General features: G+C 42.7%; 1 protein-coding gene across 1 annotated transcript; it reads left to right on the top strand.

Moving 5' to 3' along the window:
- The first annotated feature begins 43,976 nt into the window (after positions 1-43,976).
- Rrp15 (ribosomal RNA processing 15 homolog) lies at positions 43,977-71,459 on the top strand. The gene is made up of 5 exons (XM_075989414.1): positions 43,977-44,147; positions 50,127-50,392; positions 52,361-52,458; positions 53,518-53,716; positions 71,013-71,459. Exons 1-5 carry the CDS (start codon positions 44,003-44,005, stop codon positions 71,142-71,144), a joined length of 840 nt encoding a protein of 279 aa, XP_075845529.1. The 5' UTR covers positions 43,977-44,002; the 3' UTR covers positions 71,145-71,459.
- Positions 71,460-72,089: the final 630 nt, after the last annotated feature.

The following is a 72,089-nucleotide window of genomic DNA, read 5'->3' as shown; positions in this document are numbered from 1 at the left end:
GCTGGAAGAAATGGGAGTGAGCCGTTGTGCAGTGGTGCATGCCTGCTCAGCTTATTAAAACGTGGGGAGAAGGCAATATTTCAACCCCCAGAAATAAAAAAAAAGAAGGAAAGAAAAGGAAAGATAGACAAGTGAGAGCGGCTAATCCATCGGAAGAAATTAGCAGGCACAGTCTGTAGCTGTTTGAAATGATGAACGAGGCTGAAATGGCTACACAGGCTAACATGCACTTGGATAATTACTCCAAGCTCTCGGGCTAAAATCTGTCTTGGAGGAGCTGGAAGGCTTTGATGACTCAATTTCAATGGGCATGCTTATGAAATACATAGTAAAACCTATTAAAATTGAAATTGTTCTTGGTAGGTATTCTGCGACTGGGCTGGTGACCCTGTCAGGCGGCTTTTTAATAAGGTACACACTATTTTTATTCTCAAAGTGGCATGCACTTCAGCTGCTCCCATACTCAGTTTTAACCCTGTATGGACCTGCCTGGGGTTTCCCCACATGTGAACGCAAAGCAGTCTGTATTCTCTCTATATAAAATGATGACTTTCCAGTTGAACATGGATATGTTGCCTTTCAGTCTGTGTTTTTTTATTACTCTGGGATATTTTTCTGCTCCACAGATAAGGACTTGCTTTGTTTATATTTATTTAAGGGGGAGGGGCATTTGGGCCATAGGACATATACAGGTAATAGCTCGTAGGAGCAAGTTCTCTCCTTCCACCCTGTAGGTTCCTGGGACTGAACTCACACCATCAGGCTTGGTGACAAGCACTTTTATCTACTAGGCCATCTTGCCAGCCCAAGAAGGATTTGTTGGCAAGGTTTATCATTCCTTTGTGGAAACATCTGTAAAGATTTTTATACTATGTATCCACCCGTCTAAATCAACTTTTTTATCAGGTCAGTGGTTATGTGCTCTGCTGTGGCCACGATTAAACTACTCATGTAGACGATGTCCAACCATAATCCAAAACCCTCTATTTACAAATGAATTAAAATGACATCGTTGTTTTAAGGAACCCTCCTCCCAAGCACCAGAGCAGCTCAAGGGTTTCTCAGGCTGCAATGCCCAAAAGGGTGGTATCCAGACCACAGCTCGAGGACCCAGGAGCCTGGAGGCTGCCTCAGATGCCAGAATCCTCATAGTTATTACAAGATTCCAGGATCATACGCACTCCTAGGAAAGCTTGTGGCACACTCTGCTCATGCTCACTGTTTCTGATCCCTCTGTCTGCTAAGTGCTCAGCCAAGTGTTTCTCATGTAGTACATGTCTGTGGGCCAGTGAGATGGGTCAGAGGGTGAAAACACTCGACAGACAAGCCTGGTGAACCATTTGGTCCCCAGCACCAACTCCTGCAAACTGGCCTCTGACCTCCAGAGGCAAGCTATGCCATTAGAGTACATGCAGACTGCCTCCCTCTCTCTCTCTCTCTCTCTCTCTCTCTCTCTCTCTCTCTCTCTCTCTCTCTCCCCTCCCTCCCTCTCTTTCTCTCTCTCTGTCTTTCTCTTTTTCTGTATCTTTCTGTGTGTCTTTCTCTCTCTGTTTCTCTCTCTTTCTCTCTTTCTCTCTCAATAAATTTTAAGACAAGTTTGAAGAAGACACTTATGCACAGATTGAATCCCTTTATTCAAAAAATGTATAAAGAGACCCAAAAACTATGACAAAGAAACCGAACAGCACATTCAGATGCTACACAAAACCATAGGACACAGAGACAAGTTGAAACATAATTAATTTTCCAATTAATCCTCTCAGAGACCTCAGAAACAAAACTGTGATTCACAAAAGAACAAGCTTCTCTGAGAGCGAGCCAGCGACAGAAGATGAATGAGCACTATGGATGAAAACTAGAACTTTCCAAATGAAAGATCAGCTTCACAAAGACTGGAAATGAACACACAAGCCAGTGCAGCACAGAGAACCTTGGGGAGAGGATGGAAATGTGCTCCCTACCCATTCCTTGAGCAAACATCCACTGGATGTCTCTGCCAGGCAAGGGCGTTAAACATGCCAGTGAATAGGAAGTGGGAAGCCCTCCTGGCTGCTAGCACTGAGGAGGTGAAAATAGCATAGATTAAAACGAAGAAAGAAGACAAGTCAGTGATGAAGACTCATTCACAAGGAACTTCAAAGGAGAGAACAGAGAAAATAGAATTTACCAGAAAACTGAACAGTGCCTTAAGCAACCATTTGACTCCCATAAGTTCTGATTTCTGTTTTTTTGCTGGCTGGCTGTCATCAGCTGCTAAAGCCCATGGGGTAGCTGGTAAAGCCCACCACCACTCAGCTGTCCTTCCAGGTAGGAATCTGAACTCCCTCCAACTCTGAGCTACTGCCAGGCACACATACACATCCATATTCTTCATCCTTGCTTGACCCACTCCTCAAAACCCTCATGGCCTTCACCTCGACCCATCTTTGGCTCCAGGGTTACATCATGGACTATTTGTGTATTCTTTCCAGCTGATTCACAGCCTCAGAAATCTTAAACTCTGTGCCGAAACTCCACAGCACCCCAACCTTCCTTTCCTTCTGCTCTATCCCAGGAGGCCCCAGTGCTATGAACTGTTCCTGGTCTCTCTCCTAAAGCCCTCCTGGACCCATGGTGGATCACAAGAACCCCAGCACTCTTGTTTCCCCACCAGCCTCTTCATCTGGTGAGATGTGGACCTTCGTTGCCAACCACTCAAACCCAAGCCTTGGGATTTTAGAGAAAAAAGCAAGAAATCATTTAACTCTTGAAAATCTCTGCCTTTATTATCACTCTGAATCAAACCTTTCCTTCTCACCCACCCATCTGTTCTCTCCTTTCTTTCAGTGAATTTCAACCTCTCACCACTGTCCTTCCACTTTCTTTTCAATTCCCGTGCCCCTCTGTCTTAAGCAGCATGTCCTTCCCCACTCTTGTTTTGGGTTTCTGCTCTTCAGTCCTGTCTGTGTCCTTAGCAAGCAGCCCTCTCCAGCCAACTCTATGGCCTTGACTTCTCAGTCATCTCCTTTCTTCTTTTCCTTATGTCTTCAGTTCTTTTTCCCTCTTTTCTGGTTTATTGATTTCACCCTAAAATTATAGCCTCACTTCTCTCAGACAAAAAGGGAACAACCAAACTTAACTCATTACCATTCTATTTTGGAATCAAAATTCCCCCATGGTGTGGTTTCATTTCGTATTTTCAACACTCAACTCAACTCATTGACTTCTGTCAACCAATTGCACAGGCTGATGTGTTTGTCACCTCTTATTGCCAAGTCTGAATTGGCATCTTATCAAATTCCTCTACAGTATCTGGTCTTTATTTCTCTCTTTGCAACCAAACTCTATTGTGCTGGCTGTCCTCTCTGTAACCGTTTCCTTCTCCTGGTTTCAATGTTGGTATTTCTGCACTTCATCCAAGGCTTAATAGAAACTTTCATGTTTTTTCTTTGGTGATCATATTTACTCACTTCTCAAGGGAGTAAGAGACTAAGTGTGTACGAAGGGCAGATGAGGAGTCCTTAGCCAGAAAAAATGTACCGGGAAGTCTGTGGCTGCATTAAGACTAGAGGCAACAGATTTAGACTTTCTAATTCCTCCAATCATGTTATTCTACTCATGTTCATCCCCCATATTGGCTCCTCTATTTATACCCATCCTGATTATTCTTTTTTTCTTTTTTTTATCTCTTCTAGACCAGGCTGGCCTCGAACTCACAGAGATCCGCCTGCCTCTGCCTCCTGAGTGCTGGGATTAAAGGCGTGCGCCACCACTGCCGGGCCCACCCTGATTATTCTAACCATGTCCGTGCCCACCCTAGCTACTCCAATCTTATCATACACATCTTGACCCCTCTAGTCATGACCATGCCAATCCTTATTCCTCTAATATACATCCCGATTCTTCTACTCAATTTCATGCTCATCCTGGATCTTCTTACCATGTTCATGCTTAGCCTGGTTTGTGAACTTATATCTGGATTCACTTTGATTCCTCTAATGATGTCCATGTTCATGCTGGTTCCTCTAAGTAATTCATGCTCATCGTAATTCCTCTAATTTGCATCTATACTTATCCTGATTCCTCTGAAAAACAACATATTCATTGTACACTGCTGCCTTTTGAGCCTGTAATCACAATGGACATGGAAAAGTGACATGTCTGGTAGAAGCTGCAGGATGCAAATATTTTATTTTCATCAGTGAATATGTGTAATTTATTGCATCTCTGACTGTTCATTTGGGAGGATTTGGTGTTAGTGGAAAGAAAAGCATACAAGCACCCTAATCCCTTTACCTGCCACAAGGTCTTATTCCATGTGGAATGTAGAACACAATTCTGTCGTTGGCGTCTTCTACTACATGAGGGTTTTATGCTGCTGCAGTATTTGTGGTTTAGTCAATGCTCATAAAACAGACACAGCGACTAACAGAAAGTAGAGATTTATTGCTAAAGAGTTAAGTCTCTAAGACCTTTTATGTGTTTATTTTTATGGTCATGTTATCAGAAATTACACAACCTTTTTATTTCTCTTTCAGGAAAAAAGGAGAGTGAGTATTTTTTAAAGTCACAGGGGCATGGTTGTGTTTCTGTTTTTATTTGCTTGTCATTTGGAATTTTGCTCTTTTTTTCGATTTATTCACTACCCAAGCAGTGTTTAGATTGTGTCTGTGCTATACAAATATGACATGTATTTTCCTTTGCTGAGAGAGATGTTATATTTTCAGTTCAAAAGATGTTTTCCAGCCAAGTGTAGGAGTCCTCCGGTGTGATCCTTGCACTTGGGAGATAGAAGGTAGGTGGAACGGAGCTTAAGGCCATACTGAGCTATGTAGGAAGGGTGGGTCTGCTCTAATTCTCTTTACTAATAGAGCTTCTGTTTAGGGACAAGTTGAATATTCACGCCATTGAGGAGCTACAAAACAGTCTCATAGGTCAGTGTCACTTTTTTGTATGAATCAGTCAGTGCCGGTATTAGTCAAGCTTGAGTTTGCCGTTGTCCATGCTCAGTAAGCAGCTGCACAGCAGACGTTCACATGTACAAGGTGTGTCCAAACTTTCGATGCTATAACACAACTCTTGTCATCTCCAAAGTATACATTAAAAAAAACAAGTAAATGGTTTACAAAGTAACTGCAAAACACATCATAATACCTTACGTAGCTTATGAATTTTCTCCGCTGAGAACATGCATAGATATCCTGTGACACACGTGTATCATTTAATAGCCTTCTCAGCTTCTCATTTAAGGAGCAAAACATGATAGATAGCGTTCTTAAATTGAGGAAAAATACTAGGTAAGCCACATTGAATCACAAAAATGAATAGAATTTCTTTGAGACCCATAAGTCATCTTATTTCATTAATTCAACACTTTCAAATTTTTGTAATAAACTATCCACTTGACTTTATTTTAAAAACTATATGCACCAGAGGACTTTAATTGTGTTTTAAAGCAATAATCCATAAACAGCTAAAATCATTACTTCACTTCCTTCTTAATAAGTTAAAAATACAAAATCCAACTGATAGATATATCCCACCCCAATATGATAATATGAAAAAATATTTATTTAAATCAGCATATTTAAAAGATTATAAAATTAGCTTTATAGAAGAACATATATCATAAAATGTAAAAATTATTCTATTTGTATGTGCAACAGATGCATACAACAAAATTGAAATTAAATACAATACAAAAGACAAAATTAAATAAAACTTTTAGAAATTTAAGGATGCAAATCTCTGTGAAGGAAATGAAAAAGACTCCCCAGGGGGTATAGATGAGGGTGTACAATCTCCAGGGGTTAAAATGAGGGTGTGACATCCCCTGGGGTATAATGGGGGTGTGCAATAATAATAATGGGAGTTTATATAACATTTCTACCTATCTATAGATTGATCTATAATTTATCTTATAATTTATCTATTATCTATCATCCATCTACCTATCCACCATCAGTAATCTCATATATATATATGTATACACACACACACAAAAGTCTATCTATTTACAAAAGTCAGCAGAGGAAAAGTAGAAAATGATGGAAGAATTTTTGTACATTAAAAATTATGTCTTTATGAAACTAAAATAATAAAAACATTGGATTAAGTGGTTAGTCCAGGACAATGGAGCAATGACTGTATTAGAATGCTCTCAATGATACCTGTTTCATGTAGGAATTTAACATATTACAGGTGTTTTTAAATCATGTTTATGTGAATGAGTCTTTTGACTGCTTGTATTTATTTATATGCACTGCATACATGCCTGGTTCCCATGGAGACTAGAGAGGATGCTGTATCCCCTGGATCTGGAGTGGATTGGAAGTGTTATGTATTATTTCACCTAATCTTTGCAGTAACTCTTTATCCCAGCTAGTGACATCCCACTTTTTCAAGGCAAAGAAACAGATGAGGGGAGGAAAAGTGGGTTGTCCAGCTCTCACTGCTAGAAAGTAAGTTTAAAAGTAGGCAGATAAATATATTGGCTTATAATCCCAGCACTGGGGAAGCTGAGACACACAGATCCCTGGGGCTCACTAACCAGCCTGTCTAGCCTGCTCAGGAAGCTTTGTAGGCCAATGAGAGGAAAATACATGGTGGGTTGCTCCTGAGAAATAATAGCTGAGGGTGACATCCATATGCACGTGTACATATGTGCACTCAGAACTGCACAGAAGTGGGGGACACAAAGCAAAAAACTGGAATTCCACCTCAGAAGTGCCTGGTTAGTCTCTGCTGTCAGCTACTGTTCATGTTTTTCTTATAAAACAGTGTAGTTGTGTGTACTTCATTGTGCCCTAAGAAAGCTTGAAGACATAAATGTTAAATATATAAAGATTTAGAGGAAACATAAGCATAAAGATTTCTGTAGCAGAAGTTTCTGTCCTGCCTGGTCCCACATCATTCAGTCCCAAACACACACATAGAGATATATATTAATTATAAACTGTTTGGCCTATTAGCACATGCTTATTATTAACTATCTCTTACAACTTAAATTAACCCATAATTCTTGTCTATGTTTAGCCGCATGCTTTGGTACCTTTTCTCAGTAAGGCATTCTCATCTTGCTTCCTCTGCGTCTGGCTGGTGGCTGCCTTTCCTCTTCCCAGAATTCTCCTAGTCTGGTCACCCCGCCTTTACTTCCTGCCTAGCTACTGGCCTATCAACATTTTATTAAACCAATAACAGTGACAAATCTTTACCCGGTACAAGACCATTGTTCCACAGCACTCCTAGATGACATTGGCTCCACAAAGCACTGTGAATGAAGCAAGCAAGTGATGGAAGAAAGGGATAAGGAGAGGCCAGTACTTCTGAGTTCTATCTTCTAATCTTTGCAAACAATATAGGAATAGTCCACACGGGAATCTCAAGACTTCTCACAAGTAATAGGTACAACTTTAAATCCGTAAATCCACCTTTCTTCTAAGGTGACTTTTCTTCTATTTCCTCTCTCTCTCTCTCTCTCTCTCTCTCTCTCTCTCTCTCTCTCTCTCTCTCTCTCTCTCTGTGTGTGTGTGTGTGTGTGTGTGTGTGCTACTAGTACATATAGCCTACAATGCCACTCCCTCCCTATAGACTAAGTCAAAAATCCTGAGCTGCTTCTGTTCTTTCTCCCTGCTACATTGTATTTCTAATGGTTTCTGGGGGCTGGGGAGGACAGTTTGGTGTGTAAGCATTGTATAAGCACAAGGATCTGAGTTGGAACCCCAACTCCAGCACAAGAAAAGCTGGGCACTGAGGCATCTGAGACCCCAGTGATGGGGAGGCAGAAATCAGTAGGTTAGCCAATCAGAGAGGCCTATATTCCATTGAGAGACCTTGTCTCAGGAAAGGAGGAGAGTGTGAGAGGAAGACACCTGGTGCCCGATATTGACCTTTGACCTACAAACACACTGGTATGTGCATCCCCCAATCCACAAATGCACGCATAAATATGTCACACATGCACACACACACTGATAATAAATTAAATACTCAGTCTATAGTACAGTAATACCTGTTTTATTGGTCATTCAGCATCTTCCTTTCAGATGGAAGTATTTTATAGGACACAAAATTACTTTATCCTAATCGATTGTAATATTGAAAAATAACATCTCCATGACTAGGTGTCTGTACCACGTAGGTAAATTTTAATCAAACATGACAGAGTTGGGGGAGAAAGCAATGTCAGACTCATAAAAGCCAGCTGATTGGTGGAAGCAAATGTGAAAGCTGACTGAGTTCAATCATTTTAGCTGTTTGGGGTTTGCCGTGACGCTAATGTCACCGAGTTATTTTCAATGACTTCAAGGCGCACATTTATGGTTTTGTTACAGATTAGGAAAATCAGAGTTTACTGACCTCATCACCGACCTTCCCAGGACCTGAGTGGAAACCCCCCTTTGCACAGATCATGTGAGTGTGAACGTGGATCACATTCTCAGCCCCTGATGGAGGAGAGATGAAAGGCACCTGTGCAGAAAACAATCCATCTGCCCCATTTGGTTGAAATGGCACTGCCTTTCATAAGCAGGTTGCGCTGCTCCTCCACAGAGTTGAGTGCTGGAGTGTTTAACACATAAACCTGATCAAACCTCATCAGCAAGAAGCACCCTAGTCTTACGGGGGACACCCCTCCTCCAAGGGCCTCTGGAGCCCATTTGCCTATCAATTTGTAGGTAAATACAGGACAACTGTGTGCTTCAGGCTCAGCTGCCCTTGGTAGGAGAAAATAACAGTCCAGGGTATGCAAACCAGGCGTGGAAACCTAAGAGATAAGGAAGTGCAGCCTTGGGAAGATGTGACTGTTAGATTCAGTGGAAATGAGATTTCTGTCGTGTTCAAAAATCATGGTGGAATTATGTCCATTTCCCTTGTGGTTCCTAGAAAATCCACAAGGAGGAATTCTTGTTTGTACTATTGTTTCTAAATGCTAAAGATGTGTTCAATGACATATTGCAGTCAATGTCAAAATGGGTTAAAATTCACTTTATGGGGAACCAAGGTACAAATGAGTACCCGTTAAAGAACACAGGATATAGGAGGACATCCTCTTTTCCTCCTTGTCAATCATGTGACAGCCAGCCGGGGAAAGAACCTTCAGCAGCTATTGCTGCCTGAGTTTTGTTTATTTCCTTTGATCCCACACTTAGAATTGTTCTGGGTAAGTGTGCTTTATTCCTTGACTTCTAAAAAGCAGATTCAACTTAAACATGATCTTATAGAAATTAAATCGCTAAATTAGAATAAAAATGTTGGTTCACCATGCACCTACATGGTTCATTTTCTAATAGAACATGGTTTTTATTGTTGTTGTTGTTGTTGTTTGGTGTTTTTTTTTTCTTGACAAGGAGCAGATGAATCTCACATGGGAGACCTGTCAGTTTCCAGTATCTTGCCATGGCTTCACTTGGGCCTGTTAGCATGGGTTCAGGGTTAACCTGAGTCCACACACACACACACACACACACACACACACACACACACACACACAGCTCTCATCCAGTGTCCTAAAGAATTGAGGAAGTCATTGAGGGGTCATAGCTTGGTGTCCAGTGACAGCAAAGTGACCCTGGGTAGGCTTATAGAAACCCTTGACAGTGAATACCGTCCTGATTTCCCCTACACCTTTCTCGGAGAACTTTCCATGTGAACCTAAAGCTGAAAGTTAAGGTTCTTTTTCTGTTTTACAGGTTACCCTTCTTCTCTCTCTTAGATCTTGGCCAAATCCCTTCATGGTTTCCAAATCTGTTTTGATTGTAACGTTCCTACATTAAACTTACTTCAGTGTGTGATAAAAAATAGCCCACTCAACCCAACAGAGAGGTTAATCTGTGATTAATCCCAGAACTTTGGAGGCTGAAGTAAGAAGATTGTGTGTTTTAGATACTGTGATACATAGAAAAACCCTGTATCAAACACACAAACAATAACACAATCAACTTGTGGATTTTTCATAAAAACAACAATATTCAATTATGGCGAGAATCATAGTAAAACTCATTTGTACCAGAAACAAATGACAGTGTTAAGTCGTTTCATTCACAGAATCCCCAACACAGTTTTAATTTGAATCAAAATAAACAGCCAAGTGATTGAGTTATCTATAAAAACAGACCCCCACAAATAAGAACTATAACATATTATAAAATTCGTGGGACGCTACTCATGACCAAGGGAGCATTACAAAGGATGTGTCTGCTAAAAGACATATTCTAAATAAAAGCAAATCATAAAGCATATTTCTTTTGCTTTTAATGACTATTATGTCTGTGTGTGTCTGTATGTGTGTGTGTATGTGTATGTGTGTAAATACATGAGAATAGTATATACTGCCTTTTCTGTTTCATTTGTTCCAATTGTCCAACCACTGGTAAGAGAAAACAATATTAAGAATCACTTTATTCCCAATCATCGTAACATACATAATATGGAACGATGCAAATAATTTTCTGATCATCTTCTTGAGGAGCTTTGTGCATGATAAACAAGACAACATCTATTAAATGAAATATTGAAGATAAGCAATTAAAGCTAAATTCTCTGCCTTGACCAGTAATTTGAGTATTCCTATTTATAAATATACAAATAAATCATATCAGTAAGGATGGAAAATTAATTTGATACTTACAAATGTTTCTATGTGTGTTTGTATAAATATGTGTGTGTTTATCTATCTCTAGTCCATCCAGTCCAATCAATAACTAATGTTCAAGCAGAAAACTCATAAAAGCCCATTTCTCTATGATGGTTCTTAGTATCAGCAAAATAATGATGGGAATGCTCAGCCATGCCTGACTAGGTCTGCTTGGGAACTCACTTTTTCTTCTCATTTTGCTTATGTGGAATATTGATCTAAAGTACTTCCTTCCCCCTGGCCTGTTAGTGCACATATATGCCTACATATATATTCTCAGCCACTCAGGAGGCTGAGGCAGGCAGACTGTAAAGTAAATTCAAGGACTGCCTAGGCCTACATAACTGATTAAAAGTCAACCTAGGAAACTTAGTGGGACCCTGTCCTCAAAATACAAAATTAAAATATTTTTTCAAAAGTGTTTCTGGCTGGTGAGCTGACTGCATAAGTCAAGATGTTGGTATCACAAGTTTAAAGATCTGACCTTGGTCCCAGAGTGATACAAAGATACCAGGAGAGATTCAAATTCACAAAGCTTTCCTCTGGTCTCTACACACAGGCTGTGGCATGTATTCCCTCCCTTCCATGTGAAAAGAAGTGTACACAAACACACACAAACACACGTGTGCAAGTGCGTATAAATATAACACAGATTAAGTCTGGCGTAGTTCAGCGGTAGAGTGTCTGCTTAGTATATTTTAGTACTGGAAGAGAAAACTTCCCATTACATGTAATTTTTGTAAAATGCTTGTCATAAATCTTAACAATTAAGTATAAAATAATGCTTTTGTTGTCCATATTTCTTTGGAGAAACAAAACACAATTTGAAAAATCACAAATGAAAATGGGGCGTTTGAAAAGACACTAAGAACTCATTGGTGTGAAATTCCACAGTCTAGTCAGAGGAGGGAAGGGTTAAAAAGAAAACGCCCTAAAGCTTAGATGACTTTGGAAACACAGATCAAAAACAAAGAGATGGAAAGTATAATTAACTCCATTACTGCTCAGTCAAATGAAAACAGCCATGACATCCTTCCTTATTTATGACCCCGGCAAGTAGCTCAATTCCACTCCTGGCTATTGCTGGAGAAAACACGGAGTCCCCCAGCCGGAGACACGACAACAAGCCCTGGAAATTCATGCCACTCGATCATGTTATAGGTGTAAGATTTATGTACAAGTCGCTTTTATGTCTTCTTATAACAATCCTGGTTCCCTAGAAAACCACCGTATCTGCATAGAAAGCCAGAGTGTCCCAACGTGCATTTAAAATAATAAAATGCAAATTTACTTAAATGCATATTTTGTCTCAGATATGGAATGGTATCAATAATGGTAAAAAAACTCCATACAATAAACCATTTATATCTATAAAATATATGTTTCAGAGTTGTCTTCCCTAGTAATTGGAAAATTCATCCATGTGTATATATTTGCTACTGATAACAAAAAACAGAGAGGCGGTATGGGGGGTGGGGAGCAAAGATCCACTTACAACCTTTCCTCTTTTTGCTGCTCGTTACCTCTTCCCTCTCCTTCCAGGTCACGCCTTGCCTTACCCCATCCCTCACCCAGGGAAGGTGGAGAATAACCTTCCCTTTCTCTGAGGACTGAGAGAGTTTCTTCACCTGGTCTGTCATTCACCTTACCATTCCTTCAGCCTGAGACAGTACCCAGATTGTATAAAATAGCAAAAGTAGGTGCCTGCAAAGAATGTCACTGTGCACCCAAATCCCATCACCCAGAGATACCAGAGACTTCCTTTTAGTTCTCTCTACCTGTCTCCAAACCACAGCACAGGCCCTTTATTTAGGTTTGAGGCAGCTGTCTGCTTTCCCTAGTTCATTATTTTTTAATGACGTAAAACCTTTTTCCCACGGCTGGTGGGTGTGTCCGCTGGAGCGATCACAGGAATGGCAGTTTGTTTCGACACTTGTCATCAATACAGTTCATGACGCATTGTGAGCAGGAATGTAAACTGGTGTAGCCACTATAGAAATCAATGGAAGCTTCCCCAGAAATCCTATCACATGGTGGAAGCTATCTTCATTGTGGTAAGATCAAGTCGTCAGTCTCTGCAGCGAACAGAGGTGGCGCTGATGAGGCTACATCCCTACCTGATTTGGGTCTGTAAGACTTAGTTCAACGCCAGCCTTGAAAATGCCACTCACACATTCTTTTCTTTCTGTTTCATTTTCATTTTCTCCTCTCCTTGCCCTTTCCTTCCCTTCTCTTCCCTTCTGTTACTTTTCATTCCTCCTTTCATTTTTCAGTTTTAAAGCAAAGAACTGTTCCCATTGAGGAATCAATTCCACTATGTGTTTGCAGAGCAGAAGTATTTGCTTGCAGGACCTTGAGGAACCTTCTACTTTTTGTGACCCTGATAAGATTGAGAAGCATCAAATGGAAGAGACCATGAGGACATCATACTTTGCTTTTATTTTGCTTATGCTTGTTTTGCACAGTGGTGGTTTGAGTGAGAAAGCTCAAATAGGCTCAAATGTCTGACTATTTGGTCAATAGTTAGTGGAACTGTTTGGGAGGGATTAGGAGGCGTGACCTTGCTAGATGAGATGTGTCACTGAGGGAAGGCTTTTAGGTTGACCTATTCTCTACCTCTTCTTGTGGCTCAAGATGTGAACTCTCAGCTGTTCCTGCTATCAAGCCTTCACTTGACCATCATGGACTCTAACCCTTTAGAGCCATAAACACAACTAAATGTTTTCTTTTATAAGTTGCCTTGGTAACTCTTTTATGATAGCAATAGAAAGGTATCTAATACAGGAGAGGTATCAGAAAATGGAGATTATAACTCTTAAAGCCTTAGTTCCCTCTCATTCTTCTCAAGTAGAATACACTGACCTAGCTGCCACAGTCCACTGTCAGCCAATAAATATTTATCATAGAAAATGAATAAAGCAGTCTGTGAGACAGACAACTGCTCACTGATGTTGGGCACCAAAAGCCATAAGAGCCATATCTGAAAAAGTATAAAATTTGATAAAAGAGTTCAGAGTATAAAAAAGGTATTTGCAAATTAATTTGTTTTCAGTATAAGACCTTGTATGTAAGGTTCCAACACAGTGAATTTTTACAGCACATCTATAAACACTAAAATGGAGATTATGAATATGGACAATATAATTTATAACACTTGCATAGCTTTCAATTATTCAGGTGCTCAAAGTCCAACAAATTGAATAATGAACATGGAGTAATGAATTGAGCCCTAAGAACTACATAGAAAACCCAGGAAAATCCCCAGCAAGGAATTTACATACAAGAGAATAGGCCTGCAATGAAAGATACATTTTCTCTTTTAAGCCAAAACATAGATAGAGCAGACATGCAATTGGAATGCCTTCAAAGAAACTCCCACTAAGGCATAAAACTGATGCTTTGTAGTGTATCTCAAATGAACAAAACCAAGGATGAGACTCATCAATGGTCTGTTGCATTTTTCTGAGAGTGTGGGTTCTCTAGTTATTTTTAACAACATTGAAGGGGAAATTTGGGCATAAATTATTAAGGACCATTGATTTAGATGTAGCTTAGAGATTTGCTGGCATTTCACAGAATCGAAAGCAGAGTTCTCAACAGCGTTTCATACAAGGTTAAGGGTCAGGCGGTTAAGCAATGAAATGGCTTCTGTTTAGATCCCAGCCCAATAATGCCCACGACATATTTGTAGGGATGGTGTGCACCCAGCCTCACACCCCCTTCTCTGCCTCAGTGATGTTGCTAACATGATGCACACCTGTCAAAGCTCCTAGTAAGACTTAAATCGAGTCCTGTGGCCATTCATCTGGCCTACTGGATGGAGTTTAGAATCTCTGTGGACACAAATCCCTCCGAGATTAGGCTAATAAGGTGGGAAGATCCACCTTAAATGTAGGCCACCCCATTCAATGGGCTTAGGCACTGGCCTGACTAAACAGGAGAAAGTGATCTGGGCACAGGGTTCATTAACTCTCTGCTTCCTGACTGTGGATGTGAGTGACAAGCTGACTCTTGCTTCCACCGCTATGTCTTACCAACTCTCACCATGTCTTCCCCAGTAAGACGAAAGGATTCCCTTGAACTGTAAGTTGGCCTTGACCCTCGCTCCCTTGACTTGTTTCTGTCAGGTTGTTTATGAAAGCAACACAGCTAACATTATGAAAACTTTAGCAGTTCCCTCACCTCCAACCTCCACCCCATTCTCCTTCTCCCCTACCACAGGAATTAATTTTATTCAAAGCAACTTGAAAAAAAATCTGTTTTCTAGAAAGAAAACATGACGTCGTGTGGTGGGAGTACACATGTGCCGAGGGATGAATACTGGTTTACAGTTTCTGATTTATGGTCACAGGGCAGAGAACAAGCGCCAGTAGCGTGTTCAGCCTGTAATGGGCTGTCTACTTCACACTCCCTCCACATAGAGCTCAGGGCCTTGTGAGAAAGAGGAGCAGGAGGGAATGCAAGCACTAGGTGTCAAGAACTAGAATGAAACAGTTTGGGGGGGCATGACAGGACAGCTGCACAGATGACCTCATGGCAGCTCATTGGCCTGCACAAGATCAGAACAAGATCAAGCCAAGGGACATTTGTCCATGGAATAGGCCCTGATCCCTCACTGAAGAGCTATGGACAGCTGATGGCTTCTGGGAGAGAGAGACTGAGTTTTCTTTAAGGGCATGCTCCTGTAGGTCAATCACACTCCAGCGGATGGGCCTAAACCAGGGAGTGTATGGGTCTTCCTGATTGGAGTCAATGAGCTATTTTCATACAGAGGTGCATATAGCTATGGGAGTAGGAAGATGGAGTAAATTAGAGAGAAGTTGGAAAGGAGTTGGAGATTAATATGACCAAAATATATTGTATGAAATTCTCAAAGAATTGATAAAATATTTTAGAAGATTGAAAAAAATCTCAGCTTTACTATTTTCATGATGAAGCTTAGGCAAACGATTTAATCCTTTGATATCCATATTCTCTGTCTTGATATTGAGAATGACAATACTACTTGGCTTATAATGTTAAATGAAGTAGTCAGCACGCACAAACACACATACATACACACACAACTATAATAATAATTTTAAAAATTAAGTTTTATAATGTTCTGTCATGTAGACTTCTCTGTGCCAAGCTGCCATGCTGCAGCATAAGTCAAAATAAAACTCAATGGCTGATCTGTTGGGAGCTCACCAAGGCCAGCTGGACTGTGACTGAAAAAGCATGGGATAAAACCGGACTCTCTGAATATGGCGGACAATGAGGGCTGCTGAGAAGCCAAGGACAATGGCACGGGGTTTTGATCCTACTTCATGTTCTGGCTTTGTGGGAGCCTAGCCAGTTTGGATGTTCACCTTCCTAGACCAGGATGGGGGGGGGGAGGACTTTGACTTTCCACAGGGCAGGGAACCCTGACTGCTCTTCAGACTGGAGAGGGAGAGGGAGAGGAGTGGGGGGAGGGGGAGAGGAGGGGGAGGAGGGGGAGGGAAATGGGAGGCTGGGAGGAGGCAGAAATTTTCTTTCTTTTCAATAAAAAAAAGATAAAACACACACAAATAAATAAAACTCAATGGTACTCTATTACTTAAAGCAAGATAAACAATAAAACCTCACAGGGCTAAAGAAATGGAGCAGTCTGTAAAATGCTTGCCATACAAGCATGGGAACCTGAGTTTAGATCCCTATCATCCACATGAATTAAAAAAAGAAAAAGACCAGGGGCAGTGTGGGTGCACTTGTCATCCCAGCTCTGGGGAGACAGAGGGAAAAGAATTCCTGTGACTCTCTGGTAAATCAGCCAGACAAATTGGCTAGCTTCAGGTCAGTAAGATATCCTATTTCAAAAAATAAGGTGGGGTCAATTGCAGAAGCCACCTGACATCAACCTCTGGCCTCCACATGCGTGGATGCACTTGTGCACACACGCACACACACACGTACACACGCACACACACGTGCACACACGTAAACATACACACAGTGTTTCTTAGTTTATTGAGGTGCACCAAGGCTTTGCATAGACCTAACCATAAATCTTCTGGAACATTCGCTGTGTTTCATCATTTGCTTTTGATTGCCCATTCACAAAGACTCATAAGAGGGAGAATGAGTAGGTACTGGAGGATCACGTGGCATGAGCACTGTATGCCAGGGATGAGCCCACCAGAATCAGGAGAAGACGGCGGGGCTGCAAAGAGCCAGGACTCAAAGCGAAGCTCTCCTGGATAACAAGCAGACACTCAAAGGGCTGTGGAAAATCCCATCCAAACGTGCTGCTAGCCATGCTATTGGTGTTAGAAAGGGCAACTTGAAAGTTCTTTTCAGCGCCTTTGGATCACCATCTCTTACAAATGAAGGGCGGCACGCATGTCATTGCAAACCCGCGGCGAGTGGTCTCTTTGAAGGAAAGCTGGAAACAGTAAACTGTTTTACACAGTAGCACTTACATATGCACATCTAGTGTTTAATCTGTCTACTTGCTATTTAGAATTCTGAAATTCTCAGTTAAATCAAAAGCTATTTCAATGCTGAGACCTCTTTCCTTTTTGGATATTGCCCTGTAATGATTTAAAATGTCTCATTTAGTCTTTCAGAATCAGTGAGTTCTACACAGAAGCATTCAAACAATTGTAGATTTTTAATAGACTCTGAACTCTTGTTTTTAGATTTATTTTATTTATTTACTTTGTGTGTGTGTGTGTGTGTGTGTGTGTGTGTGTGTGTGTGTGAATGTACAAGCGTATGGGTGCCTGCTGAAGCCAGAAAAACAGGGCTGATTCTCTGGAGTCAGAGGTATAGGCAGCTCCTGCTTAACTTGGGTGCTGGGAACTAAACTCCAGCCCTCTACAAGAGCAGTAAGTGTTCTTAACTGCCTCACTGTCTCTCCATCTCCTGAACTATTTTAAATAAAAGTATTTTAAATGATCTGGCACTGTGTGTTCCTAATGCACAGTGGAGCCTTCCGTGGTGGGAAGAGATGAGCATCGATGTCTCTGGTGTAGCCACAGCTGGGAAGAGATGAGCATCGATGTCTCTGGTGTAGCCACAGCTGGGAAGGAATTTCAGCCTTCCTATCTCGGAGGACTTTGCTCAGGTTTGAAGATATTTGAGATAACACCAAGGAAAGTGACGGTAGGTACCAGCTCAGTCTTCCATTTGGAGTGTCTTTCTATTTTCCTGTAGTATTTGGTCTAATAACATGTGTATGTTGTTCTCTAAACACGGGAGGGCGTTTTTCTGTTGGGAAAAACATATATAGAAGGGACAAAGAGACGTAGAAAATCTCATTTTTTCCTCTATCCTTGGATTTCCATCTATGCCAAAGATATGGTCAAGATAATAAGATTTTGTGCTACCTCCTGGAGAACTGAGAATGTACACAGACTCAAAAGAACCAAAGTTGGTCTCCCAAATCATAAAATTGGGGTGAAGAGGATTCCACTGCAGGGCAGCAAAAAAGAAGAAAGAAGTCGGTTTATGTCAGAGTTGTGGGGATATTCCATGCCAATAGCTCTCATCGGTTAAGAATGAGAATCAGCCAGAGGCAAGAAAAATAGGATAACCCTGGGTGATGGTCAGTCTTCCCTGGGATAATAGAATAACCCTGGTGATGGTCAGTCTTCCCTGGGATAATAGAATAACCCTAGTGATGGTCAGTCTTCCCTAGGATAATAGAATGACCCTGGGTGATGGTCAGTCCTCCCTGGGATAATAGAATAACCCTGGTGATGGTCAGTCTTCCCTAGGATAATAGAATGACTCTGGGTGATGGTCAGTCTTCCCTGGGATAATAGAATGACCCTGGGTGATGGTCAGTCTTCCCTGGGATAATAGAATAACCCCAGTGATGGTCAGTCTTCCCTAGGATAATAGAATGACCCTGGGTGATGGTCAGTCTTCCCTGGGATAATAGAATAACCCCGGTGATGGTCAGTCTTCCCTAGGATAATAGAATAACCCCGGTGATGGTCAGTCTTCCCTGGGATAATAGAATAACCCCGGTGATGGTCAGTCTTCCCTAGGATAATAGAATTACCCCGGTGATGGTCAGTCTTCCCTAGGATAATAGAATGACCCTGGGTGATGGTCAGTCTTCCCTAGGATAATAGAATAACCCCGGTGATGGTCAGTCTTCCCTAGGATAATAGAATAACCCTGGGTGATGGTCAGTCTTCCCTGGGATAATAGAATAACCTCGGTGATGGTCAGTCTTCCCTGGGATAATAGAATAACCCTGGTGATGGTCAGTCTTCCCTAGGATAATAGAATGACCCTGGGTGATGGTCAGTCTTCCCTGGGATAATAGAATAACCCCGGTGATGGTCAGTCTTCCCTAGGATAATAGAATAACCCCAGTGATGGTCAGTCTTCCCTAGGATAATAGAATAACCCTGGGTGATGGTCAGTCTTCCCTAGGATAATAGAATAACCCCTGGGTGATGGTCAGTCTTCCCTGGGATAAAGGATGACCCTGGGTGATGGTCAGTCTTCCCTGGGATAATAGAATAACCCCGGTGATGGTCAGTCTTCCCTGGGATAATAGAATAACCCCGGTGATGGTCAGTCTTCCCTGGGATAATAGAATAACCCTGGTGATGGTCAGTCTTCCCTGGGATAATAGAATAACCCCGGTGATGGTCAGTCTTCCCTGGGATAAAGGATGACCCTGGGTGAAGGTTAGTCTACCCTGGGATAATAGAATGACCCTGGGTGATGGTCAGTCTTCCCTAGGATAATAGAATGACCCTGGGTGATGATCAGTCTTTCCTAGGATAAAGGATAACCCCATGTGATGGTTTGTCTTCCAAGCAACTTACTCAATTTGGAATCACTTAGGATACACAACACTTAGTAGGGCCGTGGGAGTTTCCTGAGAGAGCCAGCTAAAGAGTGAAGACCCACCATGAGTGTACACAGAATCATCAGATAGATATCCTGAGCTGAATAAAAAAGGGAAAAAAAAGAGGAAGTCAAGTGAGTACTAATCTTTCTCTACTTCCTACAGACAGACATGACTAGATGTGACCTTACACATTACTGTCATGTCTGCTGTGCCGTGAAGGTCCATACTCTAAAGCCATGAACCGAAACAAACTCTTTTTTCCTTAAATTCCGGTGTATGGTATTTTATCACAGTAATTAGAAAAGTAACAAACACAAACCTCAAAAGGTAAAAGGCAAAGACCTATGAGATGGCTTAGTGTGTAAGGCACTTGATGTGAAAGCCTGGAGACCCGAGTTCAATCCCTGGAACCCAGGTAAAGGTGGGAGGAGAGGACTGACCCTATGACCTGTCCTCTGACCTCTGCATGTATGCACTGTGGTAGCTATTTCCCCATCCATACCATGCATACACAAATAATAACAACAACCAAATTAAAATGCTATATAAACTCTTCAGTTGAAAGTATACATTGGAAGTTTTCATTGACAAAGTGACAAAGTAGGGCCACACTCAAGGCCTTATAATTTCCATAAATACATGAGGAGTTAATATTGGTCATATTGTAGAATTCTTACTTTAAGTAGATCATCATATCAACAACTAACTCGATCTGTAGTAAACTAGAATCTGGTTTTTTTCCTATGCAGTCTCTGTGTCAGAAATAGGACTATCTAAGCCTCAGTAAGCTACAAATGACAGAGTATTCCAAAAGACTTTTAAGGAACAAAAATAAGATACCACACACACAGCTACTTGCAGTGATTGGACTATAGCAGAACTTCAATAAATAACAGTGAGAATTATTATTACCCTCATTCCGTTTTTCCTGGACAAACCCCGTGTGCCATTATCTACCTTCCCCTTATAGAAATAGCTGTATTTTGATGAAGCTTTTCACCACAGCGGAATCTATTATATTTCCCTCATAATAAATTATATGGTTTATCTTGTCAGTTTCACAACTGTAAAATCATAAAGACAGAAATTGTTGTACTTGCCCAACTTATGACCTCTCCACTCAAGTACAGCCACCAACATAGACACTAACAGCTACATTATCGAAAATGATCATTATTACTGCCAGTTGAGCCCTTACTCAATACAAGCCACATGCTAAGGATTCTGCATGGATTCTTCATTTAATCCTTCTAGAAGCTTTGTGATGTTAATGGTTTCAGCCCTCGTTTTCTACGTGAACAATGGGGATGCATTAACGATTTATCCATCTTAGTCATGTCTTTGTGCTTCTTATCAGGGAAAAAAACTTCACATTTTTCTTCTACAATAATTGTCTCGTCTCCTTAATCATTTTTATTATTTTTTTCCTGAAACCATCACTAGATTGTGTTATGGACTAAACATCTGTGTCTTTTCAAAATGTGTATGTTGAAGACCTTGTCTCTAATCAGTTGGTATCAGAAGATAGAGTTTGGGAGTCAATCAGAATGTGAAGACAAAGGAAGGCCTTGCCAGAGAGATTAGAAGCCTTATGAGAAGAACTAGGGTAGCTCTCTCCCCTTCCCCCTCCCTTCCTCATCTTCCATCTCGCCTCTCTCTCCCCTTCTTCCTCTCCCCCTCTCCCCTTTCCTCACCATCTTCTCCTTTTCTCCCTCTCCTCACTGCTAAGTAAGAATACTAAGAGAATCTAGTGATCTACAGCCCAGGAAGAACTCTTTTTACCAAGAACCTGACCATGTCAGCAGTTTGCTTCCAGATGTTCAGATTCTTAAGAAAACTGTCCTGATGGATAGAAGTGGGGGAGGGGTTTGAACAAAAGAATCAGTTGGGGTGGGAAAGGGAAGAGGAGGACAAGAGCAGGAACAGGAGGAAAGACAGCTAAAACTGAGGGCCACTTGAGGGGAGTATGGAAACCTGATACAGTAGAAGCTTCCTAAAATATATTCATATATGAAAGTGATATAAATGAAATTGCCAAATAATGGGGGAGACAGAGCTCCAATTGGCCATCTCTTGTCATCAAATGCTGTTTCCCGTACTGAAATTGGGTGAATTGTTGACCAAAGAGGTCCCATAAGAATCCCCAAACAACCTAGCCTGTTGCCAAAACTATAGGTTGTTCTCCACGAACCAACAGTTCCCCCATCCCTAACCCAGGAATAATCTCCAGTATAGAACCACTTGCAGATGAAAGTTTAGTTTCCTTCAAGGGAGTCTCACTGGCAAACCAAACTACTCTTAGTGGTAGACTGTGGCTCTGATGGGTGGCAGCTGTATAGTGAGCATTTGCTCAGTTCTCCTTGAACTGATCATTTTGTATTAATCCACTTCCCATTAGCAGAGCAAGCACATGAGGAACTCCCTAAGAGATGAGTCTTCCTGCAGCTCTGGGAGTTCGAGTCCATGATCAGATGCTTGGGTTGCTTTCAGGTCTGTGGCAAAGCAGCACAGGATGGCAAGGTCACTCAGCTCCCACCAAGAAGGTGAAAAGAAAGAAAGAGGACAGGCTCCCTTATCTGCTTCAAGTGTGTGCTTCAGTGACAGTGACGTGCAGTCCAGTCCTAGGCTCCACCTCCTGAGGACTCCGTTCCTCTCGAGCCAAGGACCGGGCCTTAACACAGGGGCCTTAACAAGCAAGCTGGAAAACCTGTATGTGTTTAAGCGACAAGTTCAAAACTGAATAAAAACTAAGTTTTTTTAAAGGTAAAGGTAGAATGACCATTCATAGACACTCGGGCAGTATCTGCTCCTGGTTCTTTTTTTTTTTTTTTTTTTTTTTTGGGTTTTTCGAGACAGGGTTTCTCTGTGGCTTTGGAGCCTGTCCTGGAACTAGCTCTCTAGACCAGGCTGGTATCGAACTCACAGAGATCCGCCTGCCTCTGCCTCCTGAGTGCTGGGATTAAAGGCGTGCACCATCACCGCCCGGCTCTGCTCCTGGTTCTTAAGGAGAGAATCCGTTTCTTTGATCCCACTTTACAGCATTTTACTGACCCCCTCTCTGTCCCAAACTTACTAAGACTGAGCAACCAACAGTCTCTTGGTGGTCATTTTCACCAAGGAGTTCATGAGGGCCAAGGCTGTGGAGAGTCTTTGCGGTTCACTGACGCCTCTCCCTCTGCTCTCTAGAGTCGGTTTAGGATTTTTTTTTTACTAGCGAGAAACAATTTTTCAAAGAGTAAACAATTAGTGTATGCGATTCAGTACATTACACAAACTTCATCGTCTCTTTATTAGTCTTGAATGTGGTCATTTCTGGAAAATTTGAACCAATGTGTTTCTAGTTATTTTCCGATGACATTTAACAGTGAGACTTAAAAATACAGAAGAAAGCATTATCAGTTTTATCCAAAATGATTATGGCCGCCATTTGAATGAAATACACATTGTGCAAGCTATAAACCATATCATTACCACACACTGGCCTGAGTGAGGTTTGGTTCACAAACTACAGTGATCTAACCAAGCCATTAAATCTGTCTAAAGGGGGCTCATTTGAGAAGCAATAAAAATTTTAATCATTTTATTATTAAAAGAGTGTTTAATATGTAGCTAATTAAATGCCAAAGGCAGGTTATCTGAGTTTAACCTTCAAAAAGAAAATGATGTATCAAAGTCTGCCTCTGGCATCATGGGATAGAAATGTCATCCTCCTAATCATTGCGTTGACAACTAGCTGGTGGCCTTTTCTAGAGCTATAGTTAAATTACCTGATTAAATTAATAGCCATTTAGATGTTTTAGGAACTGCACAGACCTATACTAAATGAAAATTAGGTCTATTACATTCTCTGAGTGGGCTAGATAGGTCCTAAAATAAAACACGTATGCCATTGCCCACATTACTTAGATTAAGCAATTAAAAGCTCCTTCTGAAAAGCGACTAATTCCCTGTAATGTGGGGACAGCTGGCTCTCCACTCATGCCCACAGGTAGGGCCGCTTGGCTTTACTGCTTGTTTTTCTCTCTCCTCAAGTCTTATTTGTTGCAAAACAGAATATTAAAATTTAAATGTGCTACATAAATATGTAGCTACATGAAACTACTTGCTGCGCATTTACAAGATTTTGAAAAGTAATACTACAGAAGCAAACTAAGAGGCCAGAAAGTGGGCTGGAAATTATCTCAGTTGGAATCATCTAACTGTCACAGACCTTGTGGGATGCAGGCTTCAAACTCGTCCATCCCAGTGATTCCAAAATAAAAAATAAAAGAAAAATTATACACATATCCTTCACTTCCCAAGTTAATTCTTTAACATGAATCATATTATTAACTGTATCAAAAATACAATATATTTAACAGTGTATAAAGGAAGCAAGCTGCCATTCCTTCTGAATTATTCCTGTTGAAAATTTGGAACTTATTTAAGTTTTAAGGACAAATTCTTGGCCACTGCTATGTCCCTATTACCTAGAATAGTGTCCAACACATCACAGCTTTTCAACAAATACTTTTTGGCTTAAAAGCTAGTCTGGTCTTCTGTCTCAGATTTCATTTCTAGCACTCATTTAAAAGTTATCTTCAACACCCACATTTTGACAGCACACTATAAAATTCAATATTTACCAAGGAATTTTTAGGCCAGTCTGTATGGTGTGAATCTATGCGAAGAATTAGCGGGGCCAATGCAATGATTTCCTTTATTTACAATGAAGGCTTTGCTTGAATTAATTTCATATCTACCAAAGATATAAGGCTATAGAGTATTCGTGGGCCGTAAGGAGCTCAAGACAGACAAAAACATTTAATAATATTTATTCCAAGATCCTCCCAATGGCTAAGAAACTTAGATTTCCTAGAAGATACAGTGTTAATTATAGATAAATTCTAAACTGCAGTGTGTTCATAATCAGGCTTAACGCTCTCAGCTAAGAAGGCATTGATAAGAATGTGCAAACAAACAGGGTTTGGGAATCAACAAAGCAGGTATGCGATTGGGTTGAATGTGTGCCAGTTTTTATTCTTTGAATCAACTTTTATCTGGAAGGTTATAGAATATCTGCGCTACACTTTAAAAATAACCTCTGTGTGTGTAACTGTGTATGCATAATGGTACGCGTGAGTATGGATGTCTGTACACATGCTGTCGTGCACGGGGGCGGGAGGAGGCAGACGGAGGCGGAGGACAACCTCATCTGCTTTATTTCATACAGGTCTCCTTGTTGTTTGATGCTGGGCACCCCAGGTTAGCTGGGGGATTCTCCTGTCTTCCAGCTTATCATAGGAGAGTTGGGGTTACAGACATGCCATACTCCATCTAGGTCTATGTGGGTTCTGGGGACCTGATCTCGGGTTTTCACACTTGCTTGACCAGTTCATCTACTGAGCCATCTCCCCAGTCCCTCGGGTGACACTCTTAGAATAAATCCAGAGATTAATAGAACACCCACCGCTGTTAGTCGAGTGTGGACAATTCATCGAGTGTGTGTAAAGAGATAAACATGAGAGGGTGCAGAAGGAGCAGCAGTTCGGCAAGCAAGGTCATGGTTGGTAGCACTGAAAAGGGGTGGAAGCCCAACAGGGTGCTGGGGGAACGCGATGCCAAGAAAGGACTTCTAAATAAGACAGGGTCCGAACCTGTTCATGACACAGCAAAGGAGGAGGCCGCTGCAGAAGGATGTTAAGTGAAAGCAGCTCCATAAGGATGACCTGCAGGGAGATCTTTCATTTACAGCAGCCCTTCCTAGGAAATGTTCAAGTTTAATGTGATTTCATTTGGTTTTATATGAAAAGAAAAAGACATTGTCCTATTGATAAGTCAAAGATAGTCCGATTGTCATGCCTTTCCAGTTCTCTGGTTTTCTGAATTTGGCATGGAGAGAATCCCACAGGAGAATGTCTTGAAACTATTCATTGGCAGGGAAGATGGGTCAGTAGGTAATCGCTTTTAATCTTAAATATTCCTTCTGGAAGGTTCTCCATCTGCTGACCTTCCATTGATTGTCTAGGAGATGAACAACACATAAGTGTCTGATGGCAATTCCTTATTTTTCCTTACAGAAGTAAAGAGGAATACAAACAGGGGTGCTTCCCAAGTTTTTGTGCCCAGGTTGGTCTATTTTCATTTCTTGACTTGGCCCGGCTGCCGTCTGCCATCTGAATGGGACCATGAAGCTCCATTGCCTGTTTTTATCCAGCCATTATGCAGAGTCAGCTTTGCCCCATTTAAAATTTAGTGTTTCTTTAGTGAGGCCTGACAGGTGCTCGGAGGGTCAGCAGAGGGAGGCTGGAGGGACTTAAGAACACTATGAGTACAGCCATGTAATTTACAAGGCTTGTGTTCATAAAAGCTCAGCAAGCAGGTAAGGTCAGATACGCTGTCATGGGGATGTCAGCCAGGCCTCCAGATGCTAGACAACCTGTCCACTATCACGTGACCTGCATACAGCACAATGCACTGGCATGCCTCTCTGGCACTATCGTTAATCTGCCATGACCGTAGAGGAGAACATGACAGCAGCAATGCTGGTGTCAGGCATGCATTTAGAAAGCAGAAACTGTGTGTGCACATATCTAGAACTCTGGGCCTGTTGCTGACTCTGTGACTTCATAGCTGTGACCCGTGTGGCCAAGAAGGTGATGTACACAAGTTGTGGGCATGGGTACTGCTCTTACCTTTTGTCAGTTGACTCATCTTGAATTGAGTTTCAGCTTTCTTCAGCTAGAAAAATTATTGATCAAGAGCAAGCCAAATCTTAGACTTCTTGAGAGACATCAAAAGGAAAAATGATTCATGTAACATATGCCAGACAGAGGTTGACAGATATTAGACACATGTGAAATATTGGCTCTTGTGATGATGGTAGATCACCAGAAACTCATCTATGACGTCAGAATAATTAATTAATTTTATTTTCATTTTTGGATGTATTTATTTTTATTTTATGTGTATTAGCCTTCTGTCTTCGTGTATGTATGTACAAACTGTGTATATAGTGCCTACAGACAGCACAAGAGGGTACCAGATACGTGGGTTGCAGATGTTCGTGAGCTGCCATGTGGGTACTGGGAACTGAACTCAGGTCGTCTGCAAGAGCAGCAAGTGCTCTTAACCACTGAACCATCTCGACAGCCCCTGAGAATAAGTTTTCTAAAATTTATTTTTTTTTAATTTTGTGTATGGGCTGCTATTTATACATGGAGTGTGGGTGCTTAAAGAAGCCCCAGTAGGGGGCTAAAGAGATGGTTAAGAGCACTGACTACTCTTTCAGAGGACCCAGGTTCAATTCCTAGCATCCATGTGGCAACTCACAACTTTCTGTAACCCATGCAAGGGATGCACAGACACAGGCAGGCAAAACTCCAATCCATATAAAATAAAGCTTTAAAAAGAAGCTGGAAGAGAGTTGGAATAACAGGCAGCTGTGAGCCACTTGATGCAGGTGCTAGGAGTAGAACTCAGGTCCTCTATAAGAGCAGCGAGTATTCTTCACCACTTGGGCCGATAATTAATTTTTTTAAGATTTAGCTATATCCTTCTTGGCTGATTTGCTAATATAAATATCACTCCATTTTCTTACTGGGCTGATCAGCTTGGAAATCATGAAGACGTCAAAACTCATACTTTGACAACATCATCATAATCATCTGATTGAACAGGGATACAGTTGCACACACGTTCTAGAAATTAGAGGTAGGAAGCCGCAATGTCTCTACTCAACAGTGTGCCGAAGTTCTCCTCCTTTCCTGACTCAGCTCTCCTGCAAATCCCTTGGCTAGCCCAGCAAGGGCACAGCTATTAGGAGAGAATCTCACCTGCTAGTTTTGCCATTGACAAAGTGCAGCGCTACCTAAGGCCGTTCACAAATTCCCTACAACAAAGAGTTCCCACGACATTTGAGACACTGAACTTCTTTGTCAGATTGGTTTTTGTACCAACGAGGCATTTTTTCTTTTCTTTTCTTTCTTGTAAATGGAGGAAGAGGAAAAGGAAGCAAGTACTTGGTACCCCCACACCCACTCCTTTCAACCTTAGAATGGAGAAGAAAATGATCCACAGGGATGTGTTGGGTCTGCACTGAAACGAAATGTTCTGTTCAGGAGCTGACGTAAGTACTCTGAGGGAGGCACAGGTGGCGACAGACAGGCCCCTGCATTTTTTGCGTCTTTCCTTTCTCGTCAGCTGGCACTGTGACAGTGTTAGTAGCAAACCCTCTGTCCGCTATATAAAAACCAGGCACTCGGGCGTTTTTTGAGTGATAATTTAATAGGATTAAATTGCACCGCTACGACAGCTGTACCTCACTAATGAGGTACATTTCAGTAAACTGTTGACTGAACTGTAGAGAAGGTTCCTTTAATTTACCAACATGTAACGGCACGGTAACAGCATTAGTCAACTCGATGAAGAGGATACGCCGGGAGGGCTGTGGGTATTTTACATCAATCCCTGTCACCTGCTCTATTTAGCCCAAGGCAGACATAGAATAACTGGTACCTGTTAGCGTGATTGACTCACCAAAGCGATGAAAAGAAGCCTCATGAAGAGGGCTGGATGGAAAACATGTCAGAGAAATCTCTACTCTTTTCAGGTAGAGGAAGGGTGTTCCTGGCAAAGTGGGTGGGGGTCGGCAACAAACTTCAAAGGATGCCTCAGTTTTCATATTCCTTGAGTTTTCCCTGTTAGATGAAACATGAAAACTCTGTATATACTTCCCACCAAGTGGTGATTCGAGCCCTAGGAAGGCTAACCCTTGCCCACTGAAGTAATGTATTCCAATCAAAGGGAAGAACGGGAATAGAGGGAAAGAAAAAGTCACAGCTAAAGACAAGGAGAGCTGAATCACTGAGACACAGCATGCCTGTCAAAAAACATCTTTAGCTATGATTATAATGGGCAAAAGGAAAGGGGGGGGGAGAGAGAGAGAGAGAGAGAGAGAGAGAGAGAGAGAGAGAGAGAAGGGCTGCAAGAGCATTTGCAATCCTTTCAAAAAACTGCTTTAAAAGTTGTGCTCCAACGCTTTCTGAGAAGTTATGTGGGAAAACTGCATCAACTCCAAGCTAATGAATTAGGGAGTACTGTGGGTACTGATGGGCCCTGGGCACCAACGTCTGTTTTACAATGTCTGTTGTTCTTTAAAGCCAATCAGTCACAAAATGTTAGCTTAGAGATGTGTTCTGGCCTGTATCTTAGCCAGGTGCGGTGGCACAGGCCTGTAACCCCAGCGCTCAGGAGGCAGAGGCAGGAGGGTCATGAGTCTGAAGCCATATTAGACTCTGTCTCAAAATCAAAGTCTGGGTATTTAACACACAGAGAGAGACAGTGCTTGCTTAGCCTGTGCAAGACCCTGGGCATATCCCCAGTGCCACCATAAAGGAAAGAAATGTGCATTGCCGTGAAGTAAAGGTAAAAAGAGCATCTTGTGGCATCTGCACACCCAGGTCCATTGTAAAACACTATTACAAAGACCAAGTTCAGGGGACTATGTAAAGGAACCAGGTGCATACACACAATGGGATTTAATTTAGGCACAAAGGATGGCATTATCTCATCTGAACAGAAAGGATGGAAATAGAGACCACAGTCTTAAGTGCAATAGCAGACTCAGAAAGGCAAAAGTGTGCCTTTCCCCTTACATTAAATGTAGTTTTGAGAGTAAGGGTAGGTGGTTGGAGAGATGGCTCAGTGATTACAGGTCTTACAGAGGACCTGGGTTCGGTTCCCAGCACCCACATGACAGCTCACAACTATCTCTAACCCAGTTCCAGGGGACCCAACACCCACCTCTGACATCCATGGGCCCTGCATACATCTTGTGCACATGCATGCAGGAAAGCAAAATATTTACACACATAAACTAAAAGTAAATAAAAATTTAATCTATTTTTTTAAAAAAACGTTGGGGAAATGAAAGAAAAATGGGACGATTTGAGAAAAGGTAAGGACCAGCCGGACAGGTGGGAGGACAAATGACAGGACGGCAGGTGGTTGAGAATAAAGTACATTATCTACCTGGACGAGAAAGAAGGTCAGAATGAAAGCTAGTACTTTGTACAATTAATGGATGCAAATAAAAAAACAGGAGGGAAGGGAAAAATACTACCTTGCTCTAAGTAGCTAGGAATTTTATAAGAATTAAACTTTTTTATCTTGAGACAGGATCTTATTGTAGTCTGAGGTGGCCTTAGATGCATGATTCTGCATCAGCCTCCTAAGAGCTGGACTGATGGGTGTGCTCCTCCATATTCAGCTAAGAATTAGCTCTGGAGTGTCAAGCACGCCAGAGACAAATGCAGGTTTGACCAATCCAAAGCACCAGCACCATAAGCCACATCTACCGGCTTCAAAAGCACAAGGCTCCTACAGATGCTGGTTGGAGTCATCTTTTTTTTTTTATTACTGTTTTGTTTGTTTGAGAGAGGGCCTTGTAGCCTGGCTAGCCTGCAATTCCTTATCCTTCTGCCTCCATCTCCGTAGGACTAGGATGGAGGTGTGTGTCACCAGTACCCCCTGCGGTACTCATTTTGATCTGACTGTTGCTCCCATGAGCTAGTTGCTTGTCTGGTGACCCACTGGAGGCTCCAGAGAAAGGGCTTAAGGGGAGAGCATGGTAAACCTGAATGAGAAAAAGAAACTTCACAGTTTGGGCTGAAGTGCTTGAAGCACAGGGAAAAAACTGAGAAAAGCACCTAGTCATACTGCCCACACATGTATATGTACAATTACACACCCTGGAGCAAGAGAAGAAGCTATCATAGTGTACCTGCACAAAATAAATGCAATGCAGATATCAAAGAATATTTACCACTTTAATGATAAACTTACAGAACCAAAGTAGTACAGGTAGGGAGGAAAAAGGGAGCGAGCCGCCTCTCCGCGCACCATTTATTGGCAGGCATTCGCCTGAGGCAAACCCCGCCCTCTAAAGGGGGCTGTCTTAACCCTACATCATAGTGGCCAAGAACAATGACTGGGAGTTGGCATAGTAGAGTGGAAATACTAGACCTGACCATTATGAGGACAAAAGGCTTTTCCTACAGTGCCAACAAAGGCTCCTTTTGCTGGCCCTGATTCTATCTTGGACTCTGAACAATGGTAGTTATTACTATTCCTTGATTATACAATAATCATAGACTTCTTATTTGAATACTTGATCCCTATATTATTTGAATACTTGGCACCTAACCCAGCCCTAAGCCTGAGCCTCTTCAGTGCCCAGATGGCAGTACTGTTTGGGGATGGTCCTAGATGCTTAGGATCTGGGGTTAAACTGGAGGAAAGGGGTCACTGTTTATGGACATATGGACTTGGAGAAATATTATCCTATGTTGATTCTGGTCTCAACCCCTCCTTCTTAGTCTGCTCCACTGTCTGTGATGTCCTGACCTCTCTGAAACCCTGAGCTGGAATAAATAAGCTTTTTCTTTTCGCTAGGCATCTGTTCATGGTCACAAAACACTATTTACTACAGTTACAAAGTGACAAAAATCATGAAAATCCCCCCCATGTTCTCTTACTCAAAAGGTGCCACCCTCAATCCAGCTGTTTCTGGGTGTTAGGAGAGCTCAGCACTTCAACAGCTGACTTCACCTCCGCCATTCACAAGGCACAAAATACTCAGTTTTCCTGACCCCCAATTGAAGTGCTCTCTAAGCCCTGTTAGGTTGCTCATCGGTGTTACTTGTTGGAATATTTAGAGGCAAAGACCCTGAGGAGACCTGGGATGGTCCACATGGGAACCAAATATCCCAGGAGGCAATTCACTAGAGCAGCCCCTAGGAGAAATTCCTGACAGACAGTTCCAACCTCCTACACTCAGTCTGGACCTCAAGGAGGCAAACAGCTCAATCCTGTTTTTTCTTTCCTTTCTCCCAACTACACACACACACACACACAATATGACAGGCGTGGTCTCAACATATCAAAGGCCAAATATTCTTTTTAAATACCTTTACAATGAAATATTAATAATGAAACAGAGACTGAGAAAGAAAACAATAAAAATTAACACTCTTAAAATATTGTTTTAAGATCCCAGAGTTGGAGAAATGGCTCAGCAGGTAAGAGCACCGGCAGGCCTTCCGTGGGACCTGAGTTGGTTCCCAGCACCCACATGGTGGACTATACCTGGCTGTAACTCCAGTTTCAGGGGATGGGATACCCCTTCTGGCCTCCTAGACATCAGGCACACACATGATGCCCATACATGCCCGCAGGCAAATACTCATACACATTAAATAAATACATAAATATTTGAAGATCTTACCTGAAAACCCTTGTCTGAATAGCCAAATGTTATTGCTCAATAATTTATATGCCATAATACTAACCTTTGGGGACATAGTTATTTACAAAAGTCATCTGAAAGTACTGTGATCAATTGATAACTGCCATTTAATAACTCAGTGTCAATAAGTTAAAAATAAACAACCAAGTTTTATCCATGGTTAATTTAGCTATCCAATCAATTATTTAGGGATGTTTTAAAAATGCCACTTAGTTGGGCCTGGTGTTCTGGCATGTGCTCATAATCTCAGCAACCGAGAGAAAGAGAAAGATAGATCAGAGTTCAAGGCCATCCTGGGTTACACACAGAGTTTGAAACCAGCCAGAACTGCATGTCTCAAGAAAGAAAGAAAAAAACAGCTAGTAAATAAGTAAATAAAATAATGCTAGTAGTTGATGGTGACTATTATTGTTATTAATTTAGCACATAAAATAGTGTTTTTCTATTTATGATATTTTAATGTTTATGTATCTTACATGGAGGTGGACAATAAATAAGTATTTGAAGGAGGTGAAGGTAGTCCAAGATACACCATAATTCGACTTTGGGTCTACAGTATCCCAGCCTCTCCGTGATCACTGAAGCTATAATCAGCCTTATAAGGCTAAGCTTCTCCTGAGCAGGTTAGTTCTCATCAGATTACTGGGTACCACATTTCTGTTGTGGATCCCAAGAGGAGATGGTGAGCCAGTAGCCGGGACAGCGAGCTCCAAGTTCAGGAAGAGACCCTGTCTCAAAAGCAAAGGTGGAAGACACCAGATGGTGACCCTGGCTTCCACAGGTACTAGTTTGGATAAAGGCGCGCGCATACACACACACACACACACACACACACACACACACACACACACACACGACCATAGTGAAAGGTGTAGACTTCCTGAACAAGGAGCCATTAAAAAGCTAAACACAAAAGGAGACAGGAGTGTTCCAGTGAAACTGAGAGGAGCGAAAACAAGAACCAGGACTTTAGAAAACACGGAAAAGAATCCGAAAGGAAGCGCTAGGGACCGTGGCTAACACGGTACAATCTGGTCTGGTTTACTCTACAAATCCAAGGCCCAGAGGTCCCATCCGGCTTCCTAACAACACACTATTTCACCAACTAGGTTCATAAGCACTGGAGCTCCATAGGCCTCATTATTAGGCAGAGTTTGCAGAATGCAACTCCGAGGCAGGCAGCCCGGAGAGAACCGATGGTCCCAGGCAGCAGGAGCATTCCCAGGCGCCCCGCAAATTGCTGTCCCTGGTGCTTGACCCCTCCAAACCATAATGATAATGGCTGCAGCGTCGCCAGCTGGGCTTCTGAACAACTCGGGTTAGTGCCCTCCCCTCACGAAGGCTGCCTTGCTAGTGGGAACTCCACACATCTGATTGTGATAAATTACTAGGGGACTGGTAATCAGCGCACAGTAGTAGGTATTTTGTAATATCACCAAAGCAGAAAACGTAGCTTCTTTTTTTCTCAAAAAAATAATACAAAGCCTGCTGCTTCAATATATTTTTGTGAAGAGGAGACATCTGTCCCCCTTTGATCACGTGCACAGTAAATCAAGTATCAGATTTAAAACAATGAACTACAATGAGCCTCCTCGAAGTCACTTAGCATTGATAAATTAGTAATGTATTATTAAATTATTCATATCTTTTTTTCCTTTGGACTGTAATGATATACTGTACACCGCACTGATAATTTACTTAGGCTGAGTCCATTCATTTGATTATGCTGCTAAACTTGGTAGGCCAATTGGTCATCCTGCGTGTTTCCAGGCAAGCTAATCACAAATATATAGAACATGCCCCTTATTGTCCCCAGCGGCTGAGTGCTAAAACGCTATTCAATGCTCAGAAGGTTAATGCCCTGCTTATGTAAATTGTCCAATTTAACATTCAGTGGCAATATCATAAATTCTGGCTCTAGGATTTCATTAAACGTATGTTCAAACTAGTTGACCTTAAAGGTTAACAAGCAGAAGTTAAACAGGACAATTACTTAACTCACTTCTTATCAAGAGACAGAGGTGCACCGGCTATTTAATAGCCCGGCATACTTCACAATTAGAATTCTTATAAGGCCTCTGATAAAACGGCAGGTCATGAATTTTCATAAGGATGTCAGATAATAACTATTTATCTGCGCTTGTTTTTCTTTCTTATAAACTTAAACTTTGATCTTAACATTCAATTAGACGTGACTCCGCAGAGAAGGGCTAGGTAACGGGAGGGGGCAGAGGTCCTTTGGGTCTGCAGAAAGAGCTAAAGAATAGCATCTGCATTGTCAGGAGGGGGAAACATGGCAGAGGCTCACCAGGAAGTGGGGCCCTAACCACCACTCACTGTTTTCAGACGTTGAGCTAAACAGTGGTTATTTTCTTTCAAGACGCTCTTCCACCACCACCATCACTGTATGGCTCTTAGCCTACTGGGCAGAGACGTTCTCCTTTGTGCTTATATAGCAATGGGGTTATATAACATAGACAGCGAAGTCTAGATATCTACGGAGCAGAAGCACCTGTCCTGCTTTCTGTCTTCCTTCTCTGCGAGTACTGAGAAATGAGGAGCACAGCTCTGGATGTGATTACCTACAGCTCAGGCAAGGCAGTAAGAGTAGCCCCTACATTGACATTTTCACACACACTGCTCTGAGAGGCTCAAACATTGGCTTTGTGGAGACATTAAATTAGTAACTACACATCAGCAATTTTTTTCTTTTTTAATTTTTTTCTTCTTTTTATTGATTTTTATTGATTTTTATTAACCTCTACATTTTTCTCTCTGCTCCCCTCCCTGCCTCTCCCCTCCTCCCTTTAGCCCTCCCCCAAAGTCCCCATGCTCCCAATTTACTCAGGAGATCTTGTCTTTTTCTACTTCCCATGTGTAGGTCAGATCTATTTAAGTCTCTCTTAGGGTCCTCATTGTTGTCTAAGTTCTTTGGGATTGTGATTTGTAGGCTGGTTTTCTTTGCTTTATGTTTTAAAACCACTTATGAGTGAGTACATGTGATAATTGTCTTTCTGTGTCTGGGTTGCCTCACTCAAAATAATGTTTTCTGGCTCCATCTATTTGCCTACAAATTTCAAGATGTTGTTTTTTTTCCTGCTGTGTAGTACTCCATTGTGTAAATGTACCATATTTTCCTTATCCATTCTTTGGTCAAGGGACATTTAGGTTGTTTCCAGGTTCCAGCTATGACAGACAAAGCTGCTATGAACATAGTTGAGCACATGTCCTTGTGGCACAGTTGAGCATCCTTTGGATATATATCCAAAAGTGGTATTACTGGGTCTCGAAGTAGGTTGTTCCCTAATTTTCTGAGAAATCACCACACTGACATCCAAAGGGGTTGTACCAGCTTGCATTCCCACCAGCAATGCACAAGTGTTCCTAACAGAGGAATCTATAATGGCTGAAAGACACTTAAGGAAATGTTCAACATTCTGTCATCAGAGAAATGCAAGTTAAAACAACTCTGAGGTTCCATCTTACACCTGTACCACATGCAATGTGGCCACTCCGGTTCTTCCTCCTTCAGATCCTCAACAAAGGCTCAGAAGAAGAGCATTCCCAAAGCCTAGAAGTTCAGGTCACATAAGAAATATCCACGGATGTTATTTTCTTTTAAAAAAATATATTGCTGGGTGTAGTGTCAAATGACTTTTATCCCAGCACTCAGGAGGCAGAAGCAACCAAATCTTTGTGGGTTTGCATAGGGAGTTCCAGGTCAGCCAGGGCTACATATTGAGACCCTATATCAAAAACTTATTTATGTATGTATTTATTTATTAAAATAAAAACCTTTAAGCTAAGTATGGTAGTGCACACCTGCAAGCCCAGCATCGGGGGAGTAGCAGTAAGAAGACTGTTGTATCTTCCGGGCCAGCCAGGAGTGCACAGCAAGAGCCAGTGTCAAAAAGACAAAAATGCCAAACGCAATAAAAATGTCAGCTGTCATTGCAATAGGATGACGGTGATGAACCGGAGGCTTTTTACCTGTTTTCTACTATCTGTAAACAGTGTATGGTGAATAATTTTATTTTAGTTGCATGTTTCATATACCAGTACCGAAAACTTCTCTTCAAAATCGAGACTTTAAAAAAAAAAAAAGATCATTCAGTAAGAACATTTACATACAGAGCACAGCTGTATTATACAAATCACAGTATAATTCAAAAGGATACAGAATGTGTAAGTTTGCTACTATGAATGGACCTTACCGGAAAGAAGCTGTGATTGCAAAGGTGTGGAGAGGTCAGAATATCTCAAGTGCAAAGCCACAGTATGGGCTAACTTAACAGTTGCTTAATGCCCACTGCCCTAGCTTTGTTTCCTATGGCTGCCATAAAATACATTGACAAAAGCAACCTTGGTGTGTGTGTGTGAAGGCTCTATTTGGCTCACAATTCCAGGTTATTACCCATCATTGTGGGGAAATCAAGGCAGGAACTTTAGCAGCTACTCAGAGAGAATGAATGAATCCATACATACCTAGTACTCTGCTCACTTTCTCCATTCACATAAAGTCCAGCATCCAAATGTAAGGAATAGTGCTGCCCACAGTGGGTGGGGTCTTCCAACATCAATTAACAGGATAATCCTGAACTGTGTCAAGTTGTCAATGCAATCAAACCACGTGCCCACCTCTGTGTGTGACCTAATTTCCTTATGATGATTGGGTAAATCTTAGGGGATCTATGAACAGGCCTCTATAGTCTACCAACCCCAAGGCTGAGAATGTTTGCAGAGGGCATTTGGGGCCTGAAGCAGAACTTTTCCCCCGATTTGCAGTAACCTGCCCATCTGACGTTTCTACCAATGTATTTGAAGAATCTGTTGATAAAGATTTTCTTTGGTCATAAAATGGTTGCCACATTTGAACATGGCCATTGAGGTGACCTGAATTTGTGTTCCCAGGCCATGTTCACTCATATTTGTCTCTAGAGTAAACAATCCCCATTGAGGAGACCGTTGTGTTTCTTGTGTTGATGATACACACCATTTGTGTTCTAAATGATAGGGTCCCCTCCCTCAGTACAATACAATAATACAATAATAATAGAATGCAAAACACTAGAACCCCAAAGCCCACTTTCTTTGTCCTAGGCATTTTGCAAACTCACCAAGTTCCTCTAAGTCCCTAATGTGCATTCAGGGTGACAACTGGGAGTTATCCAGAAGTCTTCTGGATGGTTCTAAAGGTGTGGCCTGAGGCAGTAGTGCAAGTGGAGAAAGGTTGTTAGCTTTGGATCTGATCACCATTTCAGCTGTGCCTCATCTACTAGTTCCTCCCTGGACCTTGAGCTTGGCTCCTGTTTGTTATCAACTACTGACTTCTACTGGTTGTACTTCTACCCCAGCTTCTGAACCCTCTTCTGCTTTCTATGTAGAAGGGGTAATTTCTGTATCTGAATTGCGTTTTATTTAGACTGGCCTTGGACTTCTGTGATCTGAAGGGCGTTGTATGCATTGCCTTCCTTAGTGGACCCTCGGCTGCATATGCCCTTTAGATTTATTTTTTCCCCTGTGTAGTTCGTTAAAAATGAAATAAAAACAGCACCTATCTCTCTACTAATGTCTACTTGAAAAGCAATACTCAGGAATAAATGACATGTTTATAGGAGAAGATCCTATGGAATCTGCCCCACCTGGAGCATCTGCTGAAGTCAACAGAATCATCTTACGGTTGCCCCATGGAAAAATCAACAACTGTCAGAATATATTTATGAAGTTATTCAGCACCTTTCAGCCCAGCCTCATTATGCCCACCCTCACATGGCACAAGGCCTTTTCCATTAGTAGGAGGAGGAACAAAAGGTCAGAGCTTCCCTGCAAGCTCCAACCACTAATTAGAGAGACCCTTTGGTAGAGAATGTAATTGGGCCATTACCGAATCCTACAAAAAGAAAAATATGGTTTTACTCCTATTGGTTTTCTTGTGAGTGATGCCCAGACCATTAATAGATGTTCAAAGAGTAACATGGGTATTACCAGTGGGTTTTCTAAGCATGAGCTTCCATTCCCGGAGATTCAGTTAATATTCTTCATATTTAAAAGGACCTTCTTGGCCAAATAGCTGTTTAGGATGGCCTCTGAATCAAAAGCCAACCTCAGTAGCTATTAATAGCCTTGGGATGATCGCCATTGTTTGAATATAGTTTCGTTCCTTCTAAAATTCAGACTGAAATGGAATCTCTATTGTGAGATGTCAGAGGATAGAAATGTAATCGATGCTATTTAGAGGCTGGGCCTTTGGGAGAAGGTCAGAGCGGAAACCTTGCGATTGGATCCTGGTGCCTTCACAAGAACAAGATGGGGCTGAGCATATGGTTATACTTAGCATGCCTGGAATTCTGGAGTCAGTGCCCAACATAATAAATAAAAAGCAGAAGGAGAGGTGAGACTGAAATGCATGGGTACTCCATCTTCTGTCTCTCACTTGCCTTTGGAGAAATCCATGTAACAGCTTGGGACCCTACCAGCAAGCAGTCCACCACAGGATGGTGCCCCTTACCTTACGACAGAGCTCTAAGCCAAAATTACACTTCTTTCTTTTATATCCCAGCCTACGGGGTTGAGCTATTAGCAAAAGAAAATTAGCTAACAGTGAATCCCATGCCATGACAAACTCAGGAAATACTGACATTGAGGTGAAAAGTCCGGCAGCAGGGACATTAAGTTTTCTTTAAAGCTAACAATGTTCTGACAATGTTAAAATTCCTCTTCCCCCACCTCCCCACACTTGGAAATAAAAGCACTAGGGGTTCAGAGCTGCAAACATGAGGCAGTTTATTTTACAAGTTTTCAAAGCTGGGTGCCAGTCCAGAAAGCAGGTGAGCTGATGAGTGCAAGGATCAGTCTTCCTGCCCTGAAGTCAGGTCCCTCCCTCCCTCTCCTCACTGGCTGAGCCATCAGGATACCTTGAACAGTCTTCTCTTTCCTTCTGCACTTTCTTAACAAGCCCCTGTGTGGGTTTGCTTCTGTGTTTTACTTCCGGCTGATGTTAAAGCCTCTGTGGTGGTTTAAATAAGAAGGAACTCCATAGGCTCATGGAGGTTGATGAACAATTTAAGATTAGGAGGTGTGGTCTTATTGGAGGAAGTGTGTCACTAGAGCTCTCTCTCTCTCTCTCTCTCTCTCTCTCTCTCTCTCTCTCTCTCTCTCTCTCTCTCTCGTGTGTGTGTGTGTGTGTGTGTGTGTGTGTGTGTGTGTGTGTGTTTCGTCCTGCCTGCCTGTCTGTTCGTCTCCATCTTGTGGATCAGATGTCAGCTCTCAGCTACTGCTCCAGCTCCATGCCTGTTTGCTGCCACCATGCTCCCTGCCATGATGATCACGGACTAACCTTCTGAAACTGCAAGCCGGCCCCTTAGTCAATGTCTTCCTTTATAACTTGTCTTAGTCACATCACAAGCAGGAGTGTCATACAAGAAGACAGGGATGTAAGCAGAGACGGCTCACAGCCAACGAGTACTGCTCCTGACTTCAGTTCCCAGTACCTATGTGGGTGGCTCACAGCTGCCTAGAACTCCAGCTACAGGGATCCCAACACCATCCTCTGGCCTCTGAAGGCACCATACTCATGTGTACAAACACATGCATACAATAAAACTTAAATAAATCTTTAAAAAAACAACCAAAGCAACAAAAAGAGACTAATGATGATAGGAAGTAATCCTTGGTAAAGATTCAAAGGATTTGGAACCTGGTATCTTGTAAAAAGAAATTTGTCTGGCTCAGTTGGTAGAGCACCCACCTAGCGTGGATGAAGCCTTGGGTTCCACTCCCAGCACTGTATACACCGGGCATAGTGTCGCACAGAGGCCTGTGATCTCACCTCTTGGGAGGTAGAGGCAGGAAAATCAGAGTTCTAAATCTGACATTCAAGATCATCTTTGGCTACTCAGAAAGCTTGAGGTCGGTCGGTCTGGGGTGCATGAGACCTGGTTTCCCGAAAGAAAACAAAATAAAGTTTGAGGACTTGGAAGGAGATTTACAAACAGGATTTGAAATACAGACTTTAGAAATAGCTCACTTTTTCAGGTGGAGTTCTAGTTACTCCTTAGTGGATCTCAGAACCTTAAAGGAAGCGCCATATTAGTTTCTCATTATACAACACCATGACCGAGATCTTAGGTTCCTGAGGGAGAGTCCATACTGGCAGGGGAGGCATGCTCAGAGCCAATCACTGACGACCGGAACACATTTGTTTATCCCAGTCTTCAGATGACGCCAGCTGTTTCTGGAACAGAATATGTTTTTAAAATAGACTTTTTCATACAATATATTCTGATTACAGTTTCTCCTCCTGTCTCCTCCCCGCCTCTCCTCCTACCCGAATCTACACTCTTTCTTTCTTTCATTAGAAAACAGGCATCTAAAAAATAATGAGAGCCGGGCGGTGGTGGCGCACGCCTTTAATCCCAGCACTTGGGAGGCAGAGGCAGGTGGATCTCTGTGAGTTCGAGACCAGCCTGGTCTACAAAGCTAGTTCCAGGACAGGCTCCAAAGCCACAGAGAAACCCTGTCTCGAAAAACAAAACAAAAAAAACAAAAAAAACAAAAAAAAAAGAGTTAGCTCCAGGACAGGCTCAAAAGCTATAGAGAAACCCTGTCTTGAAACAAATAAAAAATAATGAGAAAATGAGAGAAAATGAAAACAAATTCATCGAAATAGGACAAAACAAACAAACAGAAGAAAAAGAGCCAAAGAAAAAGCACAAGAAACACATGCAGATGAAGAGACACCCACCTTCACACACACGTAGATGAAGAGACATCCACCTTCACACACACATGTAGATGAAGAGACACCCACCTTCACACACACATGTAGATGAAGAGACACCCACTTTCACACACACATGTAGATGAAGAGACACCCACCTTCACACACACATGTAGATGAAGAGACACCCACTTTCACACACACATGTAGATGAAGAGACACCCACCTTCACACACACATGTAGATGAAGAGACACCCACCTCTGCACACACATGCAGAAGAAGAGACAGCCACCTTTATACACACATGTAAATGAAAAGACACCCTGTTAGGAATATTCCCTAAGCGAGCTCTCTGACGACGCAAAAATTCCCAATCAAGCCAAATCAAAACAAGCCGAATTAAGAAATATCCAGGTTTAAAGAGAAAAGGGGCGGGTTAAATCTGGAAGATGGAGAGCTGGGGCTTGGGTAAGGGCCTGTTGGAGTCTCCGGAAAGGTTTGGTGATGGGGTGAAGAAGGGGCTCATGCAGAGAGTCGAGAGCTGCTTCATATAGGGGGCGGGCAAGGAGGGAGAAGGAGGGGATACAGGAATGCAAGAAACCAGCCACTCCCAGGAATGATAAAACCTCTTCTTCAACCCCGTCCCTTACCTGTCGTCACCCCCCCCCCCCATTAACGTTTACCCACGTGGGACCGCCGTGCGTCTTGTGTTTTCTCTCCAACCCTGCAGAAAGAACAACACACCCACCTCCACACACACATGTAGATGAAGAGACACCCACCTCTGCACACACATGCAGATGAAGAGACACCCACTTTCACACACACATGCAGATGAAGAGACACCCACCTCCACACACACATGTAGATGAAGAGACACCCACCTTCACACACACATGCAGATGAAGAGACACCCACTTTCACACACACATGCAGATGAAGAGACACCCACCTTCACACACACATGCAGATGAAGAGACACCCACTTTCACACACACATGCAGATGAAGAGACACCCATCTCCACACACACATAGATGAAGAGACACTTACCTCCACATACACGGAAATCTCACCAGAGCACAAAATTAGAAACCACAATATATACACAAAGGAGCTGTAAAGGAAAACAAAGCTCCAAAAATGTCGTTGAGTTGGTTATGTGTTGGTCATCTACTAAAGGGGTCCACCTTTAGTGGTTTGTAGTCCCAGTGACAGGGGATTTCTACTTGAGTCTTCTCATTATAAGAGAATTTTTTTTCTAATTTGTGAATTCCAGTGCTACCTGAAATTTTCATTGCTTTTTTTTTTTAAATTTCATGCTTTCTAAGTCTTGAGATGTAACAATGTAAGTAGGCTGTGCAGGTCAGTGGCCAAGCTGACTCCGGGACAGAGTGATTTTGAACAATTACTTCTTTTCAGCTTTGGTTTCCTCATCTATGAAACAGAAATAGTAATAGCAACTAGCTCATTGGTTTATTGTGAAAATTAAAGGAAGTAATACAGCTACTTCCCACTATATCCAATTCTGATAATCAGATTTCCACACACAAAACCTGGATTCCACTTTATATTGCCTTAATGAAGAAAAATTTGAATGTGTAACCAATTATTTTTTCTCTTCCAAGTAACTTAAACTGTAAACCAAGCCCATAACAATATATTATATATTATAAACAATCTTTTATAGAAACTATTTTATTTATGTAAAAGCTGGGTTGAATGGCACAGGCTTGAAACCCCAACTACTGTAAAGGCTGAACATAGTAAAAATCAAGACCCGCCTGAGCTGCAGAGTTAATTCAAGGCCAGTCTGGGAAACTTGTGAGACACTGCATAAAGACTAAAATAAAAAAGAAGTGGGTTCAGTTCATGGATGGGGGAGGAACCTGCCCTCAGATGACTGGGTGGGGAGGCATTTTTCCTCAGGGTTATGGCCGATGGTAGGTTGTCCATTGTAGTGATATTTCATTTGTATTTTAATAAATAAAGCCTGCCTGAAGATCAAAGAGTAAAACAGCCCCACTGGTCTCAGTATTACAGACCAGGCAGTGGTAACACACACCTTTAATCCCAGTACCCACCCTAGTTTGTCAGAAACCGGGCAGAAATAGTGAACGCCTTTAATCCCAGTCCTAGGGAGGATTATAAAATGGGAGGAGACAGCTCTCATTCAGTCTCATTCTGAGATTCCTGGAGGCAGGATCGCCATTTCGGACTGAGGTAGAGGTAAGAGCCAATGGGTGGTTGTTTTGCTTTTCTGACCCCAATATCTGTCTCTGGGTTTTTTATTAATCATGCTACAGTCCATGAGCAGAGTCAGTACTAACTGGATTCAGTAAGTTAAAATATGTATTTTTTTCCTGCATAGGCACCAAACAAAATACATCAAAATGAAGATTCATAATTTCTGTTGCTTTTCTTTTTTGTTTTTTGATTTTTTTTTTTGGTTGTTGTTGTCATTTTGAGACAAGGTCTCTTTGTGTTACAGTCCTAGCTGTCCTGGAACTAGCCCTTGTAAGAGACCAGGTTGGCCTCGAACTTACAGAGATTCGCCTGCCTCTGCCTCCCAAGTTCTGGGATTAAAGGCATGCACCACCACCACCCAGCCTGCTTTTCTTTTTTTAAAAAGAAAATTTGGGTGCAAAAAAACATAAGCTGAGGAAGGAAAACCTGGATGGAGTACTAGTTCACTATAGGCAGGGGCTGGGATGTATTTTAGGTGATGAGTCCTTTAGTAACACTGGTGAGTTTTGGGGTAGGGATTGGGATATGGTAGAGATCCAACAACTCACAAAACAAATTCCTTACAGTTTAGACTTTGGAAGAAAGGGTGGAGACTGAGTTTAGTTTAATGGATGTATTAGATAGGATTTAGGAGATCCTATAAGAATTACCTGTAAGAATGGTCAAGATCAAAAACACTGATGACAGTTTATGCTGGAGAGGATGTGGGGTAAAGGGAACACTCCTGCATCGCTGGTGGGAATTCAAACTGATATAGCCACTTTGGAAATCAGCATGGCGAGTTCTCAGAAAATTAGGAAACAACCTACATCAAGAGCCAGCACTGAGCTTTGGAACACTTATTAGAACATGCTTGGTCCGTAAAAAAACAAAAAACAAACAAACAAAAAACCTAAACGCGTGAAAGTCAAATTTGCCTTCTGATTCTGATTCTGTAATTGCATTGTTATTCATTCACGGCTGGTCTCAAGACTGCGAATGAGGTTTCTAACTCAGGGAGCCCAGTGGGAGAGAAATCGGAGCGGGCCGGAGGAGCCGTCAGGAAGGGGGGCGGGCAGGATCGAGTCCGACTTCTGCAGGCCGCCGGTGGGGCAGGGGTGAGAGCTGGAACCGACTTCGCCTTTGCCTGAGAACACCTGCGGATTGAGACGTTTCTCCGTTTACACCCGAGGTTCCAACCCCCGAACTTCAGGCTGGACATCGGTGTTCCGGAACTTTCTAACACCGGGACTAGGGGAGGAAGTTCCGTTCGTTGCAACCCGTACTGAATTATCAGACGGCACTTCCGGCGGGTCAAGATGGCTGCGACCATTCAAGACTCACGTGTGAGCGCGGGGAAAAAGCTGAAGCGTTCCTTGAAGAAGAAGCGAAAGATGAAGCTGGTAGCTAAGGCTGAAATCTCGAATCTGGAAGATGAGCTCAAAGACTCTTCTGACGGGGAAGGTAACACGGTCGGGCGGAGCTTTGGCGGCTGAGAAGGTCGGGCTGAACTCCCCAAGGCAAGGGCTGCATTTCTTCGCGTTGCGTGTGTGGGACGAGTGAAGTTGGGTGAAGAGCCCTGCTGTCATGTTTAGTTTTGTGTTTCCACTCAGGCAGCCTAGCGGGGGCATGGAAGGAAGCCTTTGGGAGTTGGAGACGAGATAGTATTCAGTGAAGAAGAGTAAATGGTAAGGAGAGAAACAGAAGTACCAGTTTGAGAGTGAAAGGAAGCTGTGCTTTGGGAGGTCTTTCACCATTATGTGTCTGCCCTAGCTGTTGCGTTTAACCTTCCGGCGTTGTCACCAGCTTCTGAGTTTAGAAGGAAGAGCAGACATTTGCTTCCTACGCCCTAGTTACTACTGCTCCTGTGTAGTAACTGATAACTCACAATCCCACGTGTGTCTGTTCGTGTCAGTCATCGGGAATGGCTTCATATCCGAAAGTAACTTCCCGCATTTTCAACTTTTACGACGTGGCTGGTCTCTTCTCATCTGCCTCTCTGCTGCTTGGTAGTTACTGTTTTCTGTTCATACTGGTTGCTTGACACATGGGACGTACCCGCATGCTGGAGTTTCTCCGCCTTTTGTTTGTCCTGCCTACAGTACTCTTCAAACGCTTGCATGTCCACCTGCTTTATCGTTGGCTTGAGTCTCGGAGCCACTGGATATTTCTCCTTATGTTTCTAATACATCACTGTGCTCCTTGTCACGTTCGCTTGATGGCTTAACGCTCCGCTTTCTTTAGATTTGTCGTTCTCATTTTTAAATTACATGCTTTTTCAATATTTTTATTTATGTGTGTGTATGCCAACATGTGGTTATGTGTACAAACATGGAGGCCAGAGGCATTAGATTCCTTGGAGCTGGAGTTACAGGGAACCGAACTCAGGTCCTCTGAAGAGTAGAAAATGTACTTAACCCTCTACCCCCCCCCCCAAAAAAAATCCCAACTTTTCTGTGTCTTTTCTGTGTGTGATGTTTGGTATCAAACCTCATGAGTGCTAGCTAAGAGCTCTCCCTCTGAGTTTACTGCTCTCCATCGAGTTCTTTTTTGGCATTTAAGCCATCTCTGTGACAGGGGTAAAGAATAATAAAGGGCCCTCATCTTATAAATTTGGTAATAAATAGTTATTGGTTAATGCACCTTCTTTGGTGTGACTCGGAATTTGGTATTTAACCTAAGAAATGGTTGTTTTCCTCCTGTGAATTCAGTCTTTCTGGGAAGATTTTTATAGAACTCTCGCCAAGATTTCAGATGACAATAACTGAAAAGCTATAAAGGCTGAGACCTCAGGGGTGGTGAGCAGGTTACAGGCACATGGTTAAGTTGAACCGGCCCATCTGTCAGGAACCTGGATCAGACGTATTTGACTTTTCAGCTGAGCATGACAGTGGTGAAGGGTGGACCTTACTGGGAGGATCTGAAGCAACCTCTTTTAATTGTGTGGCATTGCCTCACAGATAGCACGGGTGTGGCTTACGTGTCTTGAGCTGTACATTTTTATCTTCTGGTTGTGATTTCTTTTGACATGCTGTACAAGAAAGGTAGAAAGCTGTACTTTTAGGAAATATTTAGGTGTGTTGCAAAATCTTCCTGATCTCTTGAGACGGAGACATTGTTGACTTTGATAGCGGCAGTATCTGAGGATTTAGCGTAGACCTGATGCATGTGTGGTGCTCAGGAGACTTTTTTTCATTCACTACATTGGAAAGATCTCTGTTCTTCCACCCATGGACACCTCGGCTGATACCAGAACTTGGCTGAGTGGCACTGTGGTAAACACGTGTGTGCATTCCTCTCTGATGTTGGTTCCTCTGGGGAGTGCTGGAAGTCATGTAACTAAATCACAGTTTAATTTTTGTTATTAAAATACATGCTTTTATTTAGGATGTAACATCTCTAGCAGTAGAGAATTAATAATCATCCTTTTATGGTCACGGCTTTAAAAATTTTTAAGCAAAATTTTTAATTTTTTGAAGGACCCTCATATTAATTTTTATAGGTGTTATTAATTTTATTTCTACTGATAGTTTTAGATTGGATCTCATGAGCCTAGACTTGCAGCGTGTCACAGAGGCTTCTAACTGAAGGTCCTCCAGTGTCAGACCATGTCTTCTCCCACCTCTGGCCTCTCCAGTGCCTGCATCTTTTGATGATATTCTGATTGGAGTGACATGGAATCTTATTGTAGTTCTGATTCGTGTTCCCTTCATGGCTAAACATGGTAAGCATATTTTCTGTGTTTTGGGTTATTTGTACTTTTTCACTTGAAGAGTGACTGCGTAGTCCATTTGAGGGCCTGTTTGCTCCTTTAGCACCATGGCTTTGACTTGACATTCGTCCTGCCTCAGCCTTATGCAGCTTGACTCAGCTACAGTATGCATCTTAAACAATATATGAATGTCAGCTGCTGTAAGAGGGAGGGAGGATGACATCCCTATACAGTTTTCCTTGAGCTGCCTAGATTAAGTGGATAGTTTATTGCTTCAAATACAATATATACTTGGTTCTTCAACAAAACCTAAAATATCAGTTCTGTTAAACTTTGGTCAAAACATTAAAACAGATACTATTAGCTGAGGAAGGTGGGACTAACTGACTTATTACTCAAATTGTCAAGTCAATACAGGAGGTTCAGGCACAATGCTATTTGTACTCTTAGGGAAAAGCTCTTATACTCCAGTCAACCCAGGTGACCAAGTCCTTGGCCTCCCTCCATAGCCAGGATGAGAAGAGACACTTCCTCAGAGAAAGTGTCCTTTGACTGTGTCATAAGGTGGGTGGTAATGTCATTCTAGGGCTGGAGAGGTGGCTCAGCCGTTAAAGGCTAGGCTCACAACCAAAAATATAATGTCTTTCTAGACAGCGAAAACCCCTAAATTGTCTTGCTTACATGTGTAAAAAATATCTGTCCGCTTCTCACACCGGACTTCATAACAATCTAGCCCTTCATTTTTGATGAACTACAAAGCTGCATTTAAGACCTATTAACCTAGCAGAACGTGTGCTTTCATCAAACTGCAGCCGTCTTTTTCGTTAAAATTACTTAAAATAGCAAAACAGCACAACTAAGAAACGAAGTGTCTAGCAGCCCTGTGTGAGTGGTGAACGGTTTACAGCAGTGTTGTCTGTGTGGGGCTTTCCCCACAACCACCAGTCACCAGCATTCATTCTTTTCTCTTAAACACTCAAGCTTTTATCAAACATTTCTTTATCTGCTGAACTTGAGTTCTTTGGCGAGAGAAAGGTAGCGGTGGGTGTCATTATTTCCTTGTTCTTCATTCAGAAGTGCCTAGAAATGTCTGAGAGGTGTGTGTGCTCTTAACGGTTTGTCTTGGTCCTGAGGAAAACTCTTACTTGCCTGCCAGCCTCTAGTCCTCTGGGCTGAAGAACTGGTAGGTAGACAAGTTTGTGTGGCTGCTGAGGGTCTGAAAGAAGCAGAAGGTGAGAAGTGCCCGTGTCTTCTTCAGTCTGCAATTATATTGCATTTAAGGTGGTGAGAGCTGAAGAATTGAGTTCCTCGGTCATGCTGGACATATTTGAAGTATGCGATATCTTGTGGGTGACCGGTGGAGCATTGCCGTTGTTGGAATTTTTGTCATTATTTGCAGTAAGCATCCTCTGCAGGTCTTTCTTGTTTTCATAATTTTAAAGTAAAACTCAGTAGTCAATTTTAAAAGTAATATAGGACGTGGAGAGAATTTTATACATGTCTAGTGATTTCTAGTCATGCGTTAGACAGCTGTGTTTACTTTCTGCTGCCAAAGATTGGTTAGTGAAAAATTAGCAGAATCTGTGTCAGGATACAGTTGAAAATGAAGAGTTTGTTGGTTTATTCGTTTAGTTCTAGTTCTTATAATAATTGTTCTTCAGTATCCTATACGGAAATTATGTCGTGTGTGTGTGTTGGCAGATCTTACTACATTGTTATATTTTTTATTTATTTATACACAATGTTATTTCCGTTAGTACCAAATGCTGGACTCACTTGCTGAATCTGAGCTTAAAAAAATAAAATAAAATAGGGATTTCTTGGCTTCCTGTGTTCCCTGTCTTTTTCTGTGTGTCTGCTGCATGTGATTTTCCTCATCCCCAATAAAGGCTTTCAAGTGCTGAAAAACAAAAACACCACTTTTCCAAATTCTTCTGGAATTCTTTTCATTGGTAGGGTGAGTTCAGGTTGTATAAAATATTGCTATAGACTTTTTACAGGTTTGTGTGTGTGTGTGTTCGTCCGTCCGTCCTGTATTACTCTGAGCAAGTAGTGAGCTGCAATGGCTTGCATCATGGAAAGACTTCTTTCTGCCTTTCACAGTGTGGCTCATTGCTGCCTTTGCACAGATTCATCAGAAGGAACACTAGATGTCAGTGTTGTACTTTGGTTATTTTGGATATTTTCTAGGAGTTGGGAAAGCCTTTTTTTTTTATTCTAATGTCCCAGATAGTGTTGGTTAAAGCTGGGGGGGGGGGGGTAGAGGGAGAGAGAGAGAGAACGCACACAAGATGCTTCTGGGGAGAAGTTGTCTGGCACTTGACTGTGTAGTTTTCACTGTGCTGATTTTACTGCCCTATGTAGACTTTGCTAGCGGCTCGTCCTCGTCTGTAATTGGTCAATCCAAGGAAATGCTCCCAAATCCAATTCAGTTCATCAATATGGCACTTCAAAATTTCATACTGCAGTATTTAGGTTTTGGATTTTTGGATGCCTAACCTGTATTATTTAAAATTAGTACCTAAAGGCCGTGTATTATAGTCAGTCCCTGGGTAAAAGATCTGGTCAGCTGTTTGGCTGATTTGTAGCTTACACTCTGAGGTTGGAAGGCTCTGCCTCCATGAGGGGTGTCAGATGGTATTAAGGAGAGCAGTGGGAAGCTCATGTTTCTCTAAGGCAGCTGCTGTCACTGAGTTTCCTCTCTGAGAATTCTCAGCTGCCTTTATTAGCTCTTATTAGAAAATGTCGCAGGTCCCTTTGAAGTGCTTTCCAGTGGATTCCATGGGATTCTGGAAGAAGACACTGGAACTCTGAAGTGCTCTGGGCCTTGTAGCTGCCTGCACACCATGCTGCCTGCTAAGCTTCCAGTACCCCAGCTGCTCGGCAAGCTTTCCCAGCCAAACCTTCTGTGCTGCTGTTGCTGCTAGTCCTCTGACCCTCTGACCCCTGCTGCCTGGGCTCTCTGAGGAGCTAGTTTGCCTGCAGTCTGTGTTCTGGTGAATTCTGCTACACTCCTAGGAATGTGGTCGGTCTCCTCGGAGGCTGATGTGTCCACTGTTGCTCAGCACTGTTGGTCTCCCCAGCCACCAAAATGTGAGAGTCAAAGTTTTATTGCTATATCCTCCTTTTAAAAAATCAGGTGTTTTTAGTATTTTTCTGGACAAAAGTTCAGAATTTTAATGTGTGGCAAATTTTTTAGAAAAATGGAATCTGCACTAAAATGTTTTTCTTAACGAATTAATATTTTAGTTGTTTTCTCTTTTTTTCTTAATCTTGCCCCCTTTTTTTGAGACAGGATGTGTACAGTCCTGGCTGTCCTGGAACTTGTTCTGTAGACTAGACTGGCCTTGAAACTCAGAGATCCACCTGCAACTGGGATTAGAGGCATGCACCACCACTGCCCAACTAATATTTCAGTTCTTAAAAATAACTTTTGTTAGTCTCTTCAATAGTGTAGAGCTCAGCTGGGTTCTGTCTTGAGAGCACTCGGCATTGGACCTCCTGGTCTCCCACCTTCCCCACTGGTGCGAAGTGAGCAACTGTTGGATTTGTCTCCGCCACCTGCTCCTGAAGGCACTCTGACCTCCCTGTCAGCGCTGTGGGCTGCTGTCTGCTGCTGTTAGCAGCCTGGGGCATCCTGGTGCTCCTCATAGAGCTGCAGACACGGACCTTCAGAGGACCTGCCAGTGCTCTGCCCGGGGCACTAAAGCTCAACTTCCTTTTACTTTTAGGTTCGGTAGAAAGCTGTGACGCAGAAATGGGCCAGTCCTCAGATGATGGCGCAGCAGAAGCCGACAGCGAGGACAATGTGGAGTCCTGTGAGGAGGAAAATGAAGATGCTGCAGAGCCAAGTGCTGGGACTAATTCTGGCTGGGCAGATGCCATGGCCAAAATCCTTAACAAAAAGACTCCTAAAAGTAAACCCACCATCCTCACCAAAAACAAAGAGCTGGAGAAGGAGAAGCTAAAGCAGGAGAGGTTGGAGAAAAGGAAGCAGGTCTGTCCACCTGCTTGTATGTGCTGGCTTCGGAGTCTGTCCCAGAAGCATTCAGCTTTAAGGGCTTCTTGAGTGGGGTGGGTAAACAGGGTTAAGTCAGAAACACAGTCTGGTGTGGGCCATGGAGCAAGCTCTACTGTGTAAATCTGAGTACTTAGTTCTGTGTACTTCCGAAATGGTTTTCTGCTGACAAACTGAATTCTTGCTCTAGTCAATCACTGCTAATAAAGTTAGTCTAAGCTTGACTAAAAACCTAAATTTGTATATAAGTTAGCTGTTATACAGTATAAAAGAAGCTATGGTGAGGTTTTCGTGTTCTTTGTACTAAAAGTATCAGTATGTCAAAAATATTTGGTTATAAAAATAAGTAGTTTCGAATGAAGAAAAACCTTTCCATATTTGTACTGAAGTATGGAAGTACTTTTCAAGAGTAGTTTCCATACAGATGAAAACGTTGTTTTTTTGTCTGGCACTCCCTTGTTCCTGTAGGTTACTCCACTTAAAAGCTGGACTCTTGTGGCCTTGCTCTCGACAGACAACTGTGCTCTTACTGAGAATCCTTTGTACTGAAGAGAAGCTTTGTCTCTAAACCTTAAGAAAGCTTCTCCATTGAAATTTGGATATTTGTTTATTAACTGGCAAAGGTTGGAAGTGGTTTTACAAATGTAATTACCTCTAGTCTCCAGATTCCAGGGAGGGCAAGAATTTCAAGCTAAGGGGAGCGCATAGGTCAGCTCTGAGTGCTGGAGATGTGCTGGGCACGGAGTGCATGGGAGCACATTGCTGTGGCAGCAGTGGCGGGACTCTCCCCCTGGAGAAGTCAGGTAGCACTGTCCTGTGACTTGCTAAGGTTTTGCCTCTCACTTAATGTGGTAATGAGCCTGCTAACTTTGAAATGCACCACGGGAAGAATGCCTTTTCTAATGTGTTGTCAGATCTGGAGTGTCAGCCGTGTTCTGAAGGAGCTGGGCCAGTCTGTGCTGTCAGATCTGGAGTGTTAGCCGTGTTCTGAAGGAGCTGGGCCAGTCTGTGCTGTCAGATCTGGAGTATTAGCAGCCAAGTTCTGTTATTGTTTTTTTGTGTTGTTTTTCTGAGGCTCAACTTGTAGATAGGCTGTCCTTGAACTCATAGAGATCTGCCTGTCCCTGCCTCCTGAGTACTGGGATTAAAAAATATGTGTCACCATCACCTGGCCTTAGCCATGTGCTTACTTCAGAAGAAGAGGGGGGTAGAGAAAAGCCAGAATTTTCCACTGTTCTCAGTGTAGATGCTTAGTGGTCCCCAGGCATGTAGTTCATCTGGTCAGTATATATCATCTTGGGAAACAGACCTGAACAGTCAGTCTGTCAAATCAGGCATGTGGGACCAAGACGTTGCTCAGAGGCCATTTTACCCTAGCCTGAGGGCTGTCTGTGGAGCTTCTTTTCTCCAGCTCCCCTCTGTATTTGCATGGTGGTAGGAAATGAGCTCCTTTAAGTTTGGGACTAAACGACTGTATGTGATGAGAGCATTGTTGGATGTGCCTGGGGAGGAGAAAAAGATTTAAGTGCTTTTTATACAAAGAGAAAGAGACAATTGTGAGACAACATGTGAATATCTAGTTGGTGAGTCCACTCTAAAGGGAACAGGAAGCTTCTTGTCCTTACCGGAGTGGGCAGTGTGGTTTTGTGCATCCCACTGATGATGGGCTGTGGCATCAGGGTGGCTGGCTCACCCTGCCTTGCACTGCCTGGCTGTATGTGTTGGCAGTTCTCCAGAGCCTGACTCCAGGGGTCCTCTTAAAGACTGCTTCTCACATGACATGCTGAGTGCTGACCACAGGTCGTCGGAGCTGAGCCCCTAAAACTGTGGTGAAAAACACACACACAGAGTTGGGTGGTCGATTACCTTTCTCCTTTCACAGAACGGCACATCAAAGTTGCCTGCTCTTTCAAAAATGCCTAATATCCTTTCACATTTATAACACAGCTTGATAAGAAGCGGGAGTGGGAGATGCTGTGCAGAGTGAAGCCAGATGTTGTCCAAGACAAAGAGACAGAGAGGAACCTTCAGAGGATTGCAACGAGGTAAGACAGTGCTTCTGCCTTTAAAACAGCTCCACAAAAGCAAAAGCTCTGCTAGTGATCCACCTTTTAGACTGATCCCCAAGCTCTGCCTTCCCTGAGCCGAGTGACGCTCATCCAAGGCTGCTCTTGGACACTAAATTTCACCAAAGACATTGGAGGTGTCATGAGGCAGAACTGTAGTATGCTAAGTGTGTATTTGGTCTGCATCTGCTCAGGTCATCATTTTTATAGTTGTGGGGATTGTGTTTTCAGACCACTGGTTGTGTCTTTCTCTAGTGCTTGTCTGAAGCATCGTGCTGGGTTTGTTTCCTTACATTGTATGAACAGGATGATGTACCACACATGCCAGTTTGACCTTGGCCTTTCCCCTCTAATCCCTCACCCCAGCATGAGCACCAAGCATTTGCCACTTTGCATATCGAGAGCTGAAGAGGAGATGGTATCTTCGGTGTGATCACGTGTCTTTGGAGAATGGGATGTTTTCTGCTATAGTGGCAACCGTGAGAGTTGGAGAATTGGGGACGGCTTCACAGGAGGCAGCACTGAATTGCTCCTTAGAAAACATAGCGGTTCTGTTTAGTGGAGTGATAGTCAACTTCTAGTTGATGGGTTACTCTGGTCATTTTCTGGTCTGTGGGGGTTACACAGTGAGGTGCAGAGTCTGCCTTGACTTATCTGTTATTCCCAGCCTGTGAGGATCCCTGGAAATTGAGACACTGCTCTTTTGGTTTGAAAAAAAAAAAAAAACCTCAGTTTTCAATAGCTTCTTAACCATTGTTATTTTAAAATAACTATGTGAAAATTCAGCTTATTGACATATTAAGACCATTCACTTGTGGATTCAATGTGCTTTAAAGTAGAAGTAAAGCCAGCTTCCTACCTGAAAGACTGCGTTGTTGACCAAGCAGACCAATGAGTCAGTCAGCTCAGCATTAGCTTTCGAGAGTAAATTAGAATATTTGCTTCCTGAGAGTGCTTGCCTTTTCCTAGACTGTCATAGTAAGACGGTATTCTGCTATGCTTGCCTGTGTTACATTGCTCTGATATTTTGCATTCCAGGGGTGTGGTGCAGTTATTCAATGCTGTTCAGAAACACCAAAAGAATGTTGGTGAAAAGGTTAAGGAAGCAGGAGGCTCCATCAGGAAGCAAGCTAAGTTGATGTCAACTGTTTCCAAGAAGGATTTCATCAGTGTTCTTCGAGGAGTGGATGGTACAAATGAGAACCATTCTGCTGGGAAGAACCCCAAAGCCAGACAGGTAAGACTCTGCATGGCAGGGAATCACTGCATCAGACACTTGGTTAAAATGCGACAGACAGGTAGGACTGCATGGGGATAGTCACTACATGGGACACTTAAAATCTAACAGGCTGTTAAAATACTGAGATGGAGAAAGAACACCCTGTAGAATTAAGAATTCTTTCAGATCCTGTTACAACTCCTGTTTTCCCACAACCTAACTAAAGGTTTGAATTCTTTAGTTTCATAATGATATTCTATATGGAAGTTACCTGTTATTGCTATCATAACCCTGTTGATAGAACTCAGGGGCCAAGTGGAGTCATAAAAGTAGTGTGGAAGGGGGTTTGAATCATTCCTATCTTAAACCTATCATTTCTGCATCTTGGAAAGTGGAAATCCAGGTGATGATGACAGTTCAAAATTTGGTCCACAGAAATGGCTATGATGGGATGTAGTTTGTAACGTGTGGTGTCAGGACCTTGAGGAGCAATGGTGGATAGCCTGAAACTTGATTAATAAAAACTCAGAGACAGAAATTGGGGTTCATCCTGAAGGTTAGTAAAACAAAGTGATGGCAGAAATTACAAAATAAGAATAATCTCACACTTGTTCAGATGAATAATAAAGAGTTATTTATTTAGGGGAGACTTACAGATCGCTGTCCTAGATAAGAGTTCTCTGCAGGAGTGGAAAATAGGAACAGAGTCTAGCAGCTGGAAGTGAGAGCCTGAAGCAAGAGCCGACCACAGGCTTTACAGCTGCATTGATAGTATAAGACCATGCCCAAGTGGGCTGGTATCTTAAAGGCTATTGGCTGAAGGAGCAGAAGGAGCTCCTACAGCACTGTATCTTAAATGCTGAAGGAGTGGAGTGTGTTCCTATAGCAACGAAGCAGCCAGCCACTAACTCTTCTTACCTTTACCTCAGTTCAAAAATGGCAATCCTGCCTCCAGGAATCTCTGAATGAGACTATATGTGAGCTGTGTCCTCCCGTCTTATATTCCTCTCTAGGGCTGGAATTAAAGGCATGCACCGCCTGGTTTCTATGGCAACTAGTGTGGCTACTGGATTAAAGATGTGTGTCACCACTGCCTGGTCTATGAGGCTGACCAGTAGGGCTGTTTTACTCTCTGATCTTCAGGCTAGCTTTATTTATTAAAATACAATAGCGTCTACACTGAGGCAGCTTTGGTGAGTTAAGATTCTAAGCACCAGCTTAGCAAGGTATGGAGGTGTACACTTTAATTGCAGCATTCAGGAGGCAGAGGTAGCTGGATCTGTGAGTTCTAGGCCAGCCAGGGCTGCATAGTACTACCCTGTCTTAGGGAAAAGAGAAGTTGTAAGACCTCTGTGGTCTTTGGAGTGATGACTTTGCTGCTCCAGTCCTACGTATGGTGGACCTCAGTGGATTTCCGAATGTCCAGGGAAAGTTCTGAAATGTGCTTTCATCTCATAAGGGCTGGACGAGGAGGGAGGAGAGGTAAGTGAGTGGGGAAAGCAATGGGACGTGAGGAGCTTCCCGTTGCCCAGGCTTGTAGTGCGTTTCAGTGTCCTTGACTAAGTTGCTATTTTGCCTAGTTTCTATCTGTAGCTTTGATAGACACATGGTAGTCATACATATTATGAACTACGGTGTGATGTGGGTTTTTTGGTTTGTGTATAAATGGTAATGGTCAGGTCATAGCCACTGCCTTAAACCAAAACTTTGTCCTCCTGCCATTGTAGCTGTTAGCCAGCCTTCCCCAAAGTCTCCTCAGTCTCCAATAATTACTACTTGACTCTCAACTTCTGTGAGATACTTAACAATTGCACAGGCGATTGTGTGCTGTGTCTTCTGTGCCTGGCTTGTTTATATCATAGAACAGTGTCCTCTAGCTGCCTTTATCCTGTCACAAATGTTGGTGCTCATCCTTTGCTGTGTTTGAATTACTCCATTGCAATAGAAGTTAAGTCAAAATACTGATGTGACATATGTTTATAAAATGCATCATGTTGTCTTTATCCATTGTCTGTTGATGGTATTTAGGTTTACTGTATATCCTAGTTCTGTAATGTTGCCATACATGTGGTGAGATAAGATGTTGTTGACAGGCAGATTTCAAGTAATTTCTTGTCTCCCTCCAACCACTCTTCTTGCCTTCCTTACTCTTCTGCTAAGGGTTAAACCTAGGACTTCTGCATGCACACTGGGCAAGCACTCTACCACTACCTGCACTCCCAGCCCCTGATCTCATTCTCTTCGAGTGGATGTTGAAGACTGAGATTGATGGAGTGCTGTGGTTGGTGATTAACCCTATCCCATTAGGATGGCCATATCACAAAGAGTAAAGCTGGTTCTGAAATGAGCATGGTCTTGGGATAGCACATTGTTGTCATTAGCATAACGATTGTGGGAAAGTTTGTCTCTCTAGTAGTAAAGAACCCAAATAGTGCATGTATGGAAGATGGTTCTTACTCGGGCTCTTATTTTGTAGTGTCTATCAGAAGTAGGTCTAGTGACATGGACCCATATTGGCGAGTTGTACTTATTTTAAGTCTTAGGCTATAGTCACCCTGGGAACTTTGTCCTCTAAGTGCCCAAGATAGATTTAGCATTAGTGGGTTGAACCTGGGTAGTGGAAAGTAAATACTTGCTTTTTTTTTCTGTTAGTTTCAAAGTAATTTTCTATAGATGGTTGTCTGTGAATTGAGACATGCAGGCTCTGTTTCCACCATTTGGACTTGCTTTTGACCTTTTTTTCCTCCGGCAGGCACAGTGTAATCTGGAGTAGGAGGGAACCCAGAGACCGTGCTCTAGAAGCAGTTTGCTCTGAAGTGGCTGCATGCCACCAGTATCCCCGCACATTTTCTTCTCACTGTTTTGTTATTCTGTTTGGTTTCTTACTGTGGACACAGAATCCTGTTTCTGAATGTTGTACTTGAGTTTGAATCTAATTACCAAGGAGCTGTGCTGCTTGTGATAGCAAACATTCATGGATGCCGAGTTGGTACTGTGTTATTCTTTTCAAGTCTTACACTAAGTAAATGTTTTTCTCTGCCTACTTAATAACTATTCAATTCTTTCAACATTTATAGTCCCCATCCTTTTTCTGAACAGACTGCTATGAGAGGAGGATGCTGCTCTTTGAACAAGACTTCGTGGCAGCCACCGGGAAGCATATGCCATAGCGAACATCCGTTTTGGATGTTTTCTCTTGGAAAGCTGACGTGAATTGCTCCATTTCCTGCTATCTTGTTTCTGCTGCTGAGATGGCAGGTGCTGTTCTGACTTCTGGTTCTTTATTTTTCTGAGCTTTAAGGATCTTCTCTTTCTCTCTCTCATTCTGAGTTTGGCAATGGATGCCCTGGTGTGGCTTCTTTGTTCCATAGGCTATATTGTTCATCTCCATTGCCTTTTAGTTGTTGTTCTTTCTTTCCCTCTGCTTTATCCTGTGGACTTTTGTAACTTTTCTGTTTATTTCCTGTCACTCTCTCTCTTTTCTAGGCAAGGTCTTTGACTTCTAGCCCTTATGCCTGAGTGGGAAAATAAATCTGCTGTCATAGCTGTAGTTTGAGGAGCTTTTGATGTTCCTAGTGTTTCTTTCTGAGAGTGCTAATTTTATTTCACAGGTATGGTACACATTTCTCTCTTTAAAAGACAAATTAGTTTTAATTTGCTTTAAATTAAAGGGGGGCTTTATATTGTCTTATTTTATGGGCTCAGTTTTGCTGTTTGCTTTGGTCCGTGTTTTTCCTGTTACAGGTCTTCAAATGAATGGTGATGATTTTCACTGCTCCTGTCTCAGAATAGCGCACTGAGGAGTGGCAAGAGCTTATATGTGAGCTCAGAACTTGGTGGTAGTGGGCCAGGCTGTAGGCTAAAGGGAAAGCTGGTTTTTTAAAAGGATGCCCACATGACAGTTTGTATAGGTTCCTCTTTGTACCCTCTATCTCTCGGGAACCAGGTCTGCCGTCTACTGCATTTGGGGCAGGAGTCTTTGTTCCGGTGTCCCTGGAGCCTGAGTGATGACCTGTTTGTACAGACTGGCAGCCACTGCTCCTCCTGGTAGGCCTGTCACCCCAGTCTCTCCTTACCCATTCACCTCCAGAGTTTGACTTGAGTCTTGATTCTCACTTCGACATCACCTTTGCCCACTGGCTTCGTTGCCACACTTTTGCCCAGTGCATTTTAAAGTTATGATTATTAATGTACATTAGCTGTACACATTCTTAGGCTTCTGGTACTTTTCATATGTATGTGTTTTGTGCATTGCCCACAACTGTTCTCCCTTCACCCTCTCTTTCCCTTCCCCTCCCGTCTTTCTTTTGCCTTCAGGTCATTGTCACTTTTGTTTTGGTTTTGGTTTTTTTTTGTTTGTTTGTTTGTGTTTTGTTTTCTGCATGTGAGAGAAAACCTATGTAATGCCTATGCCTCTGACTCTGATTGATTTCATTCACCGTGACGGTTGTTAGGTTTGCCTGCTACCTACAGCTGGCATCATTTTATTTAAGGCTAAATAATGCTGCAAAGCATACATATACTGTGTTTTATTCATGCATTTATTTCTTGATAAGACTGAGGAATTTGGCACTCTGTTGGGAGCAGCATTTCAGTAATTGCTGTGTGGCCCACCCGTCTACTACCTTTTGGGGTGTGTGTGTGTGTGTGTTTTTTCGGCTGATTGATTTCTTTTTCTTTGGGTAAATGACCACAAGCTGGATCATCTGACAGTTGTCTTTTTAGGAACCTCATACTTCAACAGTAGCTATCCAATGTCTATTCCCCCAAACGCACAGAAAGACTCCTTTTCTCCATGTTCTCACCAGGATTTGTTAGTTTTTGTCTTTTGGGTAATTGCCATTCTGACTTGGGTGAGTTACAATTTCAGGGCAGGTTTATTTTAACTTTATCAACTAGGGGTTACTCTGTAGCCCTGACTTGACTGGAGCTTGCTATGTACAACAGGCTGGCTTCAAAATCACAACGTTCTTCCTGTCCCTGCCTTCTGAGCACTGGAATTGGAGGTGCCAGCAGACCCATGTCCTCAATGTAGTTTTAACTTGTACTTCCTTAATGGCTCACAATGTTGGACATTTTTCATATAATTACTAGATGTTTGTATTTGTTTCAAAGTCAATTGCTCATTTTTCAAGAATGCAAACTACTTGTTCTCTTGCTATTAAGTTTCTGTGTTAATCTTCTGTCAGGTGGCTGGTGGGCAGACAGCCCCCTCCCCAGCTGTGGGTTGCTGTGCCACCTGTTGATGGTCTAGGTCACTGCAGCAAAACTCTTTCAGAACACCATTTGGCTTTAGACAAAACTGGTTTCTGTTTTCATAATTGCCACTCTTCAGTGTGTTGGAATCAGGGACTGATGCTTTGGCTTTTGGAGTCTTTGTGGTGAAAGCATGTCTTTGTTTGTTTGCTGTTGTTGTTTTGATAAATATCACACTGTATAAACTGCCGGGTTGTGTGGACATGTTTGCATTCCAGGCCATATGTGGGACTGTTTCTTAGTTTTATTTTACAGTCATGTGTTATTATCTGTGAAATAGTTAGAAGCTTTCTCAGGCGAAACAGATCAGCCGCTCCCAAAGGTCACTTTAGGGAAAGATTTTTCAGAAGATTTTTAACGGTGCTAAGCAATAAGTCATTTGAGTCACTAGTTACAGTTCGGTCCTTGGAGCTAGAGGCCTGAAAGGTAAACCTGAAGGCGCTTTATGGACTCATCTCGGGAGGGACAGCAGCTTCAGTTTAGGAAACTTAATTGTCATGTGTAAAATTAGCTGTTTACTGTTATATATGTTTAGTTTAACATTGATAATGTCTGTCTTCACTCCATGGGGGAGGGGCACAGAGGCTGACCTCAAGTGTCTTCCTGCATTGCCTCCCTTCCCTTCTGAGGCAAAGTCTCTCACAGAATCTGGAGCTTGCTGGTTTGGCTAAACAGCTCCCCACAGTTCCCAGGGACCCTCCTGTGTCTGCTTCCTTATCCCTGGGATTTACAGGCGTCCTCTCTGTGGCTGGGGACCAAGTACAGATCCTCACGCTTGTGTGGCTGCTGCTTCACTGACTGTTTTTTGCTTCTTCCCAAACCTGCTGAAGCTCTGTCAGTCGGCAGAGGATGCACGCGATGGGATTCCATTGCAGCACAGTACACCTTTGGCCTTCACCGATTTCACAGTCTTTGCTTTCCCTTTTAGAAATTTCCATGCTTATGTGTGGGAGTAAGTCATTAATTGTTGAATGAACCACCCAGCATCTGCTCCTCAGTAATGGTGTCTCCTCCATTGTTGGAATAATCTTGGTAGGTGATATTAAGGACTTCCTCTACCAAGTTCACTTTTTGTTGGTTTGTTTTAGATAGGCTTATGGAAAAACATAGATTAGTTGAAGTGAGAAGATGTAAGCAAAGAATGTTCCTAACTCCCGAAGAGAAGTTCTGAGTAAGTATTGAAGGTCAGATTTGGTGGTTTGCTACCCAGTACTTCATTTACAAACAGGAAGAGGAGCCTTTGCACCATTGTTCAGCAAGCTGGGTGTGTTCATGAAGATGGAAAGACTCAGCTGGGAAAATGTGAGGATGTCAGCACAGCAGGAATAGTGACTGTCGTGAGCTCTGTGCTCAGAGTATCAGCACCCAGCCTGGGTTTAAAGCTGTTGTGAAGCAGATGTCCCATAGAGAGCAGTGCCTGCCAGTTTGCCAGTTCGCTGGTGTTCCATACCCCGTGTAGTGGTATGTCAGTGTGCAGGCAGTGCTCCTGCAGGCACCCACATCGTGGTGTCAGGCTGTGTAGTATATACACCGTGTAGCAGTGTGTTGGTGTGTGGGCAGGGCTCCTGTAGGCCCCGCATCGGTGGTGTCAGACTCTGAAATATGTACATTTTAAATACCCCTTGGGTATTTACTTGGGGTGCTCTTAGGCCTGCTGTGCTTGGCTGTGCTTTTCAGGGACAGTGGTGTGTAGCTGCTGGACATTTTCTCTCCACCTGTGGTGTTTTTGACTGATGGTTGTTGAACCCACAGGCAAATAGGACCAACACCAAGTTCTTTCCTTTTTGTTTTCTTCTCTGTAGAAGTTGGCATGGAAGGTGCTTGCTGATGGGTCATAAGGGATTTTTGAGGACATGGGTAGGATCAGATTGTCAATCTCATCCTTCTGTTTAGGGATTTGGACTTGAGTTCTTAGGGTCTGATTTCTCCAAGTATGTACTCTGGCCAGATTTGATTGTTTTCAAGGAAAACAAAGGAGGTAGAGGTGGAAAGGTAGTTTCAGAAGGTCAGCTTGTGGGAGGTCACTGCCAAAATAAGCAAGAGGGGAGAAGCTCAACAAAGACCATGTGGGTTAGAAGGGGTATATTGGTACCCAGAGAAGAACCAGATTGCAGAGGCAGATTGGAGGTTGGACCAGTTTACCTCCAGTACATCAGAAGGATTGTAAATGACTGATTCACAGCAGGGAGACTCAAAACTGATAGTTTTTTTTGTTTTTAACTATAATTGAGAAGATAAAAAGTGAACCATGTTTGGGAGGTGGAGACTTTGGGAGGTGGTATTTGTTCCCAGTTGTAATCAGAAAGGAGATAGGGCGGTAATGACACATTGAAGCAGGCGTGGAGAGAAACGGTTTCTGGTTGTAGGCACCAGCATGGCTGCAACTGGGGAGGAGAGTGTGTGTGGTAAGGCTGCTTGTGGCAGGAGCTGATGGACTCGGGTGTCTCAGTGGGGCCCCTGAATGGTCAGACAGGATGCCTAGCATCTTAGGAAGTGTTTCTGGTGTGTAAATTGAAAAGTTCCTAGGTTCAGTGAACTGTTTTTCCCTAGACCATGGGCTGTCTCTGGACTAGGTAAGTCATGCCTCACATGGGCACATGTGGCTGGGCACTTTGTGTAGGGTGCTGTATGAGGAAGCAGGGAGTGCAGTGTTTACAAAGGTAACTTGTGGAGAGTCATATGGCGATGGTTTTTCCAGTCCAGATATGCACCTTCTGGAAGGCTTTGTTTTCTCTCAAATGATAAAATAGTCGATTTTTTTTAAGACTGTATGAAGATTGCTTATTTTATTTTACTTATCTTTAAACATTGTCATTATTTCTTCAAAAGCCCGGTAAACTGTGCTTAGGTCTTGTGGATTGTAGTTCTTCTCCCAAAGCCAGGAGCGCATATGCCGTACGTTAAATCTGAGTTTCCGAGGAGACTGTCGGCTGCCATTAAAAAGGCATTGCTCTGTTGACTTCTGCCCTTAGTTATAGACTTCTACAGGATTTTCATCCCCCAGAAATTGACATTCCATCAGTTTCAGATGATTTTGCAGAGGTGAAAAGTGAGAGCTGGCCGCTTTCTGTGGGAGAGTTCCAGGATCTGTACCGGACAAGTCCCGGTGCACGTTCATGCAGAAAGCAGTCATTTGCCGAGGCACAGCTGCTGATCTTCCTATGTGAGGTCTTTAACTGTTGAACAGAGATGGGGGTTGCTGCTGCTTATCCCTTCTCTCTTAAATGGCAGCCCTGGAATATAACCAGGCATTCAGTGTTGAGAATGCCTTTGAAGAAACAGGCATACTTGCTGTCTTACAGCCCAGACCTTGCCTGGGTAGATACTTTTAAAGCTGTGTGCTTCTCTGGTGCTTAGACCTGCTGAATCCTTGCCCCTGAGAAGAGTGCCTTCAAGGGAGGTCACAGGGGTCTCCAGGTGGCCTCAGTGTTTTCAGGGCGGTTCCAGTTGTTCTGGAGGCATAGAAGCCTGGGAATGGGTAGCGAAGGTACTGTCCTTAGATTGCCTCTTGCTCGGCAGTCATCAGGGCTCTACTCCCCCTTAGGATCTGCAGATGGAATGTGTGGAATGCCAACTTTGTAAATAATCCAGCTTAATGTTTGTTTACCGAAAATGCCTAAACATTTTAGACAGTAAACAGTAGAGTTTAGACCAAGTAAGACTCAAGGTTAAAATGAAAGAGCAGCGTCCTCTACATTACTGTGAATGGGAACAGCTTAAAGTCAGTTTCTCCTTGTAGTCACTCACAGAAACACTGTAGTTATGGTGTAGGATACTATCTGACATGAAACAGCAGCTTTAACTGGAAGGAGTTGTGTTTGGGATGGGAATATGGGCTACATGTAGAGGAAGAACTAGTCATTGTAGGGCTGTTGTGAAGATTCTGTCTTTAACTTGAAATGAACGATGCTTTGTCTGAGGCTGAGCCCTGTCCGTTCTGTGAAGTCTACACCCGTCTTTGTGCCTGTAGCACATACTGTAAAATGTGCTAAGTATTTTCTTGTTTTTTCCTAAAAATCATCATTTTGAGCACCAGACGGTTAAGAGTCTTATGGGGATGTTATATACTGTATATAGTGACCAAGGCCACAGATCCTGGAATCTAATGAGATTCAAAAGTTGTGTTCTGTGCACAGCCTGCATCCTGAGGATGAGGAGAGGCACAGCGGCAAGTGTGCAGGAAGGTGATTGTGTGCCCTCACTGCTCTGTGATGGCTGTTGCTACTTTGACCTGTCAGTAGCGAGGGCTCTTTCCATTGTGCGTATTGTCTTCCTAGAAATAACAGACAAAATGAACTGACACCTGCAGCCAGCAGTAAAGGGGCTATTATAACTTCTTATCTGGGTATTGTAAATTCAGAGGTTTCTAAAATACTTCAGCAAAAAATAGATTTGGAACATTCTTACTCATTTTACATGTGGAGTCTTTAACAATAATTCTTAATAAAGAATAGAGTTTGAAGAAGCTAGAAGTTTGTCTACTTTGTCTTGCTATTATTTAACTACTGCTTAGAAGGCTTCCTTAACAAGAAACACAGTACGGGGGTGAGGGGGGGGTCGGTAGGGGCAGGGAGGGGACTGTTGCAAGACAGGGTTTCGGACTCACAGAGCTCTGACTGCCTCTGCCTCCTGAGTGCTGGGATAAAGGTGTGTGGAGACTGTCAATACTGTTTAAATCAGGGTCTCACTTTAAGAATGCAACCAGATCTCATCAGAGGATCACACATGGGTATATGTATGACTCGGAACCTCAGTAAGAGCAGTGTCTCTATGTGCTAGATGGTGTGCAGGGTCCTTTCTTGCAGCTGCTGTTAAATGTAGAGACTTCTCTTAGAGTTGAAAAGCCTAAATCAGAACCAGTTGAGACAGTTGAGTTGGTTCACCCTGATAGTGCTCAGTGGAGTCTGGACTCAAATGCAACATGACTCCGTCCCTGCTGCAGTCATTGTGCAGACAGCTGTTGGTGCCGCTGCCTGCACAGACCTGATTGAAGCTGTAGGACCAGAGACAGACTATAAAGACAGACAGGCAGGCAGCTGTTGGTGCTGATGCCTGCACAGACCTGATTGAAGCCGTGGACCACAGACAGACTAGAAAGATGGACAGGCAGGCAGCTGTTGGCGCTGATGCCTGCACAGACCTGATTGAAGCCGTGGACCACAGACAGACTAGAAAGATGGACAGGCAGGCAGCTGTTGGTGCCGCGGCCTGCACAGACCTGATAGAAGCCGTGGACCACAGACAGACTAGAAAGATGGACAGGCAGGCAGCTGCAGCCTGGATTTTTCCCTAGGTCTCTCATCCCTGCTTTTGATGTAAAAGATAATAGAATGCCTGTAGAAAAGTCTTTGTAAACTTACCTGTTAGAATCTACTTTTTAGTTGTTTTTTACAAGAGATTAGGATTTTTCTAGAAAGCACATATATTTTTTATTTATGTGTTGTGCACTGAATACAAAATGTAGACTACCTCCTTACACGGTGTATGAAAACTCTGAAGTAGGAAGGGAATCTAACTAATAGTGTGAGGGGTGCCAGATTCTCTTATTGGGTCTGTAAGCCATTGACCCTTCTTTGTTTTATGTTTTGCTTGCCCATATTTCTTCTCATTTAAATTCTGATTACTGATTAATTGAAGATTGTAGCTATGTGTGCACCAAAGATTCTTATTATTATTACTTGGGTTTTTTTTTTTTCTTTCTTTCTTTTTTTTTTTTTTTTTTTTTTTTTTGAGACAGGGTTTCTCTGTATCTTTGGAGCCTATCCTGGAATTCTGATGTAGGATTCCCCCTTGTATGCTATGGATATGTTTTACTACCATTGGCTAATAAAGAAGGTTTGGCCTATGGCAGGGCAGAATATAGGTAGGCAGGAAAACTAAACTGAATGCAGGGAGAAAGAAGGTGGAGTCAGGCAGATGCCTAGTAGCTGCCCAAGAAACAAGATGTGAGGTGACAAACCACAAGCCTCGTGGTAAACTATAAAATAATAAAATGGGTTCATTTAAGATGTAAGAGTTAGCTAGGAATCGGCCTGAGCCATTGACAAATAGTGTTGTAAAGGTTTGTGTGATTTACTGATGACAACTTAGGCTGGAGGGGCTGTGGGGAAAAGGGAACACTCCTGCATTGCTGGTGGAGTGCAAGCTGGCACAGCCCCTTTGGATATCAGTGTGGCGATTTCTCAGAAAATCAAGAAACAACCTTTATCAAAACCCAGCAATACCACTTTTGGGTATATATTCAAAGGATACGCAACTGTGCCACAAGGACATGTGTTCAACTATGTTCATAGCTGCATTGTTTTTCATAGCCAGAATCACCTGGAAACAACCTAAATGCCCCTTGACTGAAGAATGGATAAGGAAAATGTGGTCCTTTTACACAGTGGAGTACTGCACAGCAGAAAAACATGACATCTTGAAATTTGCAGGCAAATGGATGGAGCTAGAAAACATTGAGTGAGGTAACCCAGACCCAGAAATACAAATGTCACATGTACTCACTCATAGGTGGCCTTTAGACAGAAAGCAAAGAAAACCAGCCTACAATTCACGATTCCAGAGAACATAGACAATAGTGAGGACCCTAAGAGAGACTTACGTGGATCAAATCTACATGGGAAGTAGAAAAAGACAAGATCTCCTAAGTAAATTGGGAGCATGGGGACCATGGGAGAGGATTGAAGGGTAGGGGAGAGGAAGGAAATGCATAACTCAATAAAATCAATTTAAAAATATTAAGAAGAAAGAAAAAAAATTTAACCAAGAAATGCAATCCTAGATTGACATTTAAATTAAAGGAACCATAATCTTATTTTAAGTTCTCTTACCTGTCTTACAATTGTTAATTATAAGTATAAATATCTTTCTCCCTTTTCACAGAAATAAGTATAATTAAGTAGAAATATTACAATTGATGTTTTAATTAAAAATAACTGAAAAAAAAAGAAAAGGTTTGTGGGATTATTCAGGTCTGGGTGACCAGGAAAGGAAAGCACATTCTCCATTTACAGAACTCACTCTGCAGACCAGGCTGGCCTTGAACTCAAAGATATTCCCCTGCCTCTGCCTCCCAAGTGCTGGGATTAAATATCTGTGCCACACCACTGCCCAGCACCAAAGATTATCTTTTAAAAATAGGATTTTGAGATATTTCACATACCATAAAATCCAGAAGATTCCTTTATAACTTTGAGTACCAAAATCCAGTCATGGTTAACATAATAGATTTGTTGGTTTTATCTTGTCATTTTTTCTAGCCCAGTAAAAAAACTGAAAAAAACAAAAGCAGACAAAAATATCACTGACTTTAAAAGAAACAAGGTGGTTGTTTTGAAGAAATAATAATGAATGCATGGGTTTCATTTATCCATGTTTGTTTATCATTGTGCCTTTTCAGTTGTAAGCCAGAAAGCAGGAGCTAAGATGCTGATGGGATGTATGTCAGACTTTTCGGCACAGTTAATTCTTGGGTGTTGCTGTTTCACCTTGCCTGCCTAAAGCACCTGATTGGTCTAATAAAAATCTGGCCAATAGCTGGTTGGTGGCCCAAAGAAAAATCCATCTACAGCTTTTATTTCAGGGCTTCATGTTGAGGTCTAAACTACAGCACTGTATCCCACCTTCTGTCCCCAAAGGTCCAAAGTCAAAGCTTTGAACTGCACCCTGTAGAGCTCTTAGAAGGTGGTGGAGCCTCTAAGAGGTTGAGCTTACTTGAGGAGAACTGGGTTGCTGGTGGCGTGACCTTCATGAGCTGTTGAGACCCCCATACTTGGGTTGCTGGTGGCGTGACCTTCATGAGCTGTTGAGACCCCCACACCTGGGTTGCTGGTGCTGTGACCTTCATGAGCACCCCCATACCCTTTTCTTTTTCTTCATCCTGTACTCCCATCCTGCTCTTCGGCCTCACTGTGGAGATCTACCTCACCATCCAATGGAAGCTACCAACTGTGGATGCAGGCTCAAACCACGAGCTTAGTTAACCTTCCCTTCCTTGGCATTGCTTGTCCACAGCAATACAAAGTGTGTGTAGCTCCTGCTAAGGTTAAATCAGCTGGACGTGTGTTATGTGACTGACTCTAGAGTCTGTTATTTTTACCTTGGTGTCAGCCATGACGAGCTGAGGCCATCGTTGAGTAAATCCTTCCCTTTAAGGTGTTTGTTGGTTTCTAACAGCAGCAAAACCCCATCTTACTACAGTTGCCTCTAAACCCAGTTAAAGAATTGATCATTTCTTTAAGGAAGTACAGAAGTCTCTTTGATTTTTGTTCTTGTCTTAAAAATAATAGATCAAATTTTTGCTACTTCTTTATTACAAAGAAACCAAGCTCTTTGTTGAATCTTTACTTTTTTTTAATCACATGGATTTATTTACTAGTTGTATATACATGCCCTGCACATGTGTAGAGGTCAGAAGACAACTTGCAGGGTCAGTTAGTTCTCCTACCATGTGGAGCCTGGGATTGAACTCAGGTCATCAGGCTTGGCAGCCATCATCTTATTTCCCCTTACCTGATAAGCCATCTTGCCAGCCTCTGATAGCTTCACACCTCAGCCTTTCTCCTGTGGCTATTTTGTTTGAGATAAGAGTCTCACTGTAGCCTACCCTGACCTCATTCAAACTCCCAGGGATTATAGACAGGCGTGTCCTACCCTGTGCCTGGTCCTGTTCTTGTGTTAACTTGTGATCATCCGGGGTTTATCTTTTCATTGTGGATACTCCAAGTAGTGTGCTCAGTGCTAAGATTGTTTATGGAACATCCATAAGAGCAAATGTAATTTGCTCAGGTTGGAATTTGTATAGAGGTTATTATAAACAGGGGCTGGGGCTGTAGCTTAGCTGGCAGAGTACTTGACCAGTATACACAAAGGTCTGGATTTTAGTCCCAGAATGTCAGAAGCCATGTGTGGTGGCACATGCCTGTAATTGCAGCAGTCCTATGTTCAGGGGCATCCCTGCCTTACATAGTCAAGTTTGAGCCCAGCCATATACACGAGCCATGTGGATCCCCCTGCAACACCCCACCTCAAGAACTTAAACCTAGTCAGGCATTTCCTGTGTATTTTAGCATTGATTTTGCTGTGCAGCTGCTGTGGTCATGGGTGGTAGAACAGAGCGTCTTAGAGATGGCATCATTATAGTGCATTCCTGTGAATTGTGCAGAGATGGGAACTTGGGAGCGTCTTTCCTGTGCTCCAGGGCTGACTTATCCATCAACTCCAGGACTTGACTAAACTGCTTCGTGTCCTGGAGCCTAGTTTCCTTGCATAAGATGAGAGTGGTGATTGCTACCTGGCGAGGGAGTTGGAAGTGTGCTATGAAGCATCTAGCCACACGTGCCGACTTGACAGTGCGGTGAATAAAGTTAAAGTGAGGTGGAGTCGTGGTTAAAAGATCCCATCATCCTTGGCAGGACGAACCTAGAGGAGACCTGGAAGCTGGAGAAGTGGTGCAGGTGTGTTTTCACTTTGTTTGTTTAGCTTTTAAGGTTTCTTTGTATGTATGTAGTTTTGGAAGTCACGTTCCCCCGCCCAAACTCACTTATTTTAATATAAAGCTGGGTTAGGGTGCCCTTTGCCCACTCTGCAGCCTCTAAGCCGGGGGCCTCCATACTTCCCTGTGTTCCTCTCTGGAAGCCCTCATTCTCCTTTGGGATCTCTCAGGTAGTTCTCTGGTTTCCTTTCTACTATTTAAATCATTTCCTGTGCCATCTGGAGTTGCTCCCATGTTGGGTCCTGCATCTTCTGGTTCTTGCCTCTTGACTCCATTCCCTTTTACTAGTGAAGACTCCTCCAGGCTTTGTCCAGTGCTGACAGAAAGGCTGGTGGCTGAATGATAGGATCTTTGCCATGCTTCTGTCCCTTGAAGTTACTGCTGCAGGCATCCCTTAGGCCTGATGTCAAGTTATTCTAGAACTTTCCTTCACTTGGAGCCTGGAGACTTTCTTCTTCCTTGGCTGCACTGATGACATCCTGTTTTGGTTTCTGTCCTTTGGAGTTCCTTCTGACAAGGACTGCAGGGAAGTACCTTTGTGCCCGGTTCCCTCCTTACACTTGAGGAATGATGTGTGTGAGCATTGGACTCTAAAGCACGGATTGTAGCCTCCGTTCTGATCTTCTCTTTGCACTGCTGTTCTGCAGCCTCCTGGACTGGTTTCTGCCTTTCTTTTTCTTTTATTTGACTCCTTTTGTATGTGATTTCTGAGTTATCTTCTCACGCTTCCCCATATCGTGTGTTTTAGCTTCAAGCCAGCCTTGGTTACCCTTCATATTTCTAATGGGCACTTTAAAACCAAGTGAATCTGAATTTAAGTTTTTGTTGCCTGTTCCTGTAGCTTGCTGTATTTTATTCTTTAAACTTGAATTTTAGTTATTCAAATTACAGACTATGAAGTCTGTTTAAAATAACACAATTTCGAAACCCCCAAGACTATCTGGGTTACCAGTCTATTGTTATTGACTCTCATAGGGTAACACACCAGGAACTCGAAATCAGCAAGCACTTTGTTTTTTCACTGCGTTTTATAATTCTAAGTTGTTGATAAATTTAAAAAATTGAATTGAAACTAGAGAGTGGTGGCTTGTGCTTGTAATCCTAGCACTAAGGCAGGAGAATTGCTATGAGTTGGAGGCCAGCTTGGGCTACAGTATAACTTGGGTTGTAGTATGAGACCCTAGTTCAAATCCCTTTTTTCTCTTTAATTGAAAGCTTTGAGTAATTAACTTGGTTGTGGCTATTGGTCCCAGGTGCCTCTCAGGAGCAGCTATTTCTTAAGGAGACCAGCAAGGGGAATGTGGGCTAGAGAAAGCCTGGGATAAGAGGGCCTGGCTGCACACCAGAGAGGTCTGCCTCCTGCTGCAGCATGGTGTCCCTAAGCAGCAAGGGTTTCTGCTTCTCTGCACTGGGATCACTGCAGCTGGGTGTCTGATACTTGCCAGTCTGGTACCTGTCCAGTCTGAAGTCAGTTCCCGTCTGCCAAGTCTGAATGATGCCTTGCCTCTTGGCTCAAGTCGTGTTTTAGTTTTCATCACACAGATCCAGAAGTGATGCAGTAGGACATTTTTCCCCTTGATACGTCATGGGGAAGCTTCAGCAGAGTTAGGTAATTAGCTTGTGAAACCTTGCGAACATTCTGGGGTCTTTTTTTCTTTTAAAGTGCTTACTACATAGATATGGCCCCAAATGTGACAGATTTGCACAGACTGGCTGCCACAGTGGTGCTGGACAGGGGAGGTTCATCAGAGAAGTGTGTTGCCTTTGTGAGATAGGACTCCTGCCACAGTGGTGCTGGACAAGGGAGGTTCATCAGAGAAGTGTGTTGCCTTTGTGAGATAGGACTCCTGCCACAGTGGTGCTGGACAAGGGAGGTTCATCAGAGAAGTGTGTTGCATTACTTACTTAGTGCCACAAGGTGGTGCTGTTTTACCGTGAAAGGAAGGCTTGTGTCCTTAGCTTTAAGTAGTCAATCCTGTGTCAGGATGAAGTGAACCGCCTACTTAGTTTGTTGCCTGCTTCAGTTATTCATAATCTTGGCATGTTATTTAGTCTCTGATTCCATGCTTGCGTCAGGTAGTGAGACCGTGACCAGAATGAGGGGTATTTTGTTCACATTTTTACAAAATCTGGACGTGGCACCACCTTGAACACCCTGTAACCCTCTTCTCTGTTACAGTGCAGTTGGGGTTAAACACCTTTGTTAGACTTCTGTTAAAATAATTGCCAAGGATTTTCTAATAAATTATCTCTGGAGGTTAATTAATGTTGTCCAAGTGGTTAAGAATTGTTCCCAAGTCTGTATTTTACTTCATTTCTCCCAACTCTACATTATTTTGCTTTCATGTTTCATTGGTAAAATAAAATTTTTTCACTTTACTCTGTGTTTGTATATACACGAGCATATTATATAAAATCAGTTATATAAAATCAGTTTTATGTTACCTTGGTTTACTCTCATTTAAAACTACACATTGGAAAGCTTGTTTTGAAGTATATAAGTTTCAATTTTTTCCTTATGTTTAAATGGATATGTGAAAATCTTGGTTCTGTACATTTTCTCAGACTGAAGCGAAATCAGAAGAGGGCCCAGGGTGGAAGATTCTGCGAGATGATTTCATGATGGGAGCCAGTATGAAGGACTGGGACAAAGAGAGCGATGAACCTGCTGGCGGCAGGGCAGGGACCCTTGACTGAGCAGACTGGGAGCCTCCAACTCTACTCCAAAGACGCGGCCTCTGACTGTTGGGAGCCAGGAGGCCGTTATGAAGTACCCAGATTCCTGAGAACCCCTGCTTCAGTGCCTCCTGAGGTGCAAACTGTACTAAAATTGTGTTGGTACTACTTACGTAACTTTGAGGATTTTCCAAAATATTTGTACAAAGCCATCTTCTGCTTTTCTGAGCAGTGATGTGCGCTTCTCCAGGACCCTCCATGTGAGCACGCACTGATCACGCACCAGGGTTTCCAAAGTGCAGTCCTACCTGTGATTAAAGTGAGGTTGATGTCAGAGTCTTTGTGTCTGTGCTCAGCTGTGGGAGGTGATGTCCTGTATCTGTTGTGGGGAGTGATTGGTGGCATTTGTGTTAGAAAATATATGTAGTAAAATTTCAAATTATAACATTTTTTATTTGAATGTTAGAAACACTGATAAAGTAGTCTAATATCCACCCCAGATTTCCATGGAACTTGACTTAAGTTACAAAATTTGAAGGAAAATGGGCACTGGATGTGACGCGTTCTCTTTGAGAACTTCTTTCCATAAAGTGAGCCCTGCTACCACCCCTGTGCACGAACTTGCATTGCTGTTCGCTGAAGCCTAGCCCTGCCCAGGCTGTGCTGGAGCACAGATGTTTATGTTTTCAGATCAGCTCCAGGGCCACACATACTCTCTGACTACAGGTGAATCGGCCCCTGGCTGGAGTCTGCTGTCAGGATGAACATATTCTCTGACTACAGGTGAATCGGCCCCTGGCTGGAGTCTGCTGTCAGAATGAACATATTCCCTGACTACAGGTGGATCAGCCCCTGGCTGGAGTCTGCTGTCAGGATGAAAAGGACTTGCCCGTAGCGCCTGCTTATTCGGAACTTATGTGTTGGATTAAATTATGTTGCTGGTGTCTGTAGCATTTTAACCTAAAT

Source organism: Microtus pennsylvanicus, chromosome 10 (assembly GCF_037038515.1).
Source record: "Microtus pennsylvanicus isolate mMicPen1 chromosome 10, mMicPen1.hap1, whole genome shotgun sequence".
Classification (NCBI taxonomy): Eukaryota; Metazoa; Chordata; class Mammalia; order Rodentia; family Cricetidae; genus Microtus; species Microtus pennsylvanicus.
This window is presented reverse-complemented; position numbering and strand designations above follow the sequence as displayed.

Excerpts from the sequence above, each read along its gene's own strand:
- Rrp15 (XM_075989414.1), top strand. The coding sequence starts at position 44,003 with ATGGCTGCGACCATTCAAGACTCACGTGTGAGCGCGGGGAAAAAGCTG. Across the intron at positions 44,148-50,126 it reads AGACTCTTCTGACGGGGAAG|GTTCGGTAGAAAGCTGTGAC; the intron begins GTAACACGGTCG and ends TTTTACTTTTAG. Across the intron at positions 52,459-53,517 it reads CTTCAGAGGATTGCAACGAG|GGGTGTGGTGCAGTTATTCA; the intron begins GTAAGACAGTGC and ends TTTGCATTCCAG.